The 72,089-nt window shown below is 32.5% G+C and overlaps 4 protein-coding genes across 4 annotated transcripts; 2 read left to right on the top strand and 2 right to left on the bottom strand.

Annotated features, from left to right (window-relative positions):
- The first annotated feature begins 8,695 nt into the window (after window positions 1–8,695).
- On the top strand, window positions 8,696–14,272 carry LOC114409243 (nucleobase-ascorbate transporter 11-like). The gene is made up of 10 exons (XM_028372638.1): window positions 8,696–9,690; window positions 10,427–10,524; window positions 10,629–10,799; window positions 11,196–11,296; window positions 11,531–11,666; window positions 11,885–11,935; window positions 12,106–12,393; window positions 12,719–12,953; window positions 13,183–13,466; window positions 13,732–14,272. The coding sequence occupies exons 1-10, from the start codon at window positions 9,096–9,098 to the stop codon at window positions 13,951–13,953; spliced, it is 2,181 nt and encodes a 726-aa protein (XP_028228439.1). The 5' UTR covers window positions 8,696–9,095; the 3' UTR covers window positions 13,954–14,272.
- Window positions 14,273–15,042: 770 nt separating this feature from the next.
- Window positions 15,043–20,522, bottom strand: LOC114409237 (putative U-box domain-containing protein 50). The gene is made up of 8 exons (XM_028372627.1): window positions 20,117–20,522; window positions 19,919–20,031; window positions 19,548–19,672; window positions 19,012–19,441; window positions 18,329–18,469; window positions 17,032–17,565; window positions 15,871–16,578; window positions 15,043–15,366 (listed from the first exon to the last, which is right to left on the bottom strand). Exons 1-8 carry the CDS (start codon window positions 20,280–20,282, stop codon window positions 15,178–15,180), a joined length of 2,406 nt encoding a protein of 801 aa, XP_028228428.1. The 5' UTR covers window positions 20,283–20,522; the 3' UTR covers window positions 15,043–15,177.
- Window positions 20,523–50,530: 30,008 nt separating this feature from the next.
- On the top strand, window positions 50,531–55,710 carry LOC114409231 (AP2-like ethylene-responsive transcription factor AIL6). The gene is made up of 10 exons (XM_028372615.1): window positions 50,531–50,776; window positions 50,861–51,043; window positions 51,150–51,696; window positions 52,061–52,143; window positions 53,453–53,461; window positions 53,577–53,665; window positions 54,202–54,275; window positions 54,360–54,410; window positions 54,482–54,558; window positions 54,941–55,710. The coding sequence occupies exons 2-10, from the start codon at window positions 50,902–50,904 to the stop codon at window positions 55,399–55,401; spliced, it is 1,533 nt and encodes a 510-aa protein (XP_028228416.1). The 5' UTR covers window positions 50,531–50,776; window positions 50,861–50,901; the 3' UTR covers window positions 55,402–55,710.
- Window positions 55,711–60,658: 4,948 nt separating this feature from the next.
- On the bottom strand, window positions 60,659–65,975 carry LOC114409224 (receptor-like cytosolic serine/threonine-protein kinase RBK1). Its single transcript, XM_028372602.1, has 8 exons — window positions 65,666–65,975; window positions 64,952–65,416; window positions 62,243–62,500; window positions 61,989–62,140; window positions 61,809–61,888; window positions 61,577–61,715; window positions 61,273–61,422; window positions 60,659–61,166 (listed from the first exon to the last, which is right to left on the bottom strand). The coding sequence occupies exons 2-8, from the start codon at window positions 65,370–65,372 to the stop codon at window positions 61,008–61,010; spliced, it is 1,359 nt and encodes a 452-aa protein (XP_028228403.1). The 5' UTR covers window positions 65,373–65,416; window positions 65,666–65,975; the 3' UTR covers window positions 60,659–61,007.
- Between the last annotated feature and the right edge of the window lie 6,114 nt (window positions 65,976–72,089).

Raw genomic sequence — 72,089 nt, 5'->3', positions numbered from 1 at the left:
CTCATTCCAAACAAACCTCTCATTCTTACGAGTCAACTTAGTTAGAGGCAATGCCAATTTAGAAAATCCTTCAATGAATTTTCTATAATAACCAGCTAACCCCAAGAAACTTCGAACCTCCGTTGGAGTTGTCGGTTGTTGCCACTCCATAACCGACTCCACCTTATTCGGATCTACCGCAACCCTGTCCTTAGAAATCACGTGCCCCAAGAACTGCACTTTCTCCAACCAAAATTCACATTTCGACAATTTGGCGAACAACTTCCTATCCCTCAGGATATGCAACACAATCCTCAAGTGCTTCTCATGCTCCTCCTTATTCCTCGAATACACTAGGATATCATCAATGAACACAACCACGAACTGATCCAAGTAATCATGGAATATACGGTTCATATAGTCCATGAAAATAGCCGGAGCATTAGTCACTCCAAATGGCATGACTAAATACTCGTAGTGCTCATACCGAGTCCGAAACGCAGTCTTTGGGATATCTTCCTTCTTAACTCGGATTTGATGATACCCAGATCGCAGATCGATCTTCGAAAATACCGTCGCTCCCCTCAATTGGTCAATCAAATCATCTATCCTTGGTAGAGGATATTTGTTCTTGATAGTGACCTTGTTTAACTGCCGGTAGTCTACACACATTCTCATACTTCCATCCTTCTTTTTAACCAACAAGACCGGCGCTCCCCACGGTGATGCGCTTGGACGAACAAATTGTTTGCTCAAAAGATCCTGTACTTGTGCCTTCACCTCTGCTAGTTCTACCGGAGACATTCTATAAGGCGCAATCGACACTGGATTCGCCCCAGGCACCAAGTCAATAATGAATTCCACTTCTCTCTCAGGTGGCAATTCACAAACATCATCCGGAAAAACTTCTGGAAATTCTGACACCACCGGTATACAACTAACTTCAGCGTCCTCTTCCACATACATAGAGAACAACACCATGTAAGTTCGAACATCCCCCGTTCCTTCGTTGGCCGCATCCCCTTTCAATGGTTCACTTGGAACTACATCTCCACCAAACACTAGCATCTTCTCCTTACAGTCTAGAAAGATATGGTTAGTAGATAACCAATCCATCCCCAAGATCACATCTAGATGAGCTAAAGGTAGGCAAATCAAGTCCGCCATAAAAGATCGACCCTCAACAATTATGGGACACTTCAAACACACCCGAGAGGTGGTTACAGGCTCGCTCGTCGGAGTAGACACCACCATGTCATATGGCAACTCCGTCGCACATAACCCCAACCTCTCTACACATGCATGAGATATGAAAGAATGCGTGGCACCTGAATCATAAAGTACATCTAGTAGTTTATCAGCAATCAAACACTTACCCCGTATCAAATCGTCGGAGGCAGCCGCTTCTGAACCACTCATAGCAAATACCCGAGAGGGTACTTTTGGTCTTCCACCACTAGTGTTGTTGTTGCTAACATTACCGCTCCTTGTGGAATTAGTGGGTCCACGATTGACGGTGTTAGAATTGGCCGTCACTGTTGGCCTCCCGGTCACCCTACACTCTCGAGCATAATGGCCCACCTTGCCACAAACATAGCAACGGCTCTCCTGTGTCTGCTGGAGCTGTGGGCAATTCCTCTTAAGATGCGGTCCTCCACACTGAAAGCATTGTACCCCAGTCCCCCTTGACTGGCTCATGTTGGAGGTAGCCATAGGTTGCTTCCCCTTGTTGCTAGCATACGGCTTCATCCTCTTGTTACCATTTCCCCTGAAAGGATGGTTTCTCTGAGGTCCTCCAACACCTCTAGCTTGCCTCTCCTTCATCTTGTCCTCAAAAATCCTGCACTTTGTCACCAACTGATTAAAATCCGTAATCTGCATATAACTAACCGCCTGTTGGATCTCCAACCGAAGCCCATTCTCAAACTGAGCACATAAATCTTCCTCATTCCGAGCATCTTGGTATTGAGGCCAATACTGCAGAAGCTCATTAAACTTAGCCGTGTACTCCCCAACAGACATGTTTCCTTGCTTCAAATCCAGAAATTCCCTCGCCTTCCGCTTCCTGAGATCTCGCGGGAAGTAATTCTCCAAGAACTTGTCCTTGAAAGCATTCCAAGGAATCACGCCTCCAGGTGCAACAAACGAAGGCTTCACGAACTTCCACCAATTCTCAGCCTCCCCTTGGAGCATAAATGTCGCATAAAGAACCTTATGCTCCTCAAGGCAACCCATCGCCTCGAAAATCTTTTCCGTCTCAGCTAACCACAACCTAGCACCTTCCGGATCATAGTCTCCACTGAACTTTGGCGGGTGGTTCTTACGGAAAGCCATGAGTCCCCGATACTCCGCCGGCTCCACATCACGTTCCTGCACTAGAGTTTCCAGCACAGCGGTGATGCGGTCAAGGACATCACGGTTCTGATCCCTACCACGTCCCGCCATACCTATCCTGTAGGGAAACTATTAGCACCCAAGAAATCCTAAAGAGAGAGTGTACCACACAGGCTATGACAGTTATAACTACATCCTTCTCTTTATACATACTCATACACACAACAACCCTATGAATCAGTCACACATCCATGCTCAAGACAATAAGGCACAAATACACACAATGTGTGACTTAACGTCACTCCCCGAAACCTACTCTCAAGTTTCAGAGATACACAACATTCACACAGCAAGACCATAACAGGTTCACTAGAATCCAACTTTTGCTCTGATACCACCAATTGTGGCGTCCCTAAATTAATGACTGGTTTAACAGTAATAATTTAAATAACAAAAACCATGGTAATTTTTTTTTTCTTTTTCTTTTTCATTTCTTTCTCTTTTCACCATAACTAGGTTTAGAAGGAAAATCCTCACTATAAAGTCCTGAATGGCCAGTTCACAACTCTATTCGGAGTCATTTCTTTCTTACCGCTCATAATTCTCTAAATTATTTTGCTGTTTCAAAAGGAAGAATATACCAGCCATTACTTTAGGTCGTCACGTGAAAATAAAAGGATAAAATACAGTCGATAAACTCTTTTACAAATAAAGTTGCTAATGCTTTCTTTTCGAATAACAAGATCGATCATAAATGCATTCATCATTTAAAGCTGTCCAAAATATAGGAGTTTTACAAAACATATAGTGTCATCCAGAGCAAAGGTATCCACAGTGGTGGCTTCAGCCACAAGTATACAATAATCAAATGCCTATACATCAGGTCTACCCATACAAAAACAAAAGAGTAAACCTAACAGTTAGTCCTAGATACACCCACCCTCAAAAAGTATACAAAACTAATCCAAAAAGTTGTCCACTAGGATGAAGAGCCTCCGCTGATCGCCATCTCCCTCGGGCCACTATCCTCCGTAGAGTCTGCCTCAGATGCCGACATGACTTCCTCGGGAGAATCCACCTCAAGAAGTGGATCCTCATCACCCTCTAGAAAGTCAAGGGCATCCACAGCAGGCTCAGGAGGTAGCTCCTCCAGGTCCTCCTCAGGGTCTTCCTCGGATGACGTTACCTCGATCACTTGAACGGGCTCCACTAGACGATATGGTGTAGGCGTGGGTAGTATCCACTCCACTGTGCGCTGAAGCGTCCGTGCAGGTTCATCTGGATGCACCAAAGAAGTAGCCGTGAATCGAATGGTGCCCCGAAATCGACACCTCGTGTTGCCTTCGAGGGTCTCCCAAGCTCCCTCTAGGCACTCCATCTCTACTCGATCACGGATTAGCTGCGCCGCCATCACGATCTACAAGAAAGAAGAGAAAGGGGTAGACTCTTTCACAAGAATCTAACTGCACTGCACACCATATGTCTCATAACCACTACATGCAAGTAAAAGGGGTATTTTAAGGCTTTCCATCTCTGGTAATCGATTACACAGCCTTGGTAATCGATTACCAGAGGCTAAACTTGAATTACACAGCCTCAGGACATGAAATATGCAATAATACATTGTGTAATCGATTACACATGCCTGGTAATCGATTACCAGTGACCCATTCCTCTGTGTAATCGATTACACAGGCTGGTAATCGATTACCAGAGGCTCCCTAAGTTTCCTGACTTCGTTTTCAAGCCTGGTAATCGATTACACCCCTTGGTAATCGATTACCAGAGACCATCTTAGCCTCCTGTCTTCAATTTTAAGCCTTGTAATCGATTACCCACCCTTAGTAATCGATTACCAGAGGCCACAATCCACATATTACACAAAATTCACAGCTGGCCAGCCACCACAAGCCTCCTTGCTTTGTGGTCTTGTTTTCCTTTTATCTGTTGACTGCCAGGAGCTCGCCTGCTTAGGTACATCACAGGTTCTCATTGACCGACTATGCCCGGGTTGGGTCGGGATTGGTCAAGCTTGGTTTTGGGCAATAGCACCCCACCTGACGTCCCCAAGGTCTCCTGACCCCCGCGACATATCTCCAGGTACCACTCTGTGGTCAACAATAAAAGCAGGAAGTTTCACCCTTCAACACTTCCTCATCTCAAGCTTGTAGGATTATGGGGTACCCATCACATGTGGTACTAGGTGGCGATCGGGCGATGGTGCACAACAAGTTTTCCACATCCACAATGCGCGCATAAACCCACCATCCCCTGTTGCCCACCTCCAACTGAGCTCACGTACTCCCACGTAGCTCATATCCTCGTTTCTCTCAACACCGGGTCCCCATCAATCCTCCCAAGCTTCCACAACATCCAAGCAAAACAACATTCAAACAGCATAAGCTATCACAGCCAAGCAAAACAAAGCAAAGGCAGAAAACTCTGCTCAACACATCAACCAAAATCACAGCTTTTCTCACTTAAAGACCACAGTAACAATTCCTTTGATCCAAATCGTTAACCGTTGGATCGACTCCAAAATTTTACTGGAAGTCTATAGTGCATAAGCCTACATTTTGACCGTTGGGATCTACTAGGAAACATCCAGAACTCATTCTGTACTACTCTTTCCACAACCAACCACACACAAGCATTTTCTGCACCAAGCTAAAATCCTGCTGCACCTATTTTGACAGCAAAATTCTGCATAAGTGCAGATTTCGAAAATCACACTTCCCCTCATCCAATCTTGCTCAAATCAAATCCTACAAGTCCCAAATCATGTACCAAACATGTCTAAACCAAAGCCAAGCTTCAAACCACAGCAACACAAAATCTAGGTGTCCAAAACCCCTCAATTCAATGACTTTTCTAGGTTTGAAAGGTGAAATTTAGAATGAGGTAAATTTGAAGCAAACTCTCACCTCACACAAGTCCATAACATCAATCTAAACTTGCCCAAACTGGATTTACACCTAAAATTCCACCAAATCAAAATTTGACTCTTCAACACCCAATTTTGCCCTATAAATGGCTCTTGGTTCACTTTGGTCATTTGTTTTTCTCTCTAGCTCAGCCTAACCTTTCTCACATGTCCTAAATGACATTTCAAGCTAGTATTAACTCACTTTAACCTCCATTTACCACAGAATTCAGACTTAGCCTTCCAACTCTCAAAGTCTCACTCTTTTTCCACTCATAACATCACATTCTCACTTTCTAACCCTAGGTTAGTTCTACCCTTCATCTCTAACGGTTTTCCATCAGCAATTTCAGCATATAAACATCACAAACATCATCACAAAAACCCTAAAACAGAATGGGTATGTCTAACTCATCCAAACATGGCAATTTCAACAAGTTTTCAGCAAATGCCTTCACAAATAATCATCACACAGCAGAAAACTAACAAAACCACCCATCATATCTCCCAAAACCCTATACCCACGAAATTTAAGAGAGAAAGAAGTCCACCCAAACCTGAAATTTCGAAGTCCCACTCGTAGCCACGCACTTCACGACTCCAAAAATGCTCTCCTTTCACGATTTGGAGCATAAATGAGCACCAAAGGTTGGAGCTTTGTTGGGGTTTCAATGGAGAATGAGGGAGGAGAAAATGGCAACGTGAGGGAGAGAGAGAGCTGTCTGAAAAAGTGTGGGGGCTGAGTGAAGAGAGAGAAAATCTTTGTGGTTTTTAAATAAAAAGGGTTTTCCCTTTTTCCATTATTTTATTCAAGCTCTGCCACATGTCCCTATTTGATTGGAGCAAAAAAAAGGGCCCACTTTCTCTTTTTGACTGTGACCCATACTCAGTCACAAAAGTGAGAAAAATCTGACCTTTGAAACGCTAAAATCCTGCCTCGGTTTGCGTGCTGTTTCTCTGATTCCAGTTTCTCGCGTTTCTCTGCGTCCGCCGGGGCCAGTTTTCGAAAGCAAGCAATATATATATCAAAACGCTCAGAATAAAACCCCGAGCGTGGTTCAGAGGTTGGTTTCGTTAAATTTTAAGTCGCACGCAAAACAATGATTTTTAACTAATTAATTAAGAATTAACCCATAACCTCCCAGTTATGGATTTCTCTTCCTTAATTAGTCTAACCCGCGTATCTTGCCCCTACTATTCCTACCCTTACCAAGAACATATATGCATATACACTGAATAATACATATATATATATATATATATATATAATCATTCAAAATACATCGTTTCCAAAAATTCCGGGTAGAAATTTCCAGGATGTTACATCAAACACTTGCATATTCAAATAAGGAATTGTGATTGATCTTCATTGTACAATCTATCTCTTTCAAGAGAGATTTCTTCTTCTTTTCTTTTTACTTCTAAAAAAGGATTAAGAGACCGAGAGTCTTTTGTTGTGAAAGAATTCTAAACACAAAGGAAGGGTTGTCCTTGTGTGTTTAGAACTTGTAAAAGGAATTTACAAGATAGTGAAACTCTCAAGCGGGTTGCTTGAGGACTGGACGTAGGCACAAGAAGTGACCGAACCAGTATAAATCAAGTTTGCATTTCTCTCTTCCCTTAAACTTCTTTTATTTATTGCTATTTATCTTTTGCCTTTAAAGAAGTTTATTCTGAATTGTCTTTTGAGTAATTCATGTTAAGGGTGCATTGTTAATCTAAAAAGAGATAGCGAAATTTTAAATTGGGGAATAGTTCTTGTTATCTTAATTCAACCCCCCCTTCTTAAGATAACTGAGGCCATTTGTCTAACAGAAAAGACCTTAGCCGGTGTTGGCCAAACAAACCCTAGCTGATGTTGGTAAAAAAATTTAACCAACATCGGCTGAAAAATAGACTCAACCAACGTTAGCCAAAAAATAGTCCTGACTGATGCCAACTAACAAATATTCCCGACATACTTTGACAAAAAAACCCTATTTGATGTCGACCGAAAAATAGTCTTGGTTGATGTCGGTTTAAAAACATCACTGGTTGTGATCATGCAAAACAACCCTAGTTAAAATTATCAATATTTTGTATTTATAAATTATTAAAAATTGAAAATATTTTTTAATTAATATTTCAAAATTAGATTGTGTTTATTTTCTATAAAGTTCAATATTAACATTTCATCTATTTAAAATATAAAATTAAAATTTTACATATAGAGAAAATTGAATTGTCCTATCTAAACAATGAATTTAAAATAAAAGAAATTTGAATTAATTTATTTAAACTTTTGAAAAATAAAAAAAATTAAAATAAAAATAATTCAAATTTTGAACATTTCAAATTCCTTTAAATTTTGAAATTTCTAATCCAAATGGTAATGTTTTTACTGCAATTCTGTCCTTCATAAGGATAAAGTGTAATGTTTTTTTAGGCCAGTTTTAGTAAAATAAAAAATTGTGAAACTTGTGTTTCAACTTTCGCATTAGTGAATTATACACCGCTACTAAAATTTGAGAAAACACAAAACATGGCAGAGTTGTTTGGTGATAGTAGAGATATAGGAAATTTTCTAGAGCTTTTGGTAGAAAGAAGTTGATAATTTTGCATAAAATTTATTATTATTGGGTTTTTTGGTGGTTGCGAAAACATTGGAAAGCATAAAATTCATTGTTGGGTTATTTGGTGGTTGTGGAAGAAAAATGGGGGAAAATGGAGGATTTTAACTAAAAGGAGAAGAAGGATAAATTTACATGAAATTGTAATTGCAAGAAAGGTACAAATTAAATACGAGTATCCATTTAGCATGAAAGAAACAAAAATTGAAATTGAGATTGAGAAATTAAGAATGAGAATGAGAATTGTTGTACAAAGTTTGATCACGGACGACAATTTATAGATTCCCACTTTCCCAAATTTTGCAATTTTTAATCTAAAAAAGTTGTAAGAAAAAATATGAATACGACAATAAAGTCTTCAAATTAACCAAAAGAATCAATTTTATTCTTTATATAAAATATGAATTAATTTCTTATTAATTAGAACAATTGTTAACAACTTTAAAAATTATCAACCATTACTTTTTTCACCAACTTGAACTACTTACACACAATAAATATTACACTCAACAACTTGAATTACTTTAGAAACCTTTGAACAAACATAATCTCAAGGTAAAAAAGTAATATATGCATGAAAAGTGTCAATCTTGGATCATATAAAAATGATTTTTTTATATTTAAATCCAACCTTATTAATTAATTATTTTATTTGAACGATATATATAATGTTATGTTGTAAAATGCAATTTATTTTAACAGAAATTAAGTAATTATCATCGCCGTGAGTAAACTTGGGATTGGACCGATTTAGCTCTGTTCTTTGCATCACGTCACCATCATCGTGTTCATGTGCTAATCAATTGAAGTGAACAACTCCACTCCTTGAGCTTGCAATTGGTTAAAGCAGCAGAAGATTACTTGAACCAGAAGCAAAGAGCCAAAACATTGTAAATAAATCTCATCATTCCCACCGAATAAAAAAAATGACGCAGATTCAACAAAACAGAATTTGTCTGATTCAAGGGCCCAAAAGAGAGAGAGAAAATGGAAACAAGTTTGGCTTGGCTGGTTGGTACCTTCTTCGCTCATTCAGCTGCTACATTACACTACACTTAACACTTCCTTTATCAACGGTCATTCTATAGGGACGTTTCGGTAAATTCCACTCCCTCCTTCGTTCCACCGTCGCTATCAACTGTTTCACACTGAACTCCCTTCTTCGTTTTCACACCATTTTACTTCTACTGTGCCTCCAAAAATCTCATCTTTCTTCTTTATACCGAATTGGGTAGAGTTCATCAGTGACAATGGAAACTGGGTCGAAATCAGAATCACTGAACAGAAACGTGGCGATGAGTGTGAGGGGTGGCACTGGGAAGAAGAAACAGCAGGGTGGTATAGCTGGCAAAGTGGACTCTTTTGTGCCGAGAAGTGAGCACAACCCGCGAGAGTTACGGTCGTGGGCGAAAAGAACGGGTTTTGTTTCTGATTACTCGGGGGAAGCAGGGACAAGTGGGAGTGCAAAGTTTGAAGCTTTAGAGAGGAGAAGAGAAGGGTCATCTCCGAAGATAGAGATAGATCCGGTGGTGGGGAGAACGAGGCAAAACGAGATCGTACCAGAGTCTCATGGAGGTGCAACGAGGGGTGAGAATGGTGCTGTTTTCGATGGGAGGGGGAGGAAAGAGAAGGAGAATGAGGGTGGTGAGAGGAAAGTTGGTTTCAATGGGAATGGGAATGGGCATGGAGTGTCTGCAGTTGCTCCTGTGAATGAGGAAAAGGAGGGGGAGGAGGGAAATGGGGATGTTAAGGTCAATGTGTTTCCAGAAGGGGAGGAGGTTGGTGATGGAGGGTGGCAGGGACCGTTGGGATTGAAGTGCGGGCTCAAAGAAAATCCGGGGATTGGTTAGTTTGTGTTCTTCTTTTTCACACTTGATTTGTTTGGTTTTTTTTTGTCAGTCTATGTTTTAGAATGCTAGTTTTGGATGGTTTGAAAATTTTATGGTTGGACTTGAATGCGTGTGGAAAAATTCATGTCTCTAGGGAGTGTGTTTTTTTTATCTTTATAATTTTTGAGCTGGATAATGCTGTATGTTCAGCAATGTGAATGCCTGAATGGTATGTTGCTTACTACTTCCTATGTTTGGATGTTCTGAAGCTTGTTAGTAGGTTCATTTATATCTTCGTGAATTGGTCTGTGGGTGATGAGTACTATCTTGTTTAAAAATAGGGAGGATGGTATGAGTGTTATTTGCATTGGATTTTGGCTTGAATGCTATCAACTTCTTTAATCTCTAGTTGCTACTGTTCTTTTCCATGACTGATTGAAGATCCCTTCCATAGATGAGAGAATATGAATGTGAAAAAAATTAGGGGAGAGAGAGAGCGAGAAAGAATGTCTACAATTTATAGGAATTTATAGAATTATTTACGCAGGCATGGAAAGCTAAATTCCATGCCCCTCCCCCTTATAAACATGATCTTTATCTTAGAATATCAGTCTTCAGATCTGTTGGATACAACTAGGCCAAAAGTTATGGCTGTAACTAACAAGATGGGGTGCTTACATAATCATGTTGCTGTAACTTGCCAAATTATTATTACCTCGTTTTTACTTACATACTGGCATTTCTAATTGCAGTATCTCTTATCTATTATGGCCTGCAGCACTATCTATCATTGGCTGGTTCTCTTGTATTGATCCCATTAGTCATGATACCTGTCATGGGTGGAACAGATGTAAGCATATGCTGTTATTTACTGTTTGCTACCTGTTACTCTAAGAAAATCGATAGTTTTTCATATTCTTGTCTATTCACTTTTACATTAATTGCTGATGACAGAAGGATACTGCTACCGTAATTTCTACAATGCTGTTTCTTTCTGGCATCACGACTATTCTGCACTCCTACCTTGGTACTCGACTGCCTTTAGTTCAAGGGAGCTCATTTGTGTATTTAGCACCTGCATTAGTTATCATAAATGCCCAAGAATATCGGAATCTTACCGAACATGTAAGCTCATTACTTAATTGACAGACACAAAATGTTAATTCATTAACACATCACTTTAGGCTCTTTCAGTTTAGTCATACAAAATTATATCAAGTAATCTAAATCTGTAAACTATCTGCATTTTGAAATACAATTACTTCAGAAAATATAGTTAGGAGTTAATTTTCACATGGCTTGCAATGTTTTAAATTATACATATTTGAATCACCACAGCATAATTTTCCTTTATCCTTTCTGCTATTGTGTATCTGTTAACTCTTAATAGATTTCTGCATTGCCAGTTTTTGTCAACACTAACAGAACATGGACCTGTTATTCATAAATTACATTAAACTTTGGGTTTTATTCTGTTAGTTTGGATATATTCTCATTAAAGCCTGTATATTTTATTTGCAGAAATTTAGACACATAATGAGGGAACTCCAAGGAGCTATAATTGTAGGTTCAGTATTCCAATGTATCCTGGGATTTAGTGGTTTAATGTCTATTCTACTGAGGTAAGAATTTACTTGCCATATCATATGTCCGTAAATATCTTTTGTATTGTGTTCAATTTAGAAATTTTTTGTAGTTTGCTGCTCTGTTGCCTTGCTAAACATTTACGATGGCTGAGCATTAACACACGAAATAAACATCTGCATAGAGCAATGAAGTCATAGAAGCTACTGAACTTTTATCTAATGAGGGTTGTAAACACTTGAGTCTAATCTGTTAATTCTTTACACTTTTAGGTTAATCAATCCAATTGTGGTTGCCCCAACTGTTGCTGCTGTAGGTTTAGCATTCTTCAGCTATGGATTTCCACAAGCAGGCACTTGCCCAGAAATTACTATTCCACAGATAGCGCTGGTTCTAATATTCACTCTGGTGTGTCATGTTTTACATTTCAAGCAGCACCAAATTAATACAGGATATTTGATATCAGAAAAGGCTTTCTAATGATTATAATTTGTAAAGTCTTCTTGTATGTTTGAGGCTTTCTGTTGAATTTTGTAAACAGTTTTTTATTTTTTTTTATTTTATATATTAAATGATTTCAGCAGTGTTCAAAAACTCATTATTACTTCTTTTTGTCTTGTTTGAAGTATCTTCGAGGAATATCTATCTTTGGGCGCCACTTATTTCGAATTTATGCTGTAAGTGTCGTAAATTAAGACGTTACTTGTTCATTTTTCATATTGATGAGCTATGCTATGCTTTCATTATAGTTTTTCGTGTGAGTAACTGTGGAGAGTGTTGACTAAGTCTTTCCTTTAGCATGCGTGTATTTAATAATAAATTCTTATAACATTTTTAATATTTTCAGGTTCCCTTGAGTTTGACTATAATTTGGATCTATGCGTCCTTTTTAACAGCTGGTGGAGCATATAATTACAAAGGATGCAATCCAGATATACCAAGTTCAAACATTTTGTTGGATGCATGTAGAAAACATGCATATACCATGAAGCATTGCAGGACTGATGTTTCCAATGCATTGTCTACTGCTGCATGGGTCAGAATGCCATACCCTTTACAGTGGGGTATCCCTATTTTCCATTTTAGGACTTCCATAATCATGGTCATAGTGTCACTGGTTGCCTCTGTGGATTCAGTAAGTATCATATTTAAATGCTCTCAATTCCAAATTATCTTCTGTTTTAGACTGAAATTCAAATTGGAGGTAGCAAAATCTTCACAAATGTGTTAAAGATATATTTCTTAAATTGAAGAAAGTGGTTCACATGCACACCCACACACAGAACTATCCTAATTTATATGGGTTTAGGCAAAACTGAAGGTCCCTGGCTTCTGAATATGATTGATTTTCTTAGACTTGAAAGGCATGATTATTGTCAAGGTTCATTAAGATGAATTGTCATGTTGAAAAACCTAAATATTAAATAGGAGATGAAACCTTATGTAATTGTGACTATCAGGTTGGAACTTATCGTGCTACATCTCTGCAAGTTAATTCGAGGCCTCCAACTCCCGGAGTTGTGAGCCGAGGAATTGCTCTTGAGGGTTTCTGTAGTATATTGGCTGGTCTTTGGGGTTCTGGTACTGGGGCAACAACCTTGACAGAAAACATGCACACAATTGACGTAACAAAGGTGGCAAGTCGGAAGGTAGTGGTAGTTGGAGCAGCTTTCTTGATCATGTTCTCATTTATAGGTAAAATAACAACACTTGGAGAAAAAATCCATAATTGAATTCTATAGTCTTGTCCAACTTAATATGTTTTCATTCCTCTCCATCATTCTGGCTGAGATGGATCTAAGGATGTGCAGTGGTTTCATTTTGGTTCATTAGAGTCTCAAAATATGACTGTTAATATAAGATAGATTGTATGTACACAGGCTACTTTGTTGTTTTGTCCGATCTCTGATGCTTTATTTTGTAGGAAAAGTGGGTGCCCTTCTTGCTTCCATTCCACTGGCCTTGGCTGCTTCTGTACTATGTTTCATGTGGGCTCTTACTGCAGCATTGGGCCTCTCTAATTTACAGTATAGTCAATCTGCCAGCTTCAGGAACATAACAATAGTTGGAGTTTCACTGTTCCTTGGCATGTCTATCCCTGCTTATTTTCAACAATACCAAGCTGAATCAAGTCTGGTACTGCCCAGTTATCTGGTTCCTTATGCAGCAGCAGCATCAAGTGGGCCATTCCGTTCAGGCATAAAGCAAGTAAGTACCTTTTGCCTTAAAATGTAAAAAAAAGGAACAAACAAAAGAAAGACTGGCTGTATAACTTATAGATGAATATGCCCATACTAACGGATTTAATTCACAAGCCTCTAACATCCTAACGGATTTATCCTGATTGAAACTGGTATCATGTAAATTTGTCCTTAATGACAAATCTTTACTTTTGCTTGATTTTCTTGTAAATTCAGCTATTATAACTTATTTCCTCTTCTGATGAATATGAATTATATTTTCTATGTTCAAGCTTGATTTTGCAATCAATGCTCTTATGTCCTTGAACATGGTGGTTACACTGTTGGTGGCATTCCTACTGGACAACACTGTCCCTGGCAGTCAAGAAGAACGAGGGGTGTACCAATGGTCGCGAGCAGAAGACATTGCCACTGATCCCTCACAACAATCCGAATATTCGCTGCCAAAGAAAGTAGCCCGGTGTTGTTGTCGTTTCAAATGCTTGGGAGTCTAATGCTTGGTTCACTCTCACATTTTAATCCTGGTAACATTCCTTCAAGAAAAAGGCCACTCCCAGGATATGTCCATTATTCCTTTATTCTCTTCCGTGGGACTGGAAGATGTTGCAGTTCATGAAGACAAAGGTAAATTATACAAGGATGTGTAATATAACTATAGTGACATTAGATTGGTGATAGGCTGATAGCTATAGAATATTTGTTATGCTTCGAAATTTCATAGTTGATAGTTGTTTCACACGTCAATTGTCTGCTGAAAAAAAAAAAAGTGTACTCACTTACTTATTGAGTTAATACTGAAAAGAGTTGTTGTTACGGCGGTCATCTTTAAATTCGAATTGATCCAAATCAATCCAAACAGTTTGGATTGAATAACTTTTGTATTTGGATCAGACTCAAATCGTACAAATCAAACCCATTGAGTTTTGGATTAGGTCAAGGGTTTGAATATCTAGACCCACTACTTACTGACCTGATACATTGACCAGTTAATTTGTATTAAATTATTATTATTATTATTAATATATAAGTAATTGGTTAAAATCTATTGTAACAAAGATGATTGTAGATCTATTTTAATTTTAATTTGTTTTAAACTATTTTAGTTTTAGTCGAAATTTTAATTGCATTACTCATTTGATTATTTGAAAACATTGAAATTTTCAATTAGTTTATGGGTTTTTAGGTTTTATGAGTGTGGTATTTGTTTATTATATTTTAATTTTTAAACCAAATTTAACATAATGTTACTCTATGTGATGATGATGACAAATTGACGATAATATGATTCCTCCTATGATTTTTTAAACTATTTGACTACACGTAATAATTATAAGTAATGTATAATGTATTTCATTTAATAAAAAATTTAGTTTATAAAAAATATTTCATTTAAAAAAATAAATAAAATTAAATGTTTTAACCTTTCGATTCAACCCAATCCAAATCGTTTACAAACGGATTAATTTAGGTTGAGTTTCATTTTTTTTAAAAAAAATTGATCTAAACTAACTCATTTAAATTTTTGATCGAATTGTGAACTTAATCCAAACCAACCTGTTAATTGTTGATTGTTGTAGGAGGAATTATCAAAACAAAGAATGGTAAGTTAGAAAGATTTTAGACTTGAACCTGCCCATGAATCATTAACTCAACTGGTTATTGTTTAAGTAACAAGTGTATTAAAGAGCGTGTTGTTAGTATTTCAATCCGAAGCTAACTCAGGTTGATTTGTTGGTCTGCCAGTCCTCAATTAGGGAACGAAGGGTATGATTAGGGGTGAGGAAAGTGTGCTTCAGCCTCAAATTTGTCACTGGTGATGTGTCACGTCCCGATTGCAGCCAGTGTTCTATTGCTTCTAGCTCATAAGAAAATCCATCTGCTGCCACGTGTGGGTTTTTCATTACCTCCTGCATGCAGAGCCAACAACACAAGAACACAACCTTAAGTTCAAGGATTATTAGCAAACATAAAATGCAACTCCACTTTTGCCTGTCCGTTCAAACATTATGTGCAGGACTCAACATATGATCATTCTTGATATCTCTTGGCTAGTGGCTTTTTCGAATTTTATCAGGATTAGTCATGAAACTTGCAACATATCACAGACATTACAAATAAATAAAGGAAAAATCATACTATTTAGCTAGCTAGGAGAAATACTTAGCTACTTGTAGGAGAAGAAAATGAGAAATTAAAATAAATTAAATTTTTATAAAGTAAAATCAACTAATGCACCTAAATTTTATAGATTTATTTATTTAACTTCTCTAAAAGTAAAGGGTTATTTTAGTAAGAAAGTTTAATATTGCATTATATTTTATCTTCTTGTTTTCTTATCTTATAAATACTCATAAAGAAGCTTATAACATGGTCTAACTCATTAAAAAAAATTAAAAGATCAAGAGGGTAACCTGAAGTATGGGACAAAGGAAAACACTAGGCACATCACTGGATCCCTCTCTATTTATACATCCACCATTAATGTTTGTCTTTCGCCTTTCCCTTCCAACAATTTCATCCCCCTTTCTTCTTATCTCATTGAGTTCCTCTAAAACCCTTGCAATGCTCAATTCCAAGTTGGGCTCGCTTTTGATGGACATGCACCTCATAGCCAGGCCCGCAAGTTCCCTTGCTAGATCCAATGGCCATTGTCCAGCCATCTCATCAAGAACGCCACCCAAAGCCTCTCTATCTATAGCTACCGTCATCACCTCCTCAACGAGCCCAGCCCAATTTCTTCCAGTTAGAAGGTGCATTAACAAAGCCCCTATGGCCCGCAAATCTGACTCAATATTACAATGTTCATCATGGCATTCATGGAGCCCAAAGCCCGTGATCTTTGCAATCAAATGGCGGTCTAGGAGGATTTTCGATGGGGTCAAATGACAATGAATAGCGGGCCTTGGCTCAGCTGCATTGAGAAAGCCCAGGCCCGAACAAACTTCTGTGGCTATTCGTATTCGGTCATGCCATCGTAAGGTTCGGTTTCTTCTCCTAGAAAACAGCATGTCTCGTAAGCTTCCATTGCGCATGTATTCCAAAACTATGCATTTGGGCTCGGAGCAAAAGCCAACCATGGCAACCAGATGAGGTTGCCTAATATCACCAAGAAGCCTCACCTGAAATATGCGGTGTAAATTAGTAAATTCAAGCTGAGACAGAATTTTATAATTATTTCGAGGAAAAAACTATTTGAAAATTCTATATAACAAGAAATTTTGGAAACAAAATTAACATGATCATTGAACATATGTCATCATGGGTCAGACACAATTAGTTCAATATTTGAATTGAATTGGGGGAATTTATAGGACACCCAACAAATACTTTTCACTTTTTTAACCTATCGTTATAATGTGTTTATTAATTCAATTGATTTGAATATTCTATTAATACCACAAATGAGTAGCATATTATTAAACCCCACAGAAGATTACATTTCATAACTATTTTTGATATTGTTTTTCAACTAGAATTAGAGCTTCATTTAGTAATTCCTCTAATAAAAAAAATACATTAAAGATTAACACAATCAAAGAAAAGAAATTGATGTGAAATACTTATATTTGTACCTTGGATTGGAAATGTTGGGGTGACAAAGAAGGCAGCATCTTGATAGCAACAGTGGAATGGTTAAAGCGTCCCCTATACACATTGGTCCAATCCCCGCCGGACTTCAACCTGAGGCGCTCGGAGAAGTTATCCGTCGCCAACCGGAGCTCCTCCTCGGTGTACTCCCTGAACGCAAAGAACGTTGTCTCGGCGAGCCTCGCTGCCATTCCGATGGCGTCCTTCTGCTTGCAGAACTCGATCCTTCTGTTGAGCACATCCCTCTGCCGCCTCAGCTCCTCTATCTCCCTCCCCATCTCCCTCCTCTCCCCCACCGCCTTCTCCAGCTGCGTCTCCGCCCGAATCTTCGCTAACGTCCATATTTGGAGCCTGTTTGAGAGCTCCGATTGGACTTCCGTGAGCGAGCTCAGCCTCCTCTTCCTCTCTTCCACCTCCGTTCTCATCTCCTCTGTTTGCTCCTTCTCTGCGTCTGATTCCTTCTTTAGCTCCTCTCTTGCACTCACCTCTTCACGTATTCGACTTTCTAGTTCTTCGGCCTAACAAGTAGCCATTAACAGATGAGAATTTACGTGTATATGACATGCAAGCAAGAAAAAAAGAGGGATAAATCAATCCCTAGAAGGTATAGTTAGTCAAACGCTCAAATTAATCCCTAGACAAGGAAAATTATGTTTGTGATCTTTGAATGTAAAATAAAAAATTAATACTAAGGATAAAATTTAGTTGTAATTTTAATTTTTTGTTGCTACTATGCTTAACTTTTGTATAATACTTTCATATTTAATTATAATAATTTTTTAACTAATTTATGTGTCTTAACAAAAAATTAGTTAATTTACTTAATCACATTAAATCTTTTAATTATTTGTATCATTATTTTAAAATTATTTTTTTATTTAGTTAATTATTTTTCATTAATGTTTGAAGAAAGAATAATTAAGGATATATAAAAAAAAATACTTAATGCATCTTATAAAAAGGAATAAAGTAATTTTTAAAAAATATTTTATAATTAGAAACAAAGAGAGTAATTCAAGTTTAGATAAAGTCATTATGTATCTTTTTCCTAATTTTTCACAAAATTATATATTCAAGGCTCAGATTCGATATAACTGATTAAATATGAATAATCTCATGTTGATATATATTCAAGGCTCACCATAAATGTAATTTTTATTATTCCTGGCTTAATGTGGCCAATGTTGTATCTTTCATTTATTGATTTGACTATTTATTAAAAACAGAGAGAGGAAAAATTTTGCATTTGTGTCACCAAGTTAAACTGATTTAGAATATTACCCGACTGTTGCATAAACAAATTGCCCATTCAGCTTTAGTATGCCTCTCTATGTTATCCTTGGCTTCTTTCCTCTTCAATTGGATGTTCTTCTGACCTTCATTAAGCTTATTTTTCAGGATCTCAATTTTTTCCTCAGTACTCTGAGTAGGAGGAGACAAAGTTAGGCAATATTTTTGACAAATCAATACACCATGCACATAATGTGAAATAACAAAGGATCAAAGGCACATATAAAGTATGTGACTATATTGTCAAACGTCTACTATTTAACAACTTTTTGTTTTTGGGTCCAAAAGCACACATAGAAAGCTAATCATGGCTTTAGAGCAAGATCAACATTTGAAAATAGCTTCCATATCTTGCAAACTAAACCGACCAAAAGTTTAAAAAAGGGTACCCTCAATTTATATTACAATATATACTTATCAAATACTAACAAGAGTCAAAGTAAGAATTCTTTAAAGAAAGATATTACATATCAAATTTAGACTTTCACAAACAGACGCCTTCTTTTTCAACAGTGTACAATAAAAACAAATTGTATTATGCATATATGTAAAAGTGAAACCAATCATCTAACAACTCCCTAGAAGAAACAAAACGAAAGGGAACAAAGAAGATAAATATTAGCATTAATCAAGGCCACATATTTGAGAAAAATATCCGTCATTGTTATAGTTACCATATTATAATTGTTCTGTTCAGTGACATGTGGCTCAATTGGTCCAATCTGTGAGTCGTCATTTTCTTGCACGCAGCTTCCTTCCTCCGGCTTCGAAGACAACAATTCTTGATAGTAATTTTCAATTTCCTGGAGGTAAAATTCCCACTGGTTTCGGTTTACAGGGGACTCCAAATTGCTTGAGGAAAGTGATGCAATTCTATCTTGTGAATCGTTGGTTTTGTCTTTGAACCACTTGTCTAACCAATCTTTGAAAGTTATCTTATCTCTCATTCTTGCAACCATGACCCCCTGATCATCCTCCATGATTTTCTCATCATTCTTCCCTCTTAAGAAAACTTGTTTCCCTCCACAAATAACGAACAATTCACAGAAAGAAGGCTTTTGCTCATGAACATGGAACAATCCATTAATAGCACCTTTAGATTTCCTGACCCATGATAAAAAAAAATGTATTAAGGAAAATAATAGAAAATTTAGCATGGCTTAAAAAAAATTCTAGAAGAAAAAGAGCAAGGAAATGAATGAAAGAGTACATGGAGGGCTTCATGAATGAAAATCCCATGACCAATTTGGTTATTCCTAGACCAAAGATCAAGTCTATGACGCGCTTTTGCATAGGTTCATCAAATTTCTCAACTTCAAGAATCTCTGCTGGCACCTGTAATATGCACAAACAGAAGACTAGAGTTAGACTAAACCATTATAACTTCATTTCATATGATCTGAGTAAAACAACAACTAAGCCTTATTGTGATGTCAGTTGCACGGATCACACGATAACATTCAGCACGATTAAAAACCAATGCTTCAGGAATTATACTACATCACTATAAGCTCATTTCACTTCATTTGATCTGAGTAATTGAACACTACTATTGAAGTACTAAAATGAACACACACTTACCTTTCCACAGAAAGCAATATACTTGGAAAGCAGCTTGTTGATTTTATCCTGCTCATCTTTCCTGAGAATTTGTAGTTTCTCCTCACTCACAGATCTTGCTGGAAGTTTCCCAACTGCCACAAAATCACAAAACTAAGCTAAACCCAATTGAATTTCAATGCTCAAAAAAATTAAAGCTGATACACAACTCCAACTTACATGGTGTATGGACATAATCCTTGGTACTATTGTGTGTGAGATGGAGAATAACAATGGAAATTGGATGAGAATTCCACTTCTTGAGAGCCCAATTCAAAGTCTTATATCCATCCTGCACATCATTCCCAACAGCAACATAGATTTTCTCGGTTTGGATTGCATCCATTTGATTGTTCCGAGCTATAAAAACTTCAACTCCCTATCAGCAACAAGAAGCAAGATGAATTCTAGTGAAACAACCCATGTCACAGTACACACCTATGATAAGGTAACAAGTTATGAATTGTGTTGATAGAGACTTTAACACTGTAGAAGGAATAAAGAAAAGGTTTGTGTATGAGAATTTTCAAAGCTTTCTTTTGGGACTTTCACAAGTGTTTGGTTTAAAGACTATTGTATTAGTGCTTTAATCGGGACTTCCAAGGGAAGAGTTGAAGGGGAGGGCCAGGTTTGGACTTTTGTGTATGGCGTGTGATGATTGACAAATGGTGCTGGGGTCGTAGTGTATGTATCATCTTCTTTGCCATTTGCTTGCATATCAACCGTAATTTCAACGGGTCCACCCTCTACCTAGAATTCACTTTTGTTCTTTTCTGGATTATGATAATAATAAACTCTTTGAAATTACTAACTTCATAAATACGTGTGATTAACTAATATGTATAACTCACAGTGTAAAAATAGTTTAACATTTTCATCTAATTATAAATCACCTCATTATAAATTATTGTTTAAATTATTTTTAAAAAATTATTTTAAAAATCAATAAACTTATCATATATAAGCCGTACAATTCTCATTTTTTGTTTGCTAATATGGATTGTCATGTACAATATAAGATTTAAATTACTCGTTTATTTTATCTCTATCGCTTTTATTTATTTGTTTTTACTTAAAATAACACTTAAATAAAAAAATCATTTTCATGTCTTATCAAGTGACTTCAAAATTATTGCTTGCATAAATTATTGTGAGGTATACACGTTTTCTAGAATTAAAATAAAAATACCACCATTTTTTATATTAGGTAATCAAGCCTTAATATTTCTTTGAATCAATTATTTGAATTTTCTTTCTTGTTTCTTTTGCTTTCTTTTGTAAAGGGAGAGTAGAGTACAGTACAGATACTCTGAAAATCATAGACTTGTCTCGTTTTCTAAGAAGGCATATAACATGCGTGGACACGGTCTAATACCCATGACATGAAAACCCAACAAGACACATGCCATTGCTTTCTGCAACCTTTTTTTTTTGTCTTTCGGATTGGCTAATCCAAATTGGTTCTTTACATTCGTGATTGGTTACACCTTTTACATTTTGAATTGACCAATGCATAAGGTAAAAAAAAATTCTGAAAAGGTGTGGAAGCAATTTTTGGGGTGCGAGAAGTAATTGCCCTGTCTACAACCAAAACATGACAAGTGCCTTGCTGGTTCTTTGACGAGGGCTATTTTTTAAGTGCCTTGCTATTCCCACAGCTCTGATTTCTAAGTTTGTTTCCAACCATTTCAAAAACATGATAAAAATACCTTTACCGGAAATATGTTTTTGTTAAATGTCTTGAAAAATCATAATAGAAATGTGTCTCTATTTTGCATCTCATAAATCTTGTCGAGATATATACAAATAAAAAAGGTTTCCATCATAGGTATTCTTGTAAAAAAAATGAAAAGATTAAGGTGAACATAGGAAATGGTATGAGAATAACAAAGCCCATTAGTTAATGTCCAATGAAGTGGACAAGTGCTGCATTGCATTACAATGTTAAAGGGGAAGAAACAACTATTTCCACTATCAGATTTTGCTATTAACATTACCAATCTTGTGAAATCTCTATTTTATCAACTCAGCAAATCCGTGCATCCCCTTCCTTTCTCCTCAGATCCAAAACCATCTCCCTCACCCCAACCCAGATCAACAACCCCTCACATTGTCACAAGATTGCGCCACCCTCCCCCGCCCTACCTTTGCCCCAAATCTGAGGCCCTACGTGTGTGACCACAACATTGCCATTGCGCATGCTTGACCCCAACTTCAAGGCTCCGCACGCGCAATCCCATCCACCATCGTGTCATCCATTTTTGAATCTGTGTTGAGGGGTTTAAGGGTTTGGGGTTAGTTATCTTGAATCTATCTTGTTAAGGGGTCAATGGGTTTGAGAGGGGGGGAGGAAGGGAATGAAGTGTTGGATTTGGTTTGATCTAAGGTTAGGAAGGCGGTGAGGGGTTGCAGGGCCAACAAAGGAAATATGATTTTATTGTTGTACAACGAAGTCATACTTTCGTTATTTTTTATTTTTCACCCCTAGGGTGTATAATGGAAAATACAGTTCCATTGAACAAATCTACAAAGCAAATATGATTTTGTTTTGTAAATTTCCAAATGTGCAACAAAAACACGTTTCCATTGTGCTTCATCCAAGGGGCAATTTGGAAATACAACCAAAAGACACCCATGTGAATAGTGCTAATAATAAAAATTATAGTGCCAATAGCAATACCCTTTCAACGGTCATGTTTGAAGTTGCCTACCTCATTCTTAATGGAATGGAGTTAGGGCTGTGCAAAAATTGGTTAAAAAAACCAAATCAAACTGGTTTTCGAAATAGTTTAACCAATTTGGTTTTTAACCCAAATCTGCAAACTGGTTTTAGAAAACAAGTGTTGAATTGGTCTTAAATCGATTCTAAACTGAACTTCTTTCGAACCAATTTATAATTGTTTTTAGAGCTGAACCGATTCTAAATTAGTTTCAAACTAGTTTTAAATTGTTTTAAGAGTTGAACTGGTTTTGAATTGGTTTTCAAATTTTATTTTTTTGAATTAGCAAAGTAACTTTGCCCAGAAAAATACAGATTACTCACATTATCGTTACCATACTTTGTCCAAACCTCCATCCTATGTCTAGCTTCCCTTGCACATAAAGGATGGAAAGAAGCTATGTAGCTTCTTAAAAATGCCACATAGAAGAAATGACTTGCAAGTTACAAGAATTTCAGGAGTGTAATATAGTTAAGAATACAAACTTACAAATACAACTAATACAGGATCAAAAAGAGCATATCAATTAAAATATTTACTATTGAGATTTGAGAAACAATAGATGCAACACATGCAGATTTGAGCACATCATTTTAAAGACCTAATCAGCTAGCTTTCAAGAACAACACTAGCAGGCTCCCGTGGTTTATATATTACATAGTTGATTTTATATGAGTTTATTGTCACAATAGCAATGATTGAGACTTGTATCTATTCAAAATCAAAGTTGAGTAGAAATGGAACTCTTTCTCACCCGTAAATACCAAGACAATCAATGTTCTATCTTGGCACAGAATAACAAGCCAAAGTATAATCAGGTTGACAAAAAACTTGAAGCTGCTAAAGATTTGTCTTTTTAAATAGAGAAATTCATTATCAGTACGAATATATCAATGATGAGTCAAAATCAAAACAACATTTAAGTATAGAAAAAGATAAGTCTAGCAATAGGGCAACTTCAAAGTTTAAAAATTGAAGTTTAGGCAGTTCACACCTATACATACAAGAATAATTATTTGCTTTCAGAATCATACTTCTTCTACCACAAAATCTGCATCATCCAAACCATTGAAACCTGAAAGAACTACTCAAGCCACCAAAATAGAATTAAGGAGGTAGCAGACCTATATATGTTAGCATCAAGAGATTGAAATGATTGCAAGGCCTTCATGTTCTGATAGAAGGCCTCTCTTGAAGTCTGGCCTCAGATAATTTGTCCACTTGAGCCTGCAACTTTTGCCACACCTTAACATCCCTGCATGAAGGAATAACCAAATTTGCCAAGTCACCATATTGATTATTACTTTCTATTGAAAGTCTTCAAAAATATATCTTCAAAAGGAAATGAGTTATACAAATATATTAGAATAGAGCTAAATATAAAGATACTAGATTCAGATTACAAAACCAGATAAACTTTATTGGAGTTAGAACTAAATTAAACCAAGCAGTCACTTGACATTTCCATCCTAATATCACCCAAAAGAATTTTGAAAGCAAAGTTGACATTTCCAATAGTTCAATAACAGTGATGATCCAAATCAAAAGGTCCAAATAGAGATAGGTATAGCAAGCACATCTCTTGCAATGCTTGAAAAAGTTGGGAATCGGCTTGAGTTCAGCTTCCACCAATTCAAAACATCCAAATCCAGTCGACTATCTCTAGCATCCTCCAGGTATATATCTCATTCAGATGTACTAGATATAGTTGATTGGAAATATCGACTATAGCCATAAGGATCATTCTCATCCCTTTCACTAGGTCGAGCTCGAGCCTCCTGTGAGCTAACTTTAAACTCATCACCACCACTACTATATTCTTCAAACAATGATCTAAAGCTAGATTCCATTTTATCCCTCAACTTATAAGTCAATTCACCCCCTTCACCACCAAAACTTTCAGCAATAAGCCAATTCGTGAATTTTAATTTGTAACTCGGGTGCAACACGAGAGACCGTCAATAACATGTTTATACGATCAAGATTGCCCCAATACTTATCATATTTTTCCTTATGCCTAGAACCGTCGTTCTTACACTTATATTCACACCCCTAGAAGTAGACATTTTCCTGATTTTCATTCCTATCCCAAAGGCCTCAAACATATACATAGTTCTTGCCAAATAAGATGAACCAGAAATGCGTAAAGTAGCATCATAGAAAATCTCAAAGAATGGCAAGATTGAACGCACAAATTCCCAATCACAATATGTAGGAGCCGAGCCCATGAATTTTTTGTCTCTCAATTTGAACTCCTCAAATGCCTTGTGATGCTTTAAAGAGGCTTCTAACATCAAGTAAGTAGAATTCCATCTAGTTTCTACATATAAGCAAACAAGGCCTTTATATTCAATGTTTACTTGTGCAACACATTCCTTGAATTTAGACAATCTAGAAGGGGAGGATTTTACATACTTGATAGCAACACGAACCCTACAAATAGTTGCAATATCCTCTTTGAAACCTTCTTGCACAATTAAATTAATAATATGTGCACAACATCACATGTGAAGATAATTTTCATTCAACACCAAACGATTCCAAGACATTAGCCTCTTTTGCAGATATTCAATTGCTTTATCATTTGAGGTAGCATTGTCAATTGTCAATGAAAGAACACAGGTTAGGCCCTAACTACTTAAGCAACTCTTAACCATCCTAGCCAAATTCTTCCCCGTGTGACTTTTGACTTGAAATAAGTTTCTCACTTTCTTCTGCAATATCCATCCATTTTCAATAAAATTTGTTGTCAAACTCATATAAGTCAGATTTTGTGAAGAAGTCCATGTGTCTGCAGTGAGGCAAACCCTTTAACAATCTTGAGAAAAAAGCTCTTCAATTTTACTTTCTCACTACTCCAAAGACTAAGAACATCTCGTGTCAAGGTAGTGCATGAGACGACAACACGAAAAGGTGCTATAATGCTAAAAAATTCTCGAAAGGCTTCATGCTCAACTGTATGGAAAAAGAGCTTCAATGCCACAAACAATTTCACCAGTGCAATCTGACATGCTTCTTGGTCAATCATGGAAGAGGAAGAAGGAGTAATGGTCGTTGAAGAAGAATTTGATTTTTGCTTCTTGCTCATGATGTCTGATTTCTTATTGCTTTGATAGTGGCTAAATAATTATACTTTGATAATAGAAAATAAAGTAAAATTGTCTTTAAAAATAATTATTTAGCAGTTATTTGCACTTAAATGTTAAAGAATTGATGTTTCGTTGAATTTTAGCTGTAGATATAAAAACTGGTGGTGTTATAAGCAAAAAGTGGGAAATAACGAAGAAGAAATCAGAAATGGCCCAACCCAGCATCTCGCTTAGCGCGTACCTCGTGCTGAGCGAGACAGGAGACATAGGTGCTAAGAGAGACGTTAAGCACGAGAGTCAGAACTCGCGCTCAGCGCGCAACAGAAAACAGAACCCGCTAAGCGAGAGGAGCCCGCTAAGCGTGCGATCCAACAGACGCAGCAAGCGCTAAGCGAGAGAGGTCACGCTGAGCGAGCCTACGAAGGCCCAAAGCCCACTTCAGCAGCTATAAATAAGAGCTAGTCCAAGGGGAACGACACTGTGTCTCAGAGCACTCCCACTACTACCTAAAGTCTGAGAACTCTTCCTCTCCTTTCTCTTATCATTTGTATTTCTTTCTTTCATCCCTCTCATTGTAAAGCCCTCATGGCCATGAGTGGATAATCCCCTAGTTAGGGTCAGACAGGCCTAAAAAGCCAAGCGATGTATGGTGTACTTTAGATTTATCAATGCAAAAGGATTCCTTTCCAGGTTTTTTCTATTCTATTCTCTTTTCTATTTTATCTTGCATTTTCATCTTTACATTCTTTTGGGGGTTAGATGCTCGGGAGAGGGAAACTTCTAATAAGATTTAAAGAAAAGATGCAGGCATTAGTTTTAGAGGTTAGATGCTTGGGAGATGGTAACTTCTAATAGAACAATAAAGAAAAGATATCATAAGGAAATCATTGCTGGACACAGAATGGTAACTTTATGTCAATGCATTTAACAAATATCTCGAATTTATTCTTCATGCATTTTATTTACTGAGTATTTTCAAAGGCATTTGGGAGATAGGTAAATAAAATAGACTTGTCATCGTGAAGCATCAGGGGAAAGTAGATGGATAGATGTGGGTAGGATAGATCCAGTTAAAATGATAAAGAAAAACCATAAATTCATACATCCTAGGCAAACAAGGCATGCTAAGTCTTAACATTCACATTTTATTGAATTTCCTTCCTTAATTATTCTGCTTTAATTTTCTTGTTTTTTATTACTCCTTTTAATCGTTTCCTATTCTTTCGTTTATCCTTTTCTCTAATAATTCTTCACTTATAAATTGAAAAGTATCCAAGATAAGTACAACATAAAATCCTTGTGGAATTCGACACCCGGACTTTCGAGATTTTATTACTTGAACATTTGGTACACTTGCCAAACACCTAACATGCTTCTGTCTAAATGAGTGCGCATGACAGTTGTTCCACTACTATATTTGATCAAAGCACCATAATGTCGACATTTAGCTTGGGATAAAGGATTGGGGTGTGGCAATTTATCAAAGTGATCCCATGCAGTATATTGATTTTTACATCCTACGGAGCGAGGCAATAACATTTCTCTTGCTGACTGTGCTAGAGGCCAAGATGTCAATGTCTTCATGGTCATCCATCTAGTGATTTTGCACTTGAAAACAACATAAGTATATAAATCTTAGCTGATAAAAATGTTAAGGTCACTTATCTTAGCTTAAGGAGACCAATAATTGATATAGAATTATAATAAAACAAGCTTAAGAAGATATTCAAATTGAAAGTGAATACAATCATGCCTTAATTATAGTGAAAACTCGCTTATCTTAAATGGAAAAAAATGTTAAAAGTTTTGCCTAAAAATGCAGCAACTAGGCCTTGGAGTAGGGTGTTACCTAGTCAAAGGGGGAGCTTATGTTGGGTCAGTCATATTTGTCCTAGTCACAATGTGTTCTGTAAATGGTTTAGCTTTCTCAACATTAAAATTGAGCCAAGCAAATCAACATCAACATATAAAAATACATAAACAAATGGGGTGACATTGTTTTGTGCAACCTTGTTAGAGAGAAGTTAACATGAAGAGAAGGTATTTGATTTAGGGATAAATCAGAAGATGAAACTACTATTAGTATTTTATAATCATTGGTATGATTTGTTTCTTTTGTGTATTGTTTATTGTGATAATCACACACCTGAAGAAAGTGTTGCTTATAGTTAAAGGAGTTCCATGTATTCTTTTTCATCTTATTTCTTCACTTATAAATTGACATTATATTGAAATGAAACTTCTACAATAACAGGTTTTTCTAATATCTTTAAAATTTCCACTTGTTTTCAGAGAGGAGCTTGAGAAACAGAAAGCTCATGAGCGCTATATGAGGCTACAAGAGCAAGGAAAAACACAACAAGTAAGTTATATTTCCTTGCATGTAGAACATTTAGCTCTTATATGCCAACAAAGGGCAGAAGCTGCTAAAAAAAATGAGAAGAAAAAGTGGGTAAATTTGAATATTGTTTGCTCTGTTCACTCTTTGGTGATATCGCGAAGCTTGAAAGTTGAAACTATTAACAAATTTTGTTTCAGCCAAAGGACAGAAGAAGGTTGATGAAGGCAAGTAAATTTCATAGAGGATGTTGTGGGAACTAATTTAACTCCACTATTTCCTCATTGTGTGGCCTTAAATCATGATTATGTATACATGTGGCCTAGGAATATTTATTCATTACGAGGATTATCCTTACTTCATCATAATTAATAACCTTTTTTCATTTACGCTAGCAACAAAAAGCCCAAATCCAATTATGGATTGGAATTCTCTTGCATAAAATATTAAAATGCCATTAATAGGTACTTTTAAAAAATGGCATTAGTAGCTACTTTTAACAAAGAAATTTGCAATTAACTTTGAATTGATGTACTATAATTTAGAGTTATTATATTATTTTATTTCAAACTTAAATTCCGTTTTTGTATCCAAAGGGTGTGAAACTATGATTTTTCCATAAGCTTTTGTTAAAGTTTGTTAGAAGTTTCTGGGCATAACTAGATTTAGACAATAAAGCTATTGCATTTGTAACACAAATGCAACAAACTTTACTTTGGTGAGGTTATCTGTCAACTGTCATCTACAAGACTAATCTTCACATTGTAACACTAAACTTCAATGTTGTCAATCAGATCAGATTTGTTTGTGATGGTATTAAGATTTAAATCTATGACCTTAATTAACCCTAACATATGGATTTAAATCTATGATCTCAAGACCAAATGAATAAGATGGATTTAGGGTTTGTTTGGCCTATAGATTTAGGATCTCAACGTCAGATTATATAGAGGACCTTTTTAATGAATTTTTTTAGTTATAAAAAAATATTTTTGCATAAAGATTAAACACAATGCACTCTATAGTTGTCAGTTTTGCCAAAATAGATAATGGAATAAAGCTCAAAATACAATGAAATGGGGAAACATTGACACACTTTTTCCTTGCGTTGGAGATGGTCCTTCAATACATGAGATAGCTAGCTCTGTAACAAGTCAACATTTTTAACAAAATGTTAAGCTGATAATTCTTACACGGTAAAATGTCATGAAAGTGGTCTTCCATTGTACAGATAATTAAAAAAGATCAAATATCACATACCTTAAGATCACCATTTTTACCCAAAGTAATACTGTAATAGATAACAATCTTTAAGATGATTGAATATAGCACTTGCAAATTGGCCCTACTATTAAATACTCTACTTTGCCCTTCTTATTTTTAGTCTTTCAAAGTTCATTGAGAATCTTTGTTATCATTTTTGTGATATCTTCTTCTTTACAGAAGGTCACAAAATTTACTGAAAACATAACACACTTGGAAAAAAGGATTACTGAGGCAGCTTGCTTCTCAGTGAGATGACCCTTTTTTTCTCAACTCCTTGTAAAGCTATCCCTTATGAGCATACTCTAGAATAGAAAAAAACATGGTCAACATCATGAAACCAACCATAAAGATGTAGGTTGTTCCTTCAATATAATCGTTAACACCACAACAAATTTCAATTTTTCAAAGTAGTTGAAAACCTAACATGTAAGGGGAAGTCAGAATGATAAGTATAACCATGTTGATAAATCATAACAAAAGAAAAAAGAAATAGAAATAAATTGAGAAGTAGAAACCTTAGTTGTCGTCCTTGAAACTTGACAGTTGAAGCTGCACAGCAAAATGATAGTAGAATGATGGCGGGCAGAACTCGAAACCAGAGTGTGATAGGGCATTAGTCTTAAGAGTGCACAGTGCAGCTTAGGTCATTACTTTTTTATCGAAACGGGTTAGGTCAAATTAAACCGGCTACAAAATGGGGTGGTTTTTTTCAACCCTATTGGAGTGTGCAACTGGTTTGGGTCGGGGTTAGTTGCAATCCGGTTCGAACTCACCCAATTTTTTTGCACACCCTTAGATGGATAAATTAGCTCACAACACTTGTACACCTTTACTTTTACATGGTCGGATACTTCTTGTGGTTGCGGATTATATATTTCTTAAAATAGCATTATTTTTTGTATATATATACCGTTGACATTGCTAAACAATAAAGTAAAGTAAATAAATAGTAAATATAATAACCTTTTAAAACTGATATATATTCAATCTTAAATAGTTTATGCTTTTTATAACAAAACTAAAACAAATTCGAAGCATTTTGTAATTTGCAATAATAATTTCCTAAACAATTAATTTTATTTTTTAACTTAGAAGTTAGAACACAAATAATCTTTTCTCGTCATATTGTAAATGGAAATGTGTAAAGCTTATTATAGTGCCACAATGATACCCGGCCCAAGTGACTGAGCTTGGGCAGCAATAAGGTCGGTCTACAATCGACCCAACAAATGCCTCTTAATTATTTTTTTTATGCTTCATGTCTTTTAAGTCTTAACCTTATAATGAGTAATTATTAATGACAACATCTTATAAGACTCATATAAAGCCCAGTTGTGCCACATTCCCATCGGATCTACTAATTATTACCTCGGAATAATGATTAAGAGATTGATAAATTAAAAGTTTATTAAGAATTATAGAAAGGTGCATTCATAATATGAATGCTATACTGTTGAATAATTTTTTATCTTAATTTTTAGTCATTAACAAAACTGTATCAAGAAATGAGTCAGTTAAATCTCTAAGGTATGTGTCCCTTCTCCCCTACTGTGCGAGAAAAAGCTTCATAACTTAGGAATTACATTACAATACCACGCCATAAATTGCAAGTCTAATATTGAGAATTTAAAATAACCAAAATCTTATAAATATATATGAGTCCCAGTATCTACGATGTATTAAATAAAAAAAGTGAAGACATGGCTAAACATACATAATTACCATGAGCATATATTCATTTATTTGAAAATCTATCATTATGAATAGATCAGAGAAGAACACTTAATCTGACTTAAATTAATTTACTGAACAAATTAAGTAAATATCTTTTTTAAAAGTCTACTTAGCTGAAAAAATATATACTTTAGATTATTTAAAGAGCCTTCAAGGCATCAGGTCAGACTATTAAATAAACTATTAAGCTGGATCAAACATTTGGAAAGGTTAATTAAATTAAGATTTACGAAAGGTATCAGATGTTTTAAATAATTAAGTTAAACTCAAACTTTTGAGAAATAAGTTAGGTCTACTTAATTAAAGTAAGACACCTACCCTATTTTTACCTTTGTCGAGTTTATTTTCAATTTCTTTTTCGAGAGAAAATTTTATGGAAGAAATACTTGTGACATAACTTTTTCTTTTCTTAAAGACATGTTTTCTATTTGATTTAGAAGAAAGAAAATAAGGGAGAAAAAAAAACTTGAAAGTTGGATTGAAAAAATCGAAGGAAAAGAAATTTAAATTTTTGTTTTTAAAATTTATTTTTTCTGTTCATTTTATTTTCCTTTTCTCTTTAGCTAAAGAAATATTTTATTATTATCTGTATTTTTTTCTCTTCTCTATGTATGACCTCAGTCTCTCTTCTCCCGTTTAAAACGTGACTATATATAATCAATGTCATGCTGTTTCTTTCCCATGTTTATGGTTCTTCATATGTAGTATTATTTTTTAAAAACATAGACATCTATTTTGATCTTTAGAAAAATAAAGTTGAAATATATATTTTTATTTATTTTCGATCAAAGGGAGACCCTGTGGGCTGTGGACAACCTACACAACAACAAAAACTAGGGGGAAAACAGAGTCGAGAAAGTCAAATCTTTTTAAATTTTAGAAAAACATAATAGAAATTTAGTTCTTAAATCATGAGAACTCAAAAATAAATTTCTTATACAAATCGAAGCATTAAAAAGGTAAATTAATATTAACTTATCATAATCAGTAGATTAAACTATTTTATTATCGACCAAAACCATGCTCACTTTTCTTTTTTTTAATCCTTGCATGTTAAATGGCGGTGTCGAGTAAGCAACAACTGTGATACTCATCAATTGTCATAATAAATTACTACTTGCTTCTGCCATTGAGGTTAAAAAAAGCTTTAAATTCAAGTTATAGAGTCTAGGCATTGTCACGTGCATGGTGGGTACCACTTGAATTTATATGATACCATTAACGTGGCTTTACATTAAAATTAACCGTGGGATTAAATTAAGGGGTAAAGGGGATATATTCAAAGCAGATTAAAAAAAAAAAAAAAACAAGGAAGAAATAAATAATGCAAAGGTGAGAGTTAAGGCATGATTATGTTAGTGTATGTCGGGACAAGGGAGTGCACGTGCGTCGCCGAAATCATCGTTTCTGCATTTTGAATGAAAAGGAGGATGCGGTGCACGTGCCTCTCGGTCAATGGTCAAAAGCCAGAGCATAATCTTTTCAGAAAGAAGATGAGAACGATGATTAGGATCCCTTGGTTCCAGTCTCAATTTAAGAATCTACTTCCTCCTCATCATCGTTCAATAACTTTAATCACACCCCCATAATGATCAGGAGTTTCAATAATAAAAAAATATGTTGATCTTATGTGTTTAGATGGAGAAGAATCTTCGAGTGATTAATTTAGGTAATATTTGTCAAAATATTTGAATAAGATTTTGCATGGCTCCAATTTTTATTTTTATTTTTGTTATGTAAAAGAAACTTGTTAATAAAATTAGTCCATTATGCTATAAAAAGTCTCAATTAAAATAACTAAACTCTCTTTGGTGAAGAAATTTACTATTAAAAAAAAGGAGAAAAAGACAAGATTCTCAACAAACTATTTTGTTTAACATTCTAATTTTTGTAATTATATTATAGTTGTAAAACATCTAACTTTATTGATGACTAATTTTTAACAGAAAACATACTTAACCATTTTTAGTAAAAAAAAAATCTTTTGAATAATATTTTTTCATCTTTAACCTTTAAACATATTTCTTTGAGTTCAGTTTCACTTAAATCATTGTAATGTTGGTATTAAGCATTTTTATTTGAAAGAGGAAAAGTATAATTTTAAAATGGTGATATTTCAAATCAATCATTTATTTTAATTTTCTATACTTTTTTAGAATCTCAAATACATAAATAGAAATAGAAAGCAATTAGTTAATTATCTCTTTCTTTTAATTTTTTATTCTCTTTCTTTTCCAAACGTCTAAGATAGCTTAGGGTCGAACTTCAAGTTGCAATGTAGTTAGGCAAGCTTGCATATTATATATATTTGGTTTGGCTTAGAGACGTGTACTTCAACCTTAAAAGCATGCTTCTAAAGTCTTAAACAAAACCGAAACTTGGTTGTCTCTTTTAAAAATTGATCTTCTACCTCAAATAATAATAAATAAAACTATAAACATGATGGAGAGAAGATAATAATAGGAAATATGTAGAAATATCATCAATCGATATCATGCTGCAAAACACAGAACCACCACGTTTTGATTTTAATATTTAATAAAGTAACATATATATGCACATTAATTTAACTGTCCAAATTGGAGAGCAGAGAGGCAGTTTTGCACATTCGTGTTGTCTGGAGTGCACCACGTGTGATGTCACATGGCATTTCAAAAGGTGATAGACAAGAACAAGCAAAGGTGGCAGTACTAGACATTACTCAAACCTACAAAAGGGATTGTGATTCTGAACGTACACAACTTGTACCCCGGTCCAATCAAAATTTATATTCTCCAACATATACAATAGTACAAATATTGGAATGGCTTCATTTGTGTTTTTTTTTTTCATCTGTAAAAATTTAAATCAGATGCTAAAGAGTTTATAACAATTCTTACATTTTACTCCATTAATTGAGTTGGATTCTCTTTCATGTTTAAGTTGATATAATTGTGCATATTTGAAGGATATAATACAATAATTCAGTCATCAAACACAACTCAACAATGAACATTTGAAAGCTTTCTACCGTTTTACATCATATGAGTAAATAGTCTATATATTTAGTTTAAAATTTGTCATTTATTTATAAATTATTATGAAAGATAATTTTATTAACTTATTTTAATATAAAAGTCATCGACATTTATGCTTAACAAATTTTTCATTTCTAAACTCAAAAACTGTAAGTAAAATTATATTATTGAAAAAGTAAAATTGGAATTAAATTTATCCGAATAGAGATAACCCAAACAAAAACTAAGAAATGTCCAGAAGATAGATTTAAAGAAACTACATCCACAATGATTTGATAATCAACTTTCACTTAATTTTATTAGTTTTATTAGGCTCATAAACTCGTCCAGAAGATAGATTTAAAGAAACTATATCCACAGTGATTTGATACTCAACTTTCACTTAATTTTATTAGGCTCATAAATTCATTGCTTTTGGTTTTTCTTCTTAAAGACACGGCTGTCACTCAAATTATGTCCAAACTGTTGACGTGTAAATAGAAGTAAATGGTAATTTCTTGTAAATAGAAGTTATGTGGAGTAGTTATGTGGAGTAATTTTACATATATTGTAACTGCAGTAGTTTAATTTGAAGATTAAGAAAAAGAGCATTCTCTCTGAAAACTTGTATGTCATTGTTCTCTTTTAACAATTAGTATCAGAGCTCCATTCTAGGGGCCTAATATTGAGTGCATGTGAGGAAAACAGTGAGTGAGTCAAGAAAGAAACTGCAATTTTTTTTTTCTTTTAAGTAGAAGGAGTTGAGAAGAATGGCAAAAGGTGGGAGTAGCAGTTTTGTGCAGCCTGCAATTCCAAGGTTTGATGGTCATTAGATCATTGGGCAATGTTGATGGAGAATTTTCTCCGCTCCAAAGAATATTGGGATCTCATTGAGAATGGGATATTGATGGTGGCAGATGGAATAGAGCCTATGGAGGCACAATGCAAATTGATCGAGGAGCAGAAGTTGAAGGACTTAAAGGTAAAGAATTATCTTTTTCAGGCAATAGATCGTGAAGTCCTTGAAACAATCCTCAAGAGGGACACGACAAAAAATATATGGGATTCAATGAAGCAAAAATTTCAAGGTTCAACCAGGGTCAAAAAGGCTCAATTGCAAGCTTTACGCAAAGATTTTGAGATTCTTCAAATGAAGGAAGGAGAGACAGTGAATGCATATTTCTCATGTACTCTAACCATATCCAACAAATTGAAGGCTCATGGTGAAAGTATGAATGAAACAGTCATTACTGCAAAGATTTTGAGATCAATGGTCTCAAAATTTGATTATGTGGTATGCTCATTGAAGAATCCAACAACTTAGACATGATGAGTATTGATGAGTTGCAAAGTAGTCTTCTTGTTCATGAGCAGAGGATGAGAAGTCGTGGAGAAGAAGAGCAGGTTCTGAAGATCTCCCACCAAGACAAAGTAGGTAGAGGTAGAGCTAGAGGTAATGGATCATCCAGAGGAGGTCGAGGCAGAGGAAGGGGAAGACAATCATTCAATAAAGCTGCTATTGAATGTTTCAAATGTCACAAGTTAGGACACTATCAATCTGAATGTCCTGATTGGGAGAAAAATGTCAATTATGTTGAATTAGAAAAGGAAAAAAATGAAGAATTGTTATTAATGTCTTATGTTGAACTGGAGAAAGATAAAATGAAAGAAGTGTGGTTCCTTGACTCCAGTTGCAGCAATCATATGACTGGAAACATGGAGTGGTTCTCAGAACTGGATGAAAGCTTTAGCCAAACTGTAAAACTTGGCAATAACACTAGAATGGCTGTTGTGGGAAAATGTATCATTCGAATGCAAGTGAATGGATTTACTCAGGCAATTTCTGGTGTCTATTATGTTCCTGAACTTAAGAGTAATTTATTGAGCATAGGGAAACTTCAAGAAAAAGGCTTGACTATTTTGATTCAACATGGGAAGTGTAGGGTATATCATTTTGCAAAAGGATTAATTATGCAGACAGATATGAGTGGAAATATAATGTTTTCTTTGTTGGCTACCATGATACCAAAAGCTTCTTCATGTTTCCAAATTGTATCAGAAAATGAATCTCATCTTTGGCATTGCCGGTTTGGTCACTTAGGCTACAACGGATTGAGGACACTTTTTGATAAGAAGATGGTAAATGGGTTGCCTTCGATTAAGATTCCAAAGAAGATATGCATAGAATGTTTAACTGGAAAGCAACACAGAGACTCTATGCCTAAGAAGAGTTTATGGAGAGCATCAAACAAGCTACAACTTGTGTATGCAAACATATGCGGGCCTATTAAACCAGAATCAAACAGCAACAAGAGGTACATCCTAAGTTTTATTGATGATTTCACTCGTAAAACTTGGATTTATTTCTTACATGAAAAATCAGAAGCTTTTTCCATGTTTAGAAATTTTAAAGCTCGTGTTGAAAAGGAGATTGGTGCATATATTGCTTCTTTGAGGACAGATAGAGGTGGTGAATTTACCTCAAATGAGTTTGTAGAATTTTGCAAAAATCAAGGCATTAGTAGGCAATTGACTGCAGCCTATACTCGTCAACAAAACGGGGTTGTAGAGAGGAAAAATAGAACGATAATGAACATGGTGCGTTCTATGTTAGCTGAGAAGCAGGTTCCTAAAATGTTTTGGCCCGAAGCTGTAAAATGGAGTGTGCATATCCTCAATAGATGTCCCACTGTGGCTGTGCAGAACAAAACCCCAGAAGAGGCATGGAGCGATGTGAAGCCAATGGTTGATTACTTTCGAGTTTTTGGGTGTGTAGCTCATGCACATGTCCCAGACCAGAAGAGAACAAATTAGATGAAAAAAGCAAGAAGTGTGTTTTCTTGGGAGTAAGTGATGAATCAAAGGCATACAGATTATATGATCCAGTTTCGAAGAAAATCATCATTAGCAAGGATGTGATTTTTCAAGAAGATGAATGTTGGAATTAGGGCAAAAGCAATGAGGAATGCAGATCAGATGCTTTAAAGTAGAACAATGATGATGATGAGAATAACATGGAAGGGGGGAATATATGATGATGATGAGAATAACATGAGAATAACTTTGATTCAATGTGACAATAATTCTATTATACAACTATCAAAGAATTCTGTTTTTCATGATAGAAGCAAACATATTGATATAAGATTTCATTTTCTTAGAGATTTGATCAGAGACAAAATTGTGGAGTTGAGTTACTGTAATTCTCAAGAACAGATTGCAGACATAATGATAAAGCCTCTCAAGTTAGAACAATTCTTAAAATTACGAAATATGTTGGGAATGGTTGATGCATTAGTGATAAACTAAATGTTTGTTTTTCTTTTTCATATAATTTAAGAGAGGGAATGTTGACGTGTAAATAGAAGTTAGTGGTAGTTTCTTGTAAATAGAAGTTATGTGGAGTAGTTTTACATATATTATAACTACAGTAATTTTTTAATTTGAAAATTAAAGAAAAAAAACATCTTCTATGAAAACTTGTATGTCATTGTTCTCTTTTAACACAAACTTGTTACCGTACTTGAAATTCTTAATGTAGAACTTCTTGTTAGACCCCAAATATTAGGATGCAATTTCGACCTTCTTACCATTATATGTTGAAATTCTTCGTATATATATTTGTCCACATCCTTAATACTAAATGTACATTGTAGTGCTTAGAAGCGAACTGAAAACTGTAATATAAGATTTATCCTTCTTGATGGACTTCTCCTCGATCTCGAGTAATAAATAGCAACAATATCATCAATACAGTACTTACGTATGTAAATTTTAACATTTTTTTTAACACTTACCAAAAAAAACTTTTAATAATACTTAAAAAATATCATCAATATGAATAAATATTGTTGATATATTTTTAAGATATTTTATTAAATATTATCTATAATTTATATTATTAAAATTTTTAAAGATATGAGTTATATATAACATTTGATAAAATGTTATAAAATATATTAATAATATTTATTTATATTTAATGATATTTTTAAAAATATTATAATTTTTTAATATTTTTTTTAAGTGTTAGATAAAATAGTGTTATTTAAGATCATATAGTAGTGATGGTTTACTTATGATTCTAAGTGTTACAAGAGAACTTCAAAATGTCAAATTGAGAAGATACAGTGAAACTAAAATCTTCGGAATCAGGTAATGATCATCAATCTTATATATATATATATATATATATATATATATATATATCGTATGCTAACTATTAATTAACTAACACAACTAATTAACATAAAAATACATTGAGTTATTGAATATGAATAAGAAATATTGACTTTTCCGAGTCTCATCAAAAGGCGTTTCGTCAACAAACTTCAAAAAAGTCTTAGCATATGTACAATGGTTCCTTGAACTGTAGAGTTTCCATCATTCATTAAAATCCTCTGAGTAGCAGTAGACTTAGCAGAAAGAGTAGACTTAGTAGTAAGAGCTGGAGGCTCTTGTTCCCTCAAAGTAGATGTTGATAATGATCAAATGCAAATACAAAGATTCTCTCAATTCTCATAATTGATCCCATTCAAAGTTATCATGTAACTGACATAATAACCAGCGGAAAAACAATAAAATTATTTTAATATATTAATAATATAATATGTTCAGCATACAAAATTTCTTATTTATATCATGATGTTGTCCAACTCAAAATGGAAATGAATTGAAAAAATCGATCTGAATTTCAAGATTTTTTTCATTTTAAGGAATATAAAAAAATGCATCTCGCAATTAACAAAAAGATATAAAATAAATAGGATGTACAAACTCATGCTATAAAAAATTTCATTACCAGCAGGGTACCAAAATAAAATTGGCCCAAAAATAAATACTTTATTTTAATTTCAAATCACATTCATAACAATATATTGCTAAAGTATAATTATTATTAATATAATATAAGCATTAATAAATGATATAAATAGCACATTTTGTATAATTGTTCTTGCATAAGCAAAATGACAATAATATGAGAGTAGTAATCCACTAGGCACAGGCATAAATAAAGTACCATGCGCATGTTTGGATTGTGGTTGTCACAATTTGAACTTCTGTTTGGAGAAGTAAGCTTTTCAATACTTATGCATTTAAGTTGCTTAGGACTTTGTATTGCAATAAAATAACTAGAGAAACAAACATGCACTATATTTTACGACGCTACCTTAGATTAGTTTTAAACCTTTGACTAAAGAACATAATAGAATTAATTTTTAATGTAAAGAGAAAATTTATTATATGTTTAGGAGAGAGAAAAGAAAATTTTGAAATTTAAATTAGAAGAAAAATGAAATAAAAGAAAAATTAAATTTGTGTTTCTAAAAGTCAATTATTCTTTCTTTCTTTTCTTACACTTTATCTTCAATCAAATAAAAGAAAAAAATATCAGTATAAATATTTTTTTCCCTTTTAATTTTCTTTTCTTTCGCATACATTCCTTTCAGATGGACCCTAATACAACATACGATGAAAAAATTATTTTATTTTCAATTTTTTTTTTTGCTAAGATGAAAGGAAAAACATAAACTAAAGTAAATTTCTTCCTGATCTTTATTTTTCAAGTTGAATGGCAAGTTTAATTCGTGTAACAGCAATATGACAAACATATATAATTGACGCAAATTTTGATTATAATTAATACACTACACGACAAAGTTTTAGTCAAAGTTCGCTCATATAATTATAGCAATTTTTTAAGCTGGCATATTGACAGCTCTTGCTTTGTTATGATCCCAAACTATCCTAAATCTAAAGGAATCAACAGGGGAAACAACTCTGACTTAAAAAAAAACTTCAAATAACTCCGTTGTTTTGTTTAAATAAAATTACCTACAAAAATCTTTTTCTTGAATCAATTAAAGCAACAATTATTTAAAGTTTTTTTTTTCAATGTATTTCTAGAACCTTCCAATCCTAAAAAAAATTCTCATATCAAAAGTTAGACTTATCTATGTTTTCGTTGGTATACACTTTATTTAAATAAAATTCAATTTTTAATATAAATATTGCAAGTTTATGCTAACAAAATAATGTATCATATTGTTACTATAAAATCACAATAGATATCAACAATTTATTTTTTATCAAACAAAAATTATACTACGGTGGAAACAAAAATAATATGCTATTTCTTGAATTCAAATACAAAAAAAAATTATAAAGTTGCATGCTTAACAACCATATATTTTTTCACTAAAACAACATCAATTATTTTTATAAGAAATAAATATATATCATCAATGTTTTTATCGTCATAAAACATTTTTATTTCTCATGATTAAATCCTTTTCGATGTTTCTACACATTGAAAAATATTAATCCTCTATTAGGAATAGAGGCGGATATAAAGAAAAAAAACAATAGAAATAAAAAAAAAATAGAATGTAAAAGATAGTGAAATGTTTTTGGGTGGTCTCAAAGAAACAAATTATTTCTTTCCTATTTTTTATTGAATAAATTATAAAAATTAACATTAATTTCTATCACATCTCTTTTATATATTTCTTCCTTCCTTTTAATTTATTTTCATATAACAAATAGAGGGTAAATGTTATCCCACTCTATAATTGTTCATGACATCAGATTTTCATTATGATCACGCGTTCGTGTGTCCTCAGTGTGGATGAGTTTCATTTGAGAGTATCGAGTGTGTGTATACAGAGGTAGCCCTAACGGTGTTTTTCACGGTACGTACGTGTGGTGAATAATATTGATGAGGAGATACTAGGTAATTAACAAGATGGCCACGGCATCTGGAAATGAAAGGCATCATCACCAACACGAAAAGTTTTTATAGGTAGCAAACAACTACAGAAATAAGTAGCTATAACTCGACCGGAAGAAGAAAAACAAAACAGAAGTTGCCATAGTATAAATATAACTATTGGGAAAAACTCAAATATTCAATTAAAGATAAAGTTTCATATTTTAAGAATTTAAGATGATATAAGACTATATTCAAGATTAATTTAAAGAGAGTCATTAATCATATTATTCATGTAAGCTCAACAATGATCGGACATGAGAAGATGTATTAAAAAAAACCAAAATTCCAAATCAAGATAAAATTAAATTAAAATATATAAATAAAAAATAATCCTCATTTCTTCACCTAACTTTTAAATTGAGTTACCTTCAAACTCACAACTTTTATAGAATACTTAGAGGGAGAGATTTATTATTTATAACTCAATTCAAACATGATAATAGCAGTGGTTTAGAAAAAAAAAAAGTTACTTTGCTTGAGTTGGTGTTGCACCGAAGACCCAACAAATCAGCCACTACTACGTGCATATCTATCTCTTCATCCTTCATCTACGTGTGCCCATGCACTGCTTCCTCCAAGGAGAGAGAACCACAGACATATAGGTAGGTTTATTTGAGAGTCAAGTTATGCGTGAAAAATGTACGTAGACTCAAAGGCATGTTCAATGAATAAAGAATAACGTTATTATTTTCAATTTATACATACAATAAAATTAGTGATAAGTCTTATATATTTATTTTTTACTTTTAATCATATACATTGATTATTTTAGTGTGTATATATATATTCTTGTATATAATTTATTGTATAAATTTGATAGTAAAAGCTGTTAATGCAGGTAGATAGAGTTGAACTTTTTGACTATTACTCGTGTTGTTCACACGGCTTTGATAAACTACGTTTTAATTGTACCTGCTTTCCCCTCCCTCATTACTTTTTAGTCCCGTTGTAATAATGGTACATTATTGGAATGAATAGTTTTGCAAAATTCACAATGCAAATGCTGTAAAATATTACTACAGCAGTATAACAGAAAATAAAAGGAATTGAACACTTACACGTGATCTATTGATGAGTGCTTTTCTTTTTTACACGGAATCAATTTTTAATCAAAACTCAGAGCAAATTCTTTTAGTTTTAGAAACAGCCACCTTATGAGGAAAAGCACCTGGAATTAAGGAAAAAAGGAAAAAAGAAGCTTTAATATGAATACTATACCTTACTATAGTCAACTAATAATAGCTAACTGTTTATCTTTTTGGCCTATTAACCACGACATTGATTAAGGAAAATAAAAATAAATTACTTATTAAAAAGTAAAATAATATATAATTTTCAGAGAAAAAAAATATTTAACATTTTAAAAGCAATTAAAAGCCTTTAATAAGAAGTATTAAATGTTTCTTAACCAATACTACTCTTATGGCATTAAAAAATCAATATTTTTATATTTAACTGAATTGGCTTCGTCATTGAGTACAAGTATATGTAACTATGTACGAGAATATTAATAAATTTTATATATACTATTTTAAAATTTTCAAATATTCATTATGTGCATTAGATATACACGCTCTTAAATCACATTTTTTTTTGCATATTTTTTAATTAAAAAAATTTAAAAAAAAACAAACTTACGATTTGAGCTTTGAACGCATCACATCTCTCAAGTCTCAATGACCCCAATAATTATTCTTTTTTATACTACTATATTCTAATCAAGCACACAGCCATGCTAGCAGTTAATTAATAGTATAGTTAATCGATTCATACGCCTTACATACAATCACTTCCATCGATAACTTAAATTTCTTGACTGTATGCATGGATCTGGTCGTAAACAAGAAGGGGCGGTTGAATTTATTGATAATTATATCAACCATAGTAAAGTTTATTCATGTTAAGCAAAACATAAATGGTATGGATATCATAATTAATGTTAGAAAAGATAAAAAAAAAACGTTCATTTTTTTTTATTAGAAGTATCAAAATTAATTTACCCTATGATCATCTAATTGCATACTATGTTACCTCATCTATTAATTCATTAATTCATTCATATTCTTGCAATGATTTAACTATCTTAAAATCTTAATGACTACGGTATTTGTTTTATTAATTTGTTAATAATATAACAACATGTAATCAAAACAAACATTGCATAAACAAATGAGCAACTTCTAAAGAGACAAAAGTGCAATGAATCCAGCGTGGAATTCACTTCATCAATGTGCTAAATAAATATACTGAAGGGTAGCATTTTCCGGATTGCATTCATTAATTACGAGTGTATGTATCTTAGATCTGTAAAAAACAAAAAATGCAAGAACATGTCATAGTACATACTGAAGGGTATTAACATGATTGAATAATTTTATTTTTACATTAACTATGAATAATAGAGTAATTAAGGGTGGTAGGAAGAAAGAGAAAGTGTAAAGTGCAAATAACATTGGATGCTAATTGGAAGGGTGCGTAGGTGCTGCCGGTCTAGAAGTGGTAGAACGCAGAGGATGATGCGTATTCGTCGGCACTGCTTTATGCACTCATGTTTCCCGGGGCTGAGTCCATGATTTTGATCTTAAATTAAAAGTGACACATTACACATACACATACACATACACATATAGTGTATTCAACTTGGTCTTATGCTACAGCTAGAAGGTGATGAATGAAGCAATTTACTGCTCATGCTTCCAGTTTTCTCGGCCACTGGTCTAGTGGGGTGGCGCAGTGTGCGTTCCACTCTGCTTTTTAATTCGTTCACAGAAACTTGATGTTGCCATTTCTTTGGAACAAGCAGGCAAAAAGGGCAAAAGTTGTTATATATTTTTTTTTACAATAATAGTTCTTGTGAAATTTTTTAATATGATATGAATAATTACATTTGACACATTTGTAACCAAGTCTTATCAGTTGAGAGTAACCTTATCGAAATATTAATAATTTATCCCGGAAAAGGAGCTTGATGTTGTGCCAAGGGAGCAATGTATTGCCCTCCTCTCGTCTCATCGGTTACTCCACAGTGATGCGTTGAAGTTTGACTAACAACGGTTAATATACATATAAAAAAGGAGGTTGCATACAAAAAATATAAAAGGAGGGATTAAGTTAATTCTTTTTGGAATTACTTTTCATTCTTATTTTTATTTTTTAATCTAAGGATGAGGGTGAGTATAAAGAATAATTTATTTGATGTTACTCTTAATAAGTTAATTTTTTTTAATATATGAAGAGGAATCTAATTAATTTTCATATTTGATTTAATGATTTTAATGAGTAACTCATATTTAATCATTAAACTAATAGAAAAAAGATAAAGAATACTCTTAAAATAAATTTATCTATTGAGCATATCTATGTGTTTATTGTAAATGTAAAATGATATATATGATTGGAGTGAATTGGTTTTATTCGCTGATGGGTTGGGATTTTGTTTATTGTTTTGATGAATTATTTGGTTGATTGTTGCTTTGTTGGACATAATATATTTTATAGACTATTATGAATATTTTTTTACACTATATTTGTTTTACTCATGGTAAATAACAGAGCATATGTGGTAAGTAAGATAACATTCTTGTGATTATAATGATCATATGTTTACTTTTAAATTATATATATATAAAGAAGAGATCAAGTTATTCAAAGATTAATTTTATAATAGTTATTTTTTATTCTCATCATTTATTTATTTTATATAAGTGTGATTTGGTGAACTAACTTAATGTAACTGGTAATTTCTTGAATTGAATTGGGTTAGAATTTTTAATTTGATATCAAAATAGACTATACCCAATTCAACTCGTCCTTTGCTAGACCAAAGATAAATTGGATCGGTAGACCTATTTTAACATCTCTAACAAAAATGGCCAATTATACTAAATGATTGAAAGGTTTAGGGTATCTTTGGTTGTGAGAAAGAAAATGAAGATAATGAAATTAGTGAATATGTGAGAAAATAAGTGAGAAATATGATGGAAATAGATTGTTTAGCGGAAGAGAAATGGAGAGAAATAGATGACAAATATTTGAATTAAAATTATTTACTAGTTAAAAAAATTAAAAGAGAAAAATAATATTGAATAAAAATGCATTTTTACCTTTTGGTAAGTTTATTCATTTCTGTTTTGTCTTGTTTTTTATTTTTAAAAAACTGATTATACTTGTTATGCTAGCTAACACTTTCTATAAAAAAGAAAAACACTTCAAATATTATATCTCTATATCTTTCATAATTTTAAATAGGCTGAAATATGTTTTTGTAAAATTGACAAATTTAATATTTCGTCCCTTTAGAATTTTTCATCAATATTTCGTTCTAATAAAATTATAATATGCATTTTTTAGCTTCAAGCAAGGTTTTGATTGTTTTTGAAACTTACATATAACTAATGTAAATAAGTTATACCCGTTTGGAAATCCAAATCTTGCACTAAATTAAAAAAATGAGGCATCCTAATTTTATTAGGACAAAAACAAGACATTTTTTTTTTGCATAAATGGAATCTAAACTTTGTGAATTTTATAACAACGAAAGTTGTGTTCATTCCTCCCGAATTCCATAAGAGAGGGCAAGATGGGAAAGATGTTGCAACAATAACAATTTCTCTCAGATTAGAGGATATGTTTTTAGTCGTGGATATCACAAAAATTCAAAAATTAATCTTATTTTCATACAACTAAACCATCATCCTATTGTCCTCACTTTCCTTGTCTTCCTTGCTCCCCCTCTCGGTTTTTGCACTACCAAACAAGAGGCTAACCTATCCCTTTAAGTTAGAAAAGAACTAATTTATGAAAATAGCTAATCTTTTAAAGATTTCTTAAAATGTTAAAAAATATGATTTTTTTTAAAATAAGCTGTAATTTAAAAACACATTATATGATTTGAATATTATTACTTTTTGATATTCAATTGCACATTTATCACCAACTATCACCATTTTTCAAAATTTATCACTCAAGTTCCCCATCCACCCCACCCACATTTTAGCATTGTATTTTTCAATTTTTATGTATTTTACTGATTCTTTAAATGTGTAATGAATTGATGTATTCATAAAAAAATGTATTTTGTCATTAATTTTTGCAAAACGATATCAGTTGTTATCATGATGGTAAAATGCATGATTTTTTAAAAGTGATCGTCTAATGTGTACAAAAAAATTTAGGTGGTAAAATTTGTAAAAATCAAAATTATGATGATAATTAAAATGTGCAGAAAAAAAATTAAATGGTAACATTAATAAAATAATAATAGTTAAGTGATAAAATATGTAATTCAACTTTTATTTTTTTAAAATAATTTCATGAACATCTTAAATCTAATAATTGTGCTCGTGAAGTATCATTACGATGGATAAGAAGGAAGGAAAAGTTTCAGTGGCTTTTAGATCTATGATATGATATGTGGGTTTCCTGTTTGGAAAAATTCGCTTTTGTTTGATTGAATTGGGACTCATCATCATATTTGCAATAAGCTGAGTTGAATGTAATGATGCTATATATTCTACGCGATAAGTTACAATAAGTTTCTTTCGTTGAACAGAAATATGCTCTCAATGATCTCCAAGTTGGAAAGACATTGCTAAGAATGATAATGTAACTAGATAAAGGTAATTAAGAGGGTACGAGATATTGTTTTCCCACTTAACAAAGTAACTATAAATTGTTTCCAAAACACAACATATCGTAATTTATATATATATATTACATCTACATCAACTTTTTTTTGGGTGAAAGTTACATCCACATCAACTAATGTACCCTGTCGTTGAGGAAAATTATCAATGTCGGGGTTATGGGATTCACAAATTGTGAAAATTAAAAAAAAAAAAAAAAAAAACCGATCATACTATAGTTAAGTATTAATAGAATCAGAATTTACTCATTTTAAAAAAAATATTATAAGATAAGTTATTTTAAAAAAAATTAAAATAATTTTAAATTTCAAATAAGTTTAAATTTTTACAAAACTGTGTACATGAAATATATTTAATAAAAAAATTAATTCAACAATTAAATTCATGATTATCAAATTTTTGAGTTAATTCACTGATTCTTAAGTTTACGAGTCCACTTGCAAATTAACTCGTGTGAACTTTCTCCTTTTAGTAGACTCTATAAAAATTTAAAGTAAACTTGATAGACTCTCGAGTTTAACATCAAATTAGCGAGTCAGCAAGTTAAAAAAATTAAATCAAAATGTAAGTTATTTTGGGTTATTTTTGTGTCTGTTTAATATTCAATATACATTCATTTAGTGTGTTGTTCCCGAATAAAAAAATTATCACCTTTAATAACATCAAACTTTTGTTTTTTAATAACATCAAATCTTCTATGAAAATAATCTATCACTACTATAACATCTGCAATTTATTATCCAGTAGTGATACATTACTAGGCTTGTTATTTAAGTATAGTGAAATTTATGATTTACTATTTTACTTTATTATATTGTTAAAATGTTTAATTGATATTCTATTTATAGATATTTTGTTATTATTTTTATATGAAGTGAATTCTTACAAATCTACGAGTTAATTGAGTTCACAAATTGAATTTATAGATCTCTCACGAGTTTACAAAAATTCTCAAGTTTAATAAACTTGATTAAATTACTTAAAAAATTTGTTCAATAGTGTAATTCATCCTATATATATAGAGAGAGAAAATAACATAAATATTAATCAATATAATATATAAGTTTAATTTAATAATAATTTTTTTTAAAAAAATATCCTACAAAATATTTATTAATTATTTAAGAGTTTGTATAATTTTATTTTTTTGACGGAGAGTTCATATCGGTACAATTTAATTATGTATGCGTATAATATAAAGTTTCAATCATAGTTTGTTTTCTCCGTGAAAAAAAAAAAAAAAAACCAACAAACAACAAAATTTGTGCTGCATGGACACCGCTTCAACGCTCTCTGTCTCCAATCCTTGGTCGAGAACTTGTTTTAGCTGGTTGGTTCTATATACCCTTTTTTCTACTAGACTCAACCGAGTTTCTTATGGAATTGTCTTACGACAATTATCTACAATTGCATGGTTCTGTATCCCGTTCGTATATATAGTTGGGGTTGCACCTAGCACAACCCCAGCCACCATGGACAACGACAATTAATATATACCCTGAATAATAGTAATATATATATAGTTAAGAACATATAAATCTACAAGGGGAAAGAAGCGGTGGCAATGTAAGGGCAGTGAAGGTGACAGATTTGAGATTTGCAAGAGTTGCACAGAGGTGCCGATGAGGACAAGTCGAGTTCATAGTCTATCTGGCTAGCTAGAGGAGTGTTGATTGTCTCAATTCTTATGTCTGTGAAAAGCTGAAAATTGATTTTAACTTTGGGATTTTATGCATTGCATTATTGCAGACAACCAAATTTAAAAGATAATCTTCATAGGCTCTTCTTTAAAGATATACCGTTAAAAAGGCTGACCTCCAATGAAACATTGCTAAAATTAAGGTTAATTTTTTTATGGCATGGCTAAAGGGATTCGTTGGCTAGTACTGTTTTATTTCATTTCTCTATGGTGCATTATCTTGCTTCTCTCCACGGTTTCACGAACAAACACTGTTTTCAAAGAAATATTAAAATACTACTAGCTTGAACTTTTTTGGTTTAGGAAAAATATGGATTGTAAAATTTCACGCAATTCAATTCTAACTAGAATATTTTTAATTTACTAAATAATAAAAGGAATATATTAATCCCTTAAATTCTTTGAGAGTCTAATTAACATTATCTTGTATAAAGAATATTTTGAAAAAATATTTTGACTAGTCTCATGCATAGCCAATAAAAAATAAAGTAAGAAATATATTAATGATAAAAGAGATTTTTTGTCATTGTGATACTAGTGTAAAGTATTCACCAGTTTTGCTAATAAATATTTTTTGTTGGAAAACCTCATTGACCATCTTTAGTAGAATATTTTTCTTTCAGTCACATTTTTTTATTCATGAGACTCAAACTCAATATTTTACTTAAGAAGACTCGACTTAATATCACTCAAATTAACTATTTATTGATAATAATGAAAGAGATTCAAGGAATTACAACTAATAAAAATATGTTTCAATAATAGTATTAGGGTTAATTTTGAAATATTATATAAAGTTAACACAAATTTATTGCCACTAAGTATTAACTACATTAACTAATTTCTTTAATTTTGATAAATTAGTTAATTAAGTATTATTAAAAAAGATGGGAGGGAGTATTAGTTTGTTTGGGTTCTTTAAATAAGAAATAAAAAAATACTATATTTTTGTGCCAAGTATATATCCTTTTGGATTTGAATATGAATAAAAAAATTAATATATATGATAATTTTTTTAGACGACAGATATTCTTCATGAAAAGTAATTCATAAAAAAAATTCTAATTATTTAATGCAACTGTATATCTAAGACTTGAACTCGAGATTATTTGTTAAACTTAAACAACTTCATGCAATTGATCACATGCTTATAACTTAAGAACTCCACAGTTAAGTGTGTTTGGCTTGAAATAGGTATCAGATGAATGACCTTCTAGAAAATTTTCCAGAAACGTGTGAGTAAGGACAAAACATGTTAAAAAGTTCTCATGTTGGTTTGTGAAAACACTCATTAATCCTAGAGGCGATCGAAATAGATTGTTGATGTCTCAAAAATGACTACTTGGGGAGGGTTCTGATTGGTGAAAAGTTCTGACCAATAAAAAATTAAGTGAAATATCATAGCATATGAAGTGCTCAGAAATTAACAATCAAGAATATTACATATATCATTTTTACTCACCTCTTTGATTTTTGTGATATTAACTACATGACTTTAAAAACCAAGAAAAAATATTTCCATTGAAACAAATTCCTATGAATGAATGGTAGTTTAGAAAATGAACTTAATTGTTAATGAGATTTAGAAAATTAGATGAAGTTAACTTCTAACTTCATTCCTTTTTAAGAATCATTTAATTTTTTTTCAACAAACCAAGAAATACACGAGGAGAAACTACAATGTAAATGAGATTCATCCTTAAAGGAAATATTGTTAAAATATAAATATGAGATAACGTCTAATATAAAAATAAAATGATTAAATATCTTATAAGGTAAGATTCATAAAAATAAATCTTAAAATTTTGAATTAAAATATAACATCTAATTCACTTATTTGATGATTTATAATTCATTATTATAAATCTTTTAAATTTACTCCATTACACAATAAGTATAACCATCTAATCCGAAAACAATTTAATTTTCGTGGCTCTAATCCGGGTCTCACTTACTGGCACGATCAAAGTTGAATGTGAAAAATGACACAGATTGGTTGGTAGGAATGAGTAAGTGGGGACTGAACCCAAACCCATTCCCGGGAGAACTGCATGTAAGACAAGTGTGTGAAATGCCAAACCCCAAATTTAATTTCCCTTCCTTAAAAAAGAAAAGAACCCTCCAAGGGCATTTCCGTAAGTGACCATCAATCCCCTAAACGAACCCTATCAAACAAATCCTTCAATTTTTTTCCGCCAGCCCGAGCCCGAGCCCGAGCCCGGATCTTTCGCGGACGTGTTTCAGACAAATTTTCTTCCGCGCAGAGCCAAAAGTCACTTCTCTCCATTATTTAATTCTTATTCTTATTAGTTATAATTTCTCTCTCTCACTCACTGCAAAATGAAACCCTCTGCCTTTACGCTGAAACTGTTGCTATTATATAAATCAACTCATCACCATCTCTCTCTCTCTTCGCTGAAAACGAGCAACAACACCTTGCATGCATTCTACTTCTCTTAGTTCTCCCCTTAACCAAACCAAAACCACTTGATCTATTCTTTTTCATTTAATCGAAAAATAATAGTAACTATAATATCACCACCACACCGACATGGAGAAGAAGTAGCTGTCCGTTCAAAGAGTAAGAAACTATTTCAGTTTTTTTGGGGCCTTTTTGTGTTTATAAACTGTTGCTGATTTCAGTGATTTGTTCTTATTACTACAGGACTAGTTCTTCATTTTGCACCATTTCATTCATATATCTCAATGGCTCGTGCTACTAACTGGCTTTCGTTCTCTCTCTCCCCAATGGAAATGCTCCGAACCTCCGAACCTCAGTTCCTTCAATACGACGCCGCTTCCGCTACTTCCTCACATCACTACTACCTCGACAACTTGTACACCAACGGTAATAAAAATTAAAATAGTATCTATTTTTTTTTTCCATCTTAGTTCTTACTAGTTCGATTTAACGCACGTGGGAAATGACCGAAACGGTTCGTTTTGTGGTGCAGGGTGGGGCAACGGGAGCCTCAAGTTTGAGCAGAATCTCAACCACAGTGACGTGAGTTTTGTTGAATCTTCGTCGCAGAGCGTCGGCCACGTGCCGCCGCCGCCGCCGAAGCTGGAGGATTTTCTCGGCGACTCCTCCGCCGTGATGCGTTACTCCGACAGCCAGACGGAGACGCAGGACTCGTCGCTGACGCACATCTACGACCACCACCACCACCACCACCACCACCACGGTTCTACTTCGTACTTCGGCGGTGACCAGCAGGATCTCAAGGCCATTACTGGATTTCAAGCTTTTTCGACCAACTCCGGGTCCGAGGTTGATGATTCTGCATCCATCGGAAAAGCGCAGGCCAGCGAGTTCGGGACTCACTCTATTGAGTCCTCCGGCAACGAGTTCGCCGCGTTCTCCGGTGGCACAACCGGAACCTTGTCGCTCGCCGTTGCACTGAGCTCCGAGAAGGCCGTTGTCGCGGCGGAGTCCAATAGCTCGAAGAAGATCGTGGATACCTTCGGCCAGCGGACTTCTATTTACAGAGGTGTTACTAGGTATACTATTTTTCTTCATTTCTTTATTATTATTATTATTATTATTGAATCAATCAATTACCGTTTATGTTTTTATTTTTATTATTTTGTGTGTATGGTGCTTGTGGTAAAGAAATGAGAGAATAGATGTTTCTCTTTTTCTAGTCCAAAGGATCTTTTGGGCATGTTGGAAGTTGAAAAAAAGTAGCCAGCCAGCTATTGTTGTTCAGTTGTGAAAATATATTGAGACAGTGATTTTGGATACTGAGTATTGACTATGGTGAGAGAGAGAGAGGGGGGTCAAGGTCAGAAATTTGGCCTCTTCTCACACATCTATTTCATGTTAGATTTTTTTTTTTTTTTGTGATGGGATTCTTCTCTTCAGGCACCGATGGACAGGAAGATATGAAGCGCATCTATGGGACAATAGTTGCAGAAGGGAGGGTCAAGCCAGAAAAGGGCGTCAAGGTCTATTTCTCTCTCTATGTTTTCTTTTTTTTTGAAGTAAATAAAAATGGGGAAAAATATATAAAATGGAGGAATAGAATAGGCTATGAAGCTATATGACTGAAAAGTGGCTTGCATGCATTGAAGGTGCAATTAATGGTTGGAGTGTGGTAGGACACCTGGGTTTCTTTGTGAACAGTCTTTTTTATGATTGACTGATTGGGGTATATGCACATACTATGCTGCTAGTGCTGCTTATTACTACTACTTCACTGTTTCTGCAATTTTCTTTCAATTGATTTGATCCTATGTGCCGCCATTTTGCCCCGTATGAGTTGGGTGTGTTTGCTTTCTTGTCTGCTCAGACATATTATATCTCTCTGCATTCTCTCCCTCTTCCGTACCCCCTTTGTTGACGCATCCATGTCTACTATCTTATCTCTCCGTCCTTCCCCTTCCTCATTAGTCATAAGTCATAACTGATATTGTTGCGTTAAGGGCTTTATCTTTTGCTTTTGCTTTCCCACTTGCCAGGGAAAGCTACGTTTGACCACATAACAACTCATATTGAAACTTGTACTTGCTCACATTGAGGTGGTGGGGCGCCCACTGTTGCCTGAAGGGTTTGTGACAGTGTGTCTGCCCCCCAGAATAATGTCCTCTCTTTGGTCTGAAACAAACTCACGGGATTTCTTAGATCTTATGTTGCAATGACAAATAACTATATATATTTTAAGTGTCGTTATTATTGGAAGAAAGAAGAGAAAGAAACGGCAAAAAAGCGATTTGTCTAAAAATCGTTCCAATGAGAAATAGGCAATTCGGCATTTCTTTTTCGGTCTGTTTTTTAAATGCTGGGGCATGTCTTTGACTATGAGCTACTTAGTGGGATTATTGAAAAATTTATCAACTGGAAAAGAAAAATTGAAAAGCACAGATACGATAACTTTAAAATTAATGTTGTTAATAGTTTGAACTTTTTGGTACAAATAAAATTTGACGAGTCATTGTACAAGGAAAAGAGGATGGGGTTTGATGGATCTAATCCAATGTACAGTTGTTTTCTATCCTATGTAGCAGCCATAAAGGGCGTGAGAGAAAAAAAATAAAGGAAAAAAAAAAGGTTGCTTGTGCGCATGCATTGTGGCAATTGGCTAGCATATGATCACTTTTCTTTCGGCCATTTGCATTTTGGGTTAGAAAAGTAATTTTTGGCAGATAACTTTGACTATTCCGTTAGCTGATGTTTGATATTTTTGTATTTTCCTTTGCATGGAACGGGACTTTGGTGCATTTCTGGCTGTCATTTGACTTTTTGACTCTTCTACAGTTTATTTGGGTAAGCAGTATTTTTCATTTAGATTTACTTCAAGAAATCTGCTCAACTTATCTTAAAAAAATTTATGTTGTTTGAGAGATGGTTTTGTGACATAGTAAATTGTCGTGGTTATCAGGTGGATATGATAAGGAAGAAAAGGCCGCGAGAGCTTATGATTTGGCAGCTCTAAAGTACTGGGGTCCCACTGCTACCACCAACTTCCCTGTAATGCAGTCACATCTTTCTTGTATTCAGTTTTGATAGATATTAGTTGCATGAAATCCAATACATATATATACCAGGACTGAAAACGTTGAGGTGGGGCCGAAGGAGAGATTCTACGGAAGGAATAATGTTTAGTGTTCATATTTAAATATGCCAGTATATACAAAAAATTTGCTAAAATGGAAAGTGGTTAATGGTTGGTGTTGGTGTGAAAGAAATATGCTTTACTTAGTACACAAAAACTTGAGGCTAAGGTGCCATGAAAAGGGAATATAGGATCTTCAGACCAACGTGGCATGGATGAAAAGAGGGTAGGTGGGGGTGGGGGGAATATAACTATTTAAGTATTATGTTTATGTAGATAGCTTCGGTTTTTGTTTGGGGTGAACTTGTACATATATAGCTTCTGAAGTCGTTGATATGTCAATAACTTCTTGGGTGCATTGTACATATATAATGAACTGAGGTTATGCATGGATCAGTATTGGAACACACGTCACTGTCTCACTGACCTTATTTCTATCCTCATTTCTCAGGTTTCCAATTATTCGAAGGAAGTGGAGGAGATGAAACATGTAACAAAGCAAGAATTTATTGCATCATTGCGGAGGTTTGCTTGAGTTGTCCTATTAAAATTCTAGCATTGTACTTCTACATACGCAGCTACTGAATATTCGGATTTCCATTCTTGCAGGAAAAGTAGTGGTTTCTCCAGGGGAGCTTCCATATACAGAGGTGTTACAAGGTTAGTAACTTTAAATTATTTATTGATGTACTTGATCCTATGTTTCTATACTCATAATTTGTATCTTGCAGGCATCATCAACAGGGTAGGTGGCAAGCAAGAATTGGCCGTGTAGCTGGAAACAAAGATTTATACTTGGGAACATTCGGTATACACGTTTTCTTCCATAGTTGCTATGTTATAAAAAATTATTGTATTGTTTTAAACTTTTTAATGGATTATTGTTAATGGTCAAGTTTCCCCGCATCCTTATTCCTGGTCAAAAGTACAAAAATAGATGATCATAGTAGATAAGATCATAGCACATAAAATAACAGTAAACATAAGGACTGACAATCAACTAGCCCATATATTGATAATTTGCCTACATAGTAGACCAGTCCAATCTTTAGACCTTTTTAACTAATCTTTAATTTTCTTGTTGTTTTGCTGGCTTGACTTGAAACAGTGATTTTACATTGTTTGTCATTTATATGAGGTGGAAATAGAATATTCTGAATAATCATCTAACTCAGTTCACATGGTAACAGCAACCGAGGAGGAAGCAGCAGAGGCATATGATATTGCAGCCATAAAGTTCAGAGGTGCAAACGCGGTAACCAACTTTGAGATGAATAGATATGATGTGGAAGCTATAATGAAGAGTTCTCTTCCAGTGGGTGGGGCAGCAAAACGCTTGAGGCTTTCCCTTGAATCAGAGCAGAAAGCTCCTCCTGTGAACAGCAGCAGTCAGCAGCAGAATCCACAGTGTGGTAACGTGAGTGGCAGCATCAATTTCTCAGCCATTCATCAGCCAATTGCTTCAATCCCTTGTGGAATTCCGTTTGATTCAACAACAGCATATTATCCTCACAACCTTTTCCAACATTTTCACCCTACCAACGCTGGTGCAGCAGCGTCTGCTGTTACTTCTGCCAATGCAACCGCACTAACTGCACTGCCAGCATCAGCAGCAACTGAGTTCTTTATTTGGCCTCATCAGTCTTATTGATCTAATCAAAACTAGAATCAAAATCTTTTTCTAATTTCCTGGTTATGCTAACAAATCAAACGCCATAGTCTCTGGCACAGTTTAGCTGACCCCCCCTCCTCTATTATTAACCTAAACTAAAAAAGGAAAAAGAAAAAGAAAAAAAAGAGGAGGTTTTTGAGTTGGCTAGTCTTGGTTACAGTAGGAAGCTGGATATGTAACTAACTGCTTAAGAAATGAGAAATATTTCGTGCATCATAATTTTGCACAAGAATTTCCTCAATGGCTTAGCTTGCAGCATTAGTATGATCGCTTTTGTTTAATTGTCAATTTGGCTTCATGTTTTAAATTACAGTTCATAACTCTTCTGAAGTGAAGTTGATGGTTCCCTCGTCTGCCCAAATGAGCATATCCTGGCATGATGGAATGATCCATCAATAACGCAAATCGTAGCTTTTTCGAAATATAATTCACTTGAAAAAAAAAAATGTCTAGATTACATAATGTGAATAAAAATGTTTGAAGTTAAGTTATGGCTCAATATGGTTTTGGAAACTGTTTTAACAATGAAAATATTTTGTATTTTTCATTCCATGTTTGTACTTAATAAAAAATATCATTTGATTTTCATTTAGTTTTCTTTTTAAAATATTATATAGGAAATGGAGGAATTTTTCTTTAATTACTTTTACTGTTCTATAATTTTCAGAATAAAAGATGACATTTTTTTTAAATATTTATAAAAAAAATTAAACCTAAACTCTAAACTTTGGTATCTTGTAACAGCAGAGGACCTGTTCAGATGCGAGAGAGAATTCTAAATGGGTAGTTTTTTTTTTAATTTTGAATCCACTAAAAATACATGGTAATAAATCAAATTTATTGTTAAAAGTGTGAGACAATGATAAATTAATCTTTGAAAGATAAAAAAATTTAAATTTAGATAGGTAAAAGGTGATAAATTAATCATGTGAATAATTTAATGATAAATTGACTTCTCAACTTTATAACTTAATATGAAATTAGTCTTTCAACTTAATAACAAAATGATTTTACAAATTTAATAGCAGCTTAATTTATCACTTTGCATATTCGTGAATTAAATTTATATTTTTCATCTTTTAAGATTAATTTGCTATCGCACTTTAATTTCAAAAAATGAACTAGTACGATACTTGTGCGTACGCATGAGTAATACCGCTGCGTAAGCTTTTTATATCAATTGACAAATGATATATATGTGAAATGAGCAATTAATTAAGACTATATATTTAGGAGAAAGATATATTATTGATTGACTTTTTAAAAAGCAAAATATTGCTAGTGATTGTGTTTTTAAATGAGTGTATATAGTCCAGTTAGGATTGACAATAAACTACATCGCCAAAAAGAGAGAGCTACGATACTAAGAAATGAGTTTAATCAAAACTCTTAAAGATAACTATGCCTATTACAATAAATTTCAAAAGAAACTTATAACTCAAATTGACAAATTACATTTGCATGTATAATCCTAGTTGAATCTATCATAGTAAGGAAATATCTAGTGACAAATTATATTAGTAAATTAGTGTTTTATGTCATCAGAAAGTGATTGTCTTTTTAAATGAGTGTAAGTAATACAGTTAGGGTTGACAATAAACTACATAGCCAAAAAGACAGTTACAAACTTACAATATTAAGAAAAGAGTTTAATAAAATCTCTTATCTTAAATATAACTATGTCTATTATAATAAATTAGCAAAATAACATAATTGTATTTGGATGTCCTAACACAACTGTTACGGTTCCATTTCAAAAGCAACTTATAACCCAAAATGACAAATTATATTTGCATGTAGAGTCTTAATTGAATCTGATGTGGTAAAGTGGTACCTAATGTCAAACTATATTAACAAATTAGTGTTTTATGTAATAAAAAAAATCAAATATTAACTAATTAGTGTCAAGACAAATGTATATCTCTAAAAATACTTATCAGCAAAATTTGTAGTATAATAATTGAAATTATCTTTTTTTAGATTTTTATATTAGAAAGTATATTATCAATAATTATTGAATTTGTAAATTGTAACCAAGAGTATTGAATCTCAGGACATTATTTCCTAAAAGTACTTACCAAAATAGTCATTGTTGATTCAAAATATACTCAATTATTATTGTTGTAGTGTATAAATATGCATAATTATGAGAAATATGATTAATATTTTATAGAGCGATAAATATTATAAATACAATGAATTAATTTTCAGATGCTTACCATATTTTCTTATAAAATTAAAATTTTATATTAAAATAAACATAATTAATTATTTAGTATTTATATTCTCTAACATGAAACAAATGATTAGAATAATAGAGCAAAAATCAACCAAAATTCTAATTTTTAGGCTACTTAAATCATTGTATTTTATTATTTGAAAATTGAAGCTATTGTTCGTATTCTTATTTGTTTCTATCTTAATAAATTTTATTTCAATATATTTATTATGTATTTATGTAAAAAAAAAATCAACATTATTACAATTAATGTAATTTGTGATTTTCAGTACGTAATATTTTGTAATAAAAATATATTTAATAAACTAATATTAAAATATTCATATATAATTATGAAATAATAATATTTAACCTTATTTTATAAATATTAAACAAAGAGACAAAATAGTATTTTATAATAAATATATCAAGTAATTAGATTTAAATTAATTTATAGTATAGAAATTTCAACTACATAATATAAATATTATTAAAAAATGGTTTATTCATAAAATTATTTTATGATTTTCAAGTAAAAATGATTTTATAACATTTCAAATGAGAGCTATGTTATCCATAATGCTTCGTCTAAAATAATGTTCATCATTTTTCATTAATGATACTTTTGGTTTTTATTATTAAAAAATAATTCAAGTGATGATACCACCGAGTAAGTATTTTTGAAGTATTGTAATACAAATATATTTAATAAATTTATTTTAATAGTTATTATTTATTTATGTAAAAATGATTACAAAGTAAAAATGAGTTTCCAAAGTAAAAATAAACATTGTTTAGTCTTTGATATGCAATTGTTTTAATTACTCAAAAAAAGAACTTTTTCGTCTATTATGGTCTTAGTATGATCATCTAACATGAATAATATTTGGAGTCTCTATCATAATTAAAATTATTTTTAATTTATGATATGATTGAGTCTTTGGCATGCACTTATGTAAAATACTAAAAAAAAGCTTATTTAGTGAGTAATTTAAAACTATTTTGTAATAAAAATACATTTTAATGTTACTACATATTATGTAAAAATTAAAACTAATATAATTTATGATATTATTGGATAATTAATTTAAAATTACCTTGTAATAAAGTTGCAAAAAAATATTCTTGTAATAAAAATATATTTAATAAATTAATTTTAATAAAAATATATTTTTTGTAAAAATAATTTCTAATTAAAAATTATATTATAAGTTTTAAAATTAAAAATAAATATTATTGAGTTTTTTATGTGCAATTCTATTAACTATTTGGATAAGGAATTATTTCTTTATAATTTATCAAGTCTTTGATATGTATTTGTGTAAAGTATTCTAAAAAAGAGTGTTATAACACATAATATGATTCTAAGTATGATTTTTATTATGAATGATATTTGTGATTTCTACTCTAAAAATTTAAACTAATTAAATTTATGATAATATTAATAAAACAATTTGAAAATATTTTTAAAAAATTTATACTGTATAAATTAATTTTAAACACAGAATCAAAATACTATTTTGTAATAAATATGTTAACTAATTAGATTTTTTTACTTTAACAATTTCAATCTTATAATATAAATATTAGTCAAAAAAATATTTATTTATGAGATTAACTTAAATTGATTTTATACGATTTCTATGTAAAACTGATCTTATAGGATTTTAAATTAAAAATAAATTGCAGAAATATTTTTATAATTTTAAAAAAATTATTTTATAAAAAAATAAATTTTTATATTAAGACAAACATAGTTAGATATTATCTAGAAATGAAAAAAAGATAATATTTATGCAATAAATAAATTTTTTTATTTACAACAATATTGAAAACAAATTAAATTTATTTTCCAATAAATATATATTTAATAAAAAAATTAATATATTTGTTATGTTATTTATATAAAACAATTCAACACTATTATATTTCAATATATTTATGTAAAAAAGTATTATATAATAAGCTTGAGAGAGATAGTTAAATATTCATTCTTGTTACTAACAACCCTTGACACAAGTGGTAGTGACTTTGTCTCAAGTAATCTAGAATTAGAATTTTGATTGTAAACTTGAATTAAACTATATACTAGTGTTATTTAATTAATTTAAATCAGACATATAATTCTGTAATTAATTACAATGTTCGAATCTTCAAAATCACACTGATCATGGCTATCATAATTATGTTTTTATGAATCAAATAATTAAATCATTTACATTAGACAAATAAATAAATAAATATTGTTACGTGATGTCTGCTCACCTTCCAATTTTTGTTATTTGTCTTTATAGAGCTCCTTCTTTTAAGTATTTTGCTTCATTTTAGTAATTGAAAATATTAAAAGTACAAAATAATGCCTACAACCAAACTTAAAATGCTAAATATTAGAAACATTTTAAGACAATGTCTTCTGTTTTTGCTGATGAAAAAAAAAAGACTTGAATTTTTTTAAAATGTATTCTGATGTTCGAGTTATCTATGAATAGTGACTGGCCCAACCCAAATGCATTTACTCAAATTTGAAGTTCTTTAGGTCAAACTAGTCTCAACTCATTCAAGTCCAACTAGATATTATTTGAGTCACGTGTTTTTGTTTTCAAACTTATGAACTATATGATCTTTAACATGGTATTTTTTAAATTATTATTTATTAAAAAAATTGTATTTATTTATTATTTTATATATTTCTCTCAATAAAACCAAATACTATCATTGTATGGCTTGACCTGATCTAAACTTAGTTCAACTTTGATTTTTAAAAAAATACAAAAATCCAACTAAGTCCAAATCAAAGTATTTTTCATATTAGTTATAACTCAATTCAACAAGCGAATACCCTAATTAAGATTTATTTGAAGTTAAAAAAATGTGTTAAAAAAATTAGAAAGCATGTTGCTAGTATTTTCCCATATTTTTTATACTGTTAAGCTTTCTATATGTACAGTATCGCGCACAGTGATCAATTTTCAATTTTTGTTTATCCAATCTTCCTACATAATTTTAAACCATGTGGGAAATGGAAAACAAGAAGCATTTCATCGCAGACTACTTTCATATGGGTGGAACATCCATGTGTTGAATGGCACTGCAGAATAAAAAAGTTACACAAACCCTGCTGCATCATTTCTAACACTACATTGTTGCTTGAAAACCAGTGGTTCTCAGGCATTAATCCAAAGCCAAAAACTATGATTTTGCTTCTTGAGTAACGCTCCCTAAATTTCAAGGCTAAATAACAAGCCAACTTGGCTTGTGACTTCGGATTAGACCACACACGCTGCTACAAAATATCACTCCATCCTTTCAACAAATATACATAGGGGAAAACAATAAAATCCCACTAATGAGTTATAATTTGTTTAGTTTACTCCATGATTAATTGCCTGTGGCGATTGAGGTCCTTCAAGTAACTTGAGCAAGTATAATCTTCTAGGTCACACGCCTCTAACATGAGAGATTTCTGTGCAACTAAATTTTTCTTTGGTTCTATAATTGTCTCTTCACCCTTTAGTAGAAGCACAACCTGTAGTGTTTAACAAGAATACAAGTTAGCTTCCTAGCAAGGAAAATGGTACAACAATGCTGCGAATCAAACTAAGCTGAAAAAGAACATATGCTCATTTTCTAACCTGATTCATGTATGGCCGCTTGGAGGATGCATGGTGGACACACATGGAAGCCGTCAACATGGTGCGCTTCATTTCAGTAAGATCATATTCCTCTCCTAATCTGGGGTCTGCTAAATCCTTTACATTGTTTGTGTCCAGCAGTGGCTTTGCCTGACAACATAAGAAGAATTTTGCAAGGCATTATATAAAAATCTTGAATTCTTAATTGCCAAATCCTCAAGTGAAAGACTCACTGATATGTGTTCTCAGTGAAACCTATTAGTCTAATACACTCCATGACATTTAGGGGGTTATGAAGACTTACCCAGATGACAAGACTTTGTCTACTATTCGAATCAACAGCACGGCGACCTGTTATGAGCTCCAACAGCAAAACTCCAAAAGCAAATACATCAGTTTTCTCATCCACAACTCCATGCATAAAGTACTCTGGGGCCAAATATCTGCAGCCAACAATTTGATGCAAGCAGTGTTTTAACTTTTAAGAAAACGGTTAAAATAGGAAATATGTGAGTCAATGAAGCTACAACACTAACCCAAATGTTCCTTCTATTGGGAAGACAACGTGGTTTGTCCACTTACTTGGGAGCCACTTTGCCAGTCCAAAATCGGATATCTGAAGTTTATTACAGCGCCAATTATTTCCCTAGCCTAGTATGATAGAAAGAATATAAATATGAAATTTCAGTTTATATTATAAGCTGCTACCATAGTACCTCAGCTTCGAAGTTTTCGTTTAGTAATATATTGGAGGCCTTGATGTCCCTATGAATGATTCGTCTCGGGCACTCTTTATGGAGATAATGCAATCCCTCTGCCACCCCAATAGCTACCTTGAATCTTATCTTCCAGTCCAAGCATTCAGAACCTGACAAGTTGAACATCTCTTTGTTAGCCATGCCAATAAGAAGTGGAATAATAAGAGAAGGAAGACATGAATAGAGAAGCTAAGATGGATTCAGCACCGCACCAAAAAGCAAAGAAGAAAGACTGCCATGTGGAGCAAGCTGTAGGACAAAGTATAGGCCACAATCAACCCCAAAACCAACAAGGCGCGTCGCATTTGGGTGGTTTATGTGTGCTATGATCCCAAGCTCCGTCAAGAAATCACCAGCTCTGTCTGCAGCATCCTTTTCATTCTTCATTAGCCTCTTTACAGCTATAACCTGACCATCGGGTAAGTAGCCTTTGTACACTTCAGCGTGACCACCTTTTCCAATCAAGTTCTCTATGGTGCCACAAATAACAAATAACAAAATTAAAACAAATGAAAAGTCAAAGGATAATTGTTATTGATTTTATTAGTGGTGTGTAGGTTCTGAACTCAGGCACATAAAGAGTTTTTATGCAAAAGACCAAAATGATTTTTTTTTTTATATGTAGGAATGGAAGAGGAATACCATAAGATTTACAACAATTCACACACTCTACTCTATTAATTGAATTAGACCCCCTTAGTTAAGACCAAAAGGATATAGTAGTATTCAATTTAGCTTAATCGGACTAAAAGGGCAAATCTCAAAGGCTCACCAACATCCGTGGAATGTAGACTTTGACCTAGAAGCATAATTTGGCAACTATTTGCTATTAAGTTGAACAGTGTTGGACTTGGTAAATTACATGGGGCAATGTCATGTTGAAACTGAGTCTAATGTGGAAACGTACTAACTCTAATGTGGAAACGTTATTTGACTGGCTTCTTATAGAAATTATTTCTATCATTGACTAATAGTCGAGATTTTAGAAAACAAAGGCTAGTGATTTAATATACATGTTTCCCTATATAGTATTGGCGGAATGCAGCTTTCACAACTGTTTTGCTACATCTGCATTTTTACATTATAAAAGTAGTATGAACAATTCAAACTCAATAACTTTTCCCACATTAATTATAAATTGTGTCAAGTGGCTTTTTTTTCTTGGTCAAATCTCATTAGGTTGAATGAATATTTATCTCAAGGATCCAAATCGAAAGAAAGAAACAGACAAAATGCGTCATAAATTTTGATTACTACAAATACTAACAAAATAACTCCAACACCAGACCCTGTAGCAGTATAAAAGAATGTACCTACTGCGAGAATTGAAACATGTGACATATACCAATTACCAACCATAATTAACACCATTTATAAAACATCTTTTGGAAGATGAAAGATGTCAACTAAGCCAAAGCCGTACCCTTGATAATTTTCAAAAACCAATTTATTAGCTTGGCTCATGCATGTGCTATCTATGAAATCAAGTGAGAAGTGTCTTTCTTGTAAAGTTGTAAACTATGGTCACACTAATATGCCTCTTTTCAATGGACACACTGTCCAATCCCAAAGGCTAAAGGGTGAGACACTGTCCAATGTGGCTGACCAGTGACAATCAAAAGCACTGGCGCATACGACTCGCCCGTGTTTCTGTGTATTTTCAAGACAAATGTCTTTTAAAGTAAGGATAATGTCTTTAAAGTAACTTTGTCTTTTGTGCAAAGTACACAAGTTATGCATAAGTAATACTACTAGCTCTTTAAAAATTGAATGACTAATACTAGTATTATGCTAATGCCATTGCACTTTAAATTAAAACAAAATAAATTTTTATATACTTAAAAAAATCCAATTCAATTGAATGAATAATATATTTAAATATTATAAATTCTATCATATTATCGTTAGTTTTTGAAGATAAAAAAAATCTTATGTATATTTTTATGGTGTCAGACTTTAGTATCCAGCGTACACTTGCAATCTGCACTTGGTAAAGAGTAAAGTGAGGCCCCATAAATTACAAGTCCTTGTCTGTGGAGATGCAGAAACAGGAACCCTATGTAATGCTACGGTCAAAAAGGTCGTCCACTCTACAGTTTCCTAGGGAAAGTTTGGCACTAACCAACTCCCAAGCTAATGGCGGCAATTAACCGCCGAGTCATCATCATTCATCATCCATAATATACAACAATCAAACATGTTATATAAAATTAATAATTGAAACCTAAACCTATTTCACCCACAAAATGTCTCTTAAAAACACATTTTTCTTACTTCTCTTTTCAATAATAAATAAACCTCTTACATATTTTCAGACCAACTATTATGTACCATCCCACGAGGGATGTCTCATCTCAAGTAGAAGAATGCACAGTCTTGCATTTATTGATTTGTAGGTTCAAATTCCTATTCATTTGACAATTTTGGTAAATATAAACCCTCTTTACATTTCATCATAGAAAAAGAAACCATTCTGTGCCATTCAAGAAAAGTTATAGCGAAAAGGATACATTATCTAATAGCACGAGAGTATACGCTAGTTATAAAAATGAAATGCTACATGATTAATTATAAAAGAGACATCAAAAGAGGAAATGAATCAGATTCACGTTTCTTTTCTTTAGCTAATGGTGACTGATTAATAAATATAGTACCAAACAACTTGCAAACTTATATCTTGGACGAACTCAAGGTAATCCTAACGGGTAAGTTGAGAACTAATTTCTTATTTTCTTAAAGCACCTATCTATTAGAGATCTATTTAATAAGCTGAACTTTCTCAATAAATGTTTTTTTATGCATATAAACTTAGGAGAAAAAAAAACTTGTGTCTACTATTAAAAAAGACAAATTCTTCACCAAATTATATAAATAAATAAATAAAACAGAGAGAGAGAGAGGGAGAGGGAGTTGGTTCATACCATAACTAAAATTACCAGTAGCAGCAGCTAACTCTTCATAATCGAAGTTCCTCCAAGAGGGTTTCGTGGGAAAAGCTCCAATATCAATACTATCTTCAGCACTTCGAATACGAGCAAGTTTTTTGGTGAACCCTTTCCGAGAGATATCATGGCCCACCGAAAGCAGAGGAACGGCTGTTAACTTTCTCACAGACTTGAACTTGAAAACGTCGATCATGGACTTCAACTGTTGCACGTAACCTTCCTTGGGAACCTCTTTTCCGGTCACCGCCGGCGACTTCTCCGGCGAGACGGAACTGAAGCTTTCGCTGCTTCCACTGTTGTCGGACTCTGTTCCCGAAACAGGGGTTTCCAGAATCGCCCTCGGCGATGACTCGTCGTCGATCGTAAACTCTTTCACGTGATTATCCGTGGTTGCCATTTCTGGGTTTTCCTTCTCTTCTATTTTCCCCTCTTCTCCACACTCTGCAGAAACAACAAAACACCGCGAGTTACAGAGAAAACAGGGGAAAAACAAAAGACCATAAAAACTTTCATTTTTTCCCCATGTAAACAGATAAAAATTTGTTGCAAATAAATAAACAAAATCCAACGTGGTTTCCTTTTCTGATAAATTAATTTATTTTTCTTAACTTTCCGTTTTATGTTCTCTGCACCCGAGAAAGAGGTGGTTATTTAAAAGAAGAAGAAAAAACATGAAAATAAGAAGGTTACCTTATATTGACATGGTATTCTGGTTGGGAGTGTTTATTCCAAACCCAAACAACTCGTGCCCGCACCTAAATACTAAAAGAAGGATTAATAGCGAGGAAGGTGAGAAAATCCTTCTTTAGATTTGGTGAGGGCCTTTAAGAGAGACAGAGGAATACAGAGGAAGAGGGAAAGAGGTGGATGCAGAATGGAAGCAGAAGAGAAAGCTGAGAAGAAGGGGTTTCAAAAATGGTATGTGTTTGAGCGGTGCTTATTCTTGGAAAGACAGGAGCATGCAAAATCCAGCTTTGAGTTTGAGCCTTGGATTGGAACGTTTGCTATATTTATACACCTACTGTTTTCACTTCTATTTTCCTTTCTCAGCATTTATTTATTTGTTATGTTTTCAACCTTTTCAATTGGATTAGTCTTGTGCCTTATTTTTAACTTTTTATTTGATGTTAGTGTTATCATGCACAATTTTTTTTTTTTATTGAATGTTTAGCTGTAAAGTATATTTTTAAGAGAGATAATTCTATATTAGTAATATTTTTAACTAGTATAATTAGAATGTTTGACTTTTTTTTATGAAATCTCAAATATTTTTATAAATTTTCATGAGTCGATTAAGAGATTTTAATCATTGATCCAAAGTATAATATATTTAAAGTTCTTCACCTTCTTTAAGAATGTATAGTGTAAAAATTAAATTTAAATATTTTTTTATAAACTTAATATGTGTATGAACTTTATCCTTACTAAATAATCTTATATTAACCTAATAGAATTATTATTAAAAAAAATCTATCAATATTTAATATAATTGTCCAAAACTCAAACTCAAACATCAATTAATATACAGACTTGGTGATTGTTGAATGTTAATTACTAAAAATTTGATTAATATTTTTTTTCTTTTGTGTGATGATGTATTAGGAAGCCAAATATGATCCTATTGGGATTAAAGGAATTTTAAGCATGAAGTATTACTACTTGTTGCGTAACTTGGCCAAAATTCAAAACGTAGGTGTTGCTCATTTAGAATACAGTCGATTTGATGTGGAATATTACAATTTCTAAAACAATTATTTAGACGATGAAAAAAATATATTTCTAAATATTTTATGTTTATAATCAATTTTATTTAAACAAATTCAAAAAAAAACTCCTCTTTTATAAATTATTATTCATTTTGTTAGTGTAAAATTAGTTTTGAAAAGTCAACGTTTTATTTAAATTAGACAAGCTACTATACAAATTAGTACTTTTTTTTAAAAGAAAAAGTCTTAACATGTATCGAAATAAGCATTTATAGCATGTTTGAAAATGTTTTCTTAATTATTTGGAAAAATCTTTTGAAAAGTTGAAAAATCTCATTTTTTAGAATAAGTTATTTAAATATTACTAATAAGGACGCTAAAATAAAAATAAAGAATGGTTTTGGTTTTATTGAGGAAGGAATTGTTGGTCGTGACTTTTGCCGTAACTTGCGTCGCCATATAAAGGCCAAATCAAATCATCATAATATCAACTGCAAATGGAACAGCTGCACTAACTTGTTTTTTAGTCTTCACTCGTTGCACTTCACCCTGGGTTTTTTTCTTTAAAAATATAAAACTAACTGATACTAGTAATTGATAATTTCACATTTGTAAATAGATTTTGTCTAGGCAGAAATCTTAAATGAATGTTAATGACACTCTTTCTATGCTGGATTAAAATTTATTAGAAATAATTAATTTTGATAGGTTTTGTATATCAATTGTAATAAATCAGGAATGAAAAGTAAAACTTATAAAAATAATGATTTTCAAAAAAAATTATAATCAATCATAAAAAAAACTTTAAAAAGAAAGTATCCTTAACAATTCTCTTATATAATTTATATTAATTTCTTATATTCGTAGTTGGTGTAAAATTATAAGATACTTATTGTTTAATTTATCTTTTTAATTGAATTTGTGTGCATAGAAGTGACTTGAGAAAGTAGAAAAATAAATATTAGTATTTTTGGATAAAAAAATGTGATTAAGAAAAGATATTTTATTGAAGATTGGCGACCAAATTTTGTGATAATTATTGTTAATGGATAATTTGTAATTATGAAATGATCCAAAATACAAAGTGAAAAAAAGGGGAAATATTGAATGGAAAATATTAAATGACAGAATTTTAATGGAAAAACATCAGCTTAATACGAAAAGAATGAACACTTAGATACTCAACATCTACACACCCAAATTTGAATATTTACTTAATTGAGAGGTATTTAAATTTTGATTGATATTCATTTAGACACTAAATTTTTACATCTTAATTTAAGTATTTCTCTTTTATTTAAGTATTTAATTTTATTCTTGTTTTTATGGGATCATCTATTATGAATTTACGTTAGACTCAGTTAATCATCCTAACTTTTTTTAGTCTTAAATTAACTATTGTTATTGGCATTCTACTTTATTCTCATTATAATAATTATAATATAATGAACATTTAATATATATATTTTTACTCGTAGAATCAAGAACACTAAGATTTATCGTAATTCACACCTTCTATTTAATTACCGGAACTAGTTAGACCCCCTAAATATTAAGTTCTAATTATAATATTAATTTTGTGAATTAATATTTCATACAATTTTCATGAGATTAAAACTCACTTTATAATGAACATGTAATAATTTTGTGTGTGTGAATTCCCATTTTTCCTTAAGAAAATATCTTATAGTGGCCCACAAATAAACATGTCACTTTATTTAATCCAAAATACTAAAACATTAAATGTTTATTTATATGTTGTTTAATTTGTTCACTTCTACCAAACATGATACTTTTATAATTAATCACATTAGTCACACTTATGAATCCAACACCTTATCATTTTTTTTGTGGTCTTATCAATTACGCTATTTGAGAAAACGATAACTTGTGATTTTATGTTTTTTATATTTGTAACATATATTTATTCTAAATTAATATATTTTGCACTGAAATTTAATTTTTATTACAATAATTGGATAGTGAGAATCAAACTTTAAATTACTTGGCCATTGAGACTCTAATATCATATTACAAACTAACCATCCTAAAAATTAAATTCATAAATACAGGTAAATAAATTGTTTTTATATTACACGTCTAATAAATAGCAATATGACTTTCTTCTCACCACTCATGTGCACTTAAACATAAAATTTAGTACTAAAAACAATAGCGAACTTATTAATTGCCTGTTAGTTTAGAAAGCAAAATTAAGGAAAATACAAAAGAATAATTTAATATTAGAAAGTGTGGCAATTGTTTTCATTAGGTAAAATATTTAATCAGGGACACAAAATATTCGAATCATTCAATAAATTAAAAATGAAGATAAAAGAGACTTTTGATGGGAGTCAAAGGATACAGAATAAATATTTAGATCGGTGAGGATGGTATGTATTGACGGTTAAACCATCACTAAAATATAAAAAAAAAAATTCGCAGGTAGGTATGTTTTTTCAACGAAGCATTACTTCCTTTTGTCGAATAAACACATTCTTCCCCTAATTACTGGATAAAGGCTAAAAATATATTTATTAAAATATTCATTTATTTTTATCATGATTTATATATATATATATATATATATATATATATATATATATATTGATATATTGTAATTTACAATAATATTTTAATCAAAATTTTTAAGATGTTTATTTTTTTACGTATTTATGCTCAGAAGACTTTTTTAATCAAAATATCAATTCTTCATCAATAAGCATATGCCCTTTTTATATTTTGACCCCAAAAAAACGTCCTCTTATAAATAAACATATGTCTCAAAGGTATGTTAATTGATTAATGGATAAGTCGATCTGCATGGTTTTCAATATATAATAAATATATTTATTATTCAACAACTAGTAGATTTAATTATTATCTATATAAAAATTAAATATATTAAAAAGCAGAAGACATGTTAAATTTTGAATCACTAAAAATTCACGAAGCGTATTAATTATGACGACAAGAAAATTGAATAATTTAGTTCTCCATTTTTTTAAAATGTTTTATCTTTCCTTGTGAGACAAGATTATCAGTAATAATTAAACAGACATTGCCATAAGGTAGTAGTAGATCTAATATTACCTCTCTTACTTTTTATATGAAACAAGTTAATTAGATTGAGAATCAGTTAAATAAATTGTTGGAGTCACTTATTTATAAGTTGGATATGCTAGTAAATTAGTGTAACTCAATATGGCCCAACTAGTTTTATGGTTAAACTAGTGAATCAGTGCAATTTACCACTAGACCATATTTATTTGGTAAATTTGTGGAAAATTTTAAAATTAGAAATATTATACAAACACATTCTTTTTAATACAATCTCTACTATTATTTAAAATTAATTAAAAACTATAAAATTTTGCTGTTGTAACTTCTTATTTGTCGAGCCTCACTTGTAATTTTGTAGTCCCCAATAATTTTTACCAATAGTAGAGAGTGTGTAATTTTTTTTAAGGCAGTGAAGAGTGCATTATTGATTAATTGTGTTGCTAACATATATATAAGAATAATATTCTAAATAAGTTTTTGATCTTTGTAAATATACCTATCTTTTTTTTTTAGTCATTTTAATTATTTTTTAAAAATAATACCTGTAACATCAATTTTTGGAGTTATTTGTCATTATTTAATTACCATTATTTGCGTGTGAGGATATGTTAAGGAACTAAAGAGTAAGTGACTAAAAAAAATGTGCATGTTATGATCTTGTCGATTCACTTTTCTATGAGCTCTTGTGGAAACAACACGTGCCAAGTAATGTGATGATCTTTATTTAGAGACTTTCTCTGGATCGATTGACAACTGTGGACAATCTTTGAAAGAGGAATCTTTGCACACAAAATCTGCCAATATTTGTTCTTTTTGTCAACAGGAATAGGAAAATGCCATACACTTATTTTTTACTTGCAAGCTCTCGTCAACAATGTGAAACAAGTGTTATCTATGGCTTGGTATCTCAACAGTTCATTTACGGGTTTCATAGAAGATATATGGGTTCTGGGAAATTAATCCAAAGGGGATTTTGTAGGGGTACATGGGATTTTGTAGGGGTACAGAGGATGATTTATAATGCCGCATATGTTATTTATTAAGAGTGTGTCTGGACGAGGGAAGAAATTTTAAATTCTAAGAATTTTAAATATTTTAATTGAAATTTTTTTATTTTTAAAATTTTGTATTTGAATAAAAAAATTAAAATTGTGGGGATGAAAGAAAATGAATGCAAAGACAAGAGAAGATATGTGTGACGTGCTTCCAAAGAGAATAATATTGATACAACATGGAAAATCGCAGGGAAATCAGGACATGACAGCGTATACCATCATACCCGACCATAGTAGCATTTAGTCAACGATGCAAAGCATGACTTAGGCCCTTCGTGCCGACGAGTACCTCCACCGCGTGATAGGCAGTGATGACTGCTCCCTTGACTGACGGGTGCAATTCTAAGTGTCTCCATATCTGCACCCGATCAACATTCTGCGAGCATGAGGGAAGAGTCGCGAATTCGAGAACGAGATTTTGGAAATTTTCAGGTGGGAGAGAGGATAAAGATTACAAAAAAAAATACATGAACGTTTTGGAAGGTTCTTCTATTAACAAAAGAATTTTAATTTCTCACATTTTAGAAAAAAAAATTAAAATTTCACATTTTTAGTTGTTTAAAATTTTGTTTTAAAATTTCAAAAATTTAAATTCTTCATAAAAAAACATCAAAACGATGAATTTTAGATTAAAAAAATTTAAATTTTCTGATAAATTACTTTACTCAATTAAAATTTTCTATCTAAACGTAATTTAAGGTATTTCTTCTACCAATTAATATTGGTGGTGGTGTGCTTGCTAGTGTCTCGGTTTATGATTTTGATCATTTCTTCTTCTTCATAAAACTGATTATATTATTATTATTGATGCAATTGAATTCTATATGTATGTCAATTTATGAATACATTTGTATAAAATGATTCAAATATTGTTTTGGGCAAGTTGGTTCAATTTTATTTATTTAGTAACAATGATGAAATTTCATGAGAATATGTTTCCCAAGTCAAGTGTTGTTAGTCTGAAAAGATTTCCAAAGTAACAAGAATTTATTTTATAAGCCATTGCCACTAAGATAAAGATTTAAAGCCATCAATACCCAAATTTCCAATTCTCCCCGACTAGTAAATCAATAAAATCATCAATGGCAACAGCTAAATCTTCTACCAATGCTCCTTTGGTTTTACTCAAAACTTTATGCCACCTCCCACTTATCACAATAGCATACTTCCACCCATTTGGTTGCTAGGAAGCCTTGAACAAAACCAGATAGGCCTTCCATTGAAAAACTAAGGACCTAAAATAAACCCAATTATCCAAATCCTACAAGCAACACTGCAATTTTCAAAACC

Source organism: Glycine soja, chromosome 1, assembly GCF_004193775.1.
Source record: "Glycine soja cultivar W05 chromosome 1, ASM419377v2, whole genome shotgun sequence".
Taxonomy (NCBI): Eukaryota; Viridiplantae; Streptophyta; class Magnoliopsida; order Fabales; family Fabaceae; genus Glycine; species Glycine soja.
The sequence above is the reverse complement of the archived record's forward strand: the minus strand, read 5'-3'. Positions and strand labels throughout refer to the sequence as shown.

What these genes read in the sequence shown, in the direction of transcription:
- LOC114409224 (XM_028372602.1), bottom strand. Translation starts at nt 65,372, where the DNA reads ATGGCAACCACGGATAATCACGTGAAAGAGTTTACGATCGACGACGAG. An exon ending in TACTGGTAATTTTAGTTATG is followed by an intron (nt 62,501 to 64,951) that starts GTATGAACCAAC and finishes GTGGCACCATAG; the next exon opens with AGAACTTGATTGGAAAAGGT. An exon ending in GACAAAGTCTTGTCATCTGG is followed by an intron (nt 61,423 to 61,576) that starts GTAAGTCTTCAT and finishes TTATGTTGTCAG; the next exon opens with GCAAAGCCACTGCTGGACAC.
- LOC114409237 (XM_028372627.1), bottom strand. Translation starts at nt 20,282, where the DNA reads ATGGATGCAATCCAAACCGAGAAAATCTATGTTGCTGTTGGGAATGAT. An exon ending in ATATTGCTTTCTGTGGAAAG is followed by an intron (nt 19,673 to 19,918) that starts GTAAGTGTGTGT and finishes TGCATATTACAG; the next exon opens with GTGCCAGCAGAGATTCTTGA. An exon ending in TTTGTTTATGCAACAGTCGG is followed by an intron (nt 17,566 to 18,328) that starts GTAATATTCTAA and finishes GCTACTTGTTAG; the next exon opens with GCCGAAGAACTAGAAAGTCG.
- LOC114409231 (XM_028372615.1), top strand. Translation starts at nt 50,902, where the DNA reads ATGGCTCGTGCTACTAACTGGCTTTCGTTCTCTCTCTCCCCAATGGAA. An exon ending in ATTTACAGAGGTGTTACTAG is followed by an intron (nt 51,697 to 52,060) that starts GTATACTATTTT and finishes TCTTCTCTTCAG; the next exon opens with GCACCGATGGACAGGAAGAT. An exon ending in ATATACAGAGGTGTTACAAG is followed by an intron (nt 54,411 to 54,481) that starts GTTAGTAACTTT and finishes TGTATCTTGCAG; the next exon opens with GCATCATCAACAGGGTAGGT.
- LOC114409243 (XM_028372638.1), top strand. Translation starts at nt 9,096, where the DNA reads ATGGAAACTGGGTCGAAATCAGAATCACTGAACAGAAACGTGGCGATG. An exon ending in ATCGGAATCTTACCGAACAT is followed by an intron (nt 10,800 to 11,195) that starts GTAAGCTCATTA and finishes TTTTATTTGCAG; the next exon opens with AAATTTAGACACATAATGAG. An exon ending in TCCGTTCAGGCATAAAGCAA is followed by an intron (nt 13,467 to 13,731) that starts GTAAGTACCTTT and finishes TCTATGTTCAAG; the next exon opens with CTTGATTTTGCAATCAATGC.